This window comes from Astatotilapia calliptera, chromosome 2 (genome assembly GCF_964374335.1).
Source record: "Astatotilapia calliptera chromosome 2, fAstCal68.1, whole genome shotgun sequence".
NCBI classification, from domain to species: domain Eukaryota; kingdom Metazoa; phylum Chordata; class Actinopteri; order Cichliformes; family Cichlidae; genus Astatotilapia; species Astatotilapia calliptera.
The window spans coordinates 13118942-13187042 of record NC_137423.1 but is presented as its reverse complement, the minus strand read 5'-3'; the positions used below and the strand labels follow the sequence as shown (position 1 = coordinate 13187042).

Below are 68101 nucleotides of genomic sequence, written 5' to 3'. Positions count from 1 at the left end.
ATTTGTGGCCAATTGAATGCTCTGTTCATGTAGGCAGTTGCAATTCTCAGTTCATTACCATAATGACAAAACAGCAACTTCCTTGCCTCACTGTAGCCTTGTTGAGGATTCATGTGCTGACAACTTCTTACCAAATCTCTGGGCTCACCTCTGGTGAACTGTTCAAGGTAATATAACCTGTCACTGTCACTGTCAGTTTTGTCATGAATTGTATGGTCAAAGGCTCTTGTAAATGGTATGAACTCAAGTGGATCACCACTAAAAATGGGAATGTCTCTTTGAGGCAAATGTGACAGTCTATGTTGTTTGACTAACATCTCAGTGATATCATTTTGTTTCAACATGACTTCACATAGATTCATTGGAATAACACTGGCATCAGTTTGGTGCAAGTCATCTTCTTGTTTTACACTGTGACTGTTTACCTTTGAATGCCCATCATGTTCACCTTGTACCTTTGGCTCTTGGAAGCTGAAGTGCTTAACAGCCGATTCACACTGTTCCACATCATTTTTACAGCTGTCATATTCACAGTCCTCTAACACTTTTATTTTGGCTGTAGAAGCAGCAATAGCTGTCTCGATCTCAAGCTGTTCTCTTCTTGCTTTTAACTTACATTCTTCAATGTCCAAGGCTTGTCTCTGTTTCAAGGATGCGGCTCGTGCGAGCAGAGCAGCGCGCTCTGCTTCTTCTTTCTGCCGTACAGATGATATCGAAGAAGCTCTGGACGATCTTGATGAGCGGCTACTGACTGAGCTTCTTCCAACGCTGGTACCTGATTTCTTTGCAATTAGTCTAGCAGTCACTGACACGCTGTCATCTGGGCTCACGTCGTCTTGATGCTGATGTCTTGTTACGATGATCCATTTCTCAACTTCAGTCATAAACGCACTGAACTGCTCCTTTTTTGGATTGAACCAGAGCATCTGGTCCACATTCCTTTCATCTTCTGGCAACAGTGACAGTACATCATCATTTGCCCGTAAGAATTCTTCATGCAGCTTTGAAAAGTTACTTAAATGTTCATCAACAATGTCAAGGCTTTCATTCTCTTTCATCAGTCCACTAATTTTATTCATTTTTGAAGTTAATTGTGACAGCTTGGACCTTCTTGCGTTTATGTGCCTGCCGAGCTGTTCTTCCAAACCTCTTTCGGTGTACTTTTGCGCGCTCTTGTGGCCAGTCCCGCTACTGCAGCTCTGTGCCCTGGGCCTGCAACCTTGCGGGTCTTTATCTGCCATCTCTGCCCCTTTTACACAACTTCTTATTCAACAAGTGTTCATGAAACAAAATGGTCTATGACACAAAGCTGAGGCTTTCGTAGTTAGTGTCATCTTCTTAAGACCAAAAACACTGTCACTGACTTATTTGTAAGAAGTTGAGAATCGCAATTGTTCAGTTTTAACACGACTTGTAGCTTAGCAGCATATCATAGTCCAAAACTTTATCCATGAAAGCTTATTTCTTCTTTTCTTAGATTCTTCATGCATACAGCTCTGTGCACTTAACTGACTTGCTGTATCAAACTTTGCACGATCTCATAGCGATGCAGTCGTCTTGTTCGGGAGCATGATGGTTTTACTTAATGTAATGGCTATCTTTGTTTCTTCTTGGAGTTCTCTATTTCTCTTATATCTAAAATAAGAGTCTGGATGGACAAGAGGCTGTTTTACGCGTCGGTTTGTGCAACAACGACGGTAAAACCATCGTGTCGCTCCGCCATTCGCTTACTTTATTTCTCACAAAAGTTTCACAACAAAAGCACCATATCCTTTTCAGGCTTTTCAAAATAAAACATGTAATAACTATAAATGGCGCTAACAGTCTTCTTTGCACAGAAACCTTAAAGGTTTCTAAAAGACTTTAGTGAATGAAGCATTAAAACATTTTCCAGCAAATATTTCTGAATATAAAATAAAAGGTTAATTTAATGCCAGCACAGGCGAGGCAGCAGAGGGCAGCCACTCCACAGTAAGGTTTTTGGGCACATTTCTCATGTGGGGTTGAACCAAATTAAAAGAAATCAAAGCAAGACAGCAGGGTTCCGGTTGACATCCCCGCCAAGACGACAGGAAGCTGCGAGGGGAAAACAACCTGCAGCCTGCTGCTCTCAGGCTCTGGGGACCGGGAGTGACCAGCTGCCACCAGCCTGGGCTGAGGGCCTTAAATTTTTGCTCACACTGTGAACGTATGTCAGGGTGGAGGAAGATAAAGCAGTCACAGGAGGAAAAGACAGGAAGACACTTCTGCTGTCAGCTGATGTCTGTTTTACACTCGGCAGTGTTATACCTTATAACGATGGCCTAATTAAAAAATAAAAGGTCTTATAATGTAGAAATAAAAATGAACTATTTAGGAACAGTGGACATGTAATAAAAGCAGTGAATCAGTCTTTGACTTGAAGGCAAAAGCGAATTGATTTTCTTGGCTTGAGTGTGTCTGTGTACTTATACAGGGTACAGGTGCATCTCCTCTTATCTGGTACACCTACCTGGTGTATACCTACAGGCTGCAGGAAGGATATGATGAGTCAACATCCAGTGTCTAAAGTCAAATAAAAATAATGAAGCTTAATAAACTAACGCACACCTCCGAGGCTTTCATCATTTTCATATTTGAACTATAATCACAAGTTCAGCTATCAGAGCTCAAAACAAAAGACTTATAGACAGAGAGCAGCTTTAATATCAAAACACTTTATTTTACATACAAACAGTATCTTACAGCACATTTTTATTCATGTACACAAATGAGGAATGGAGTTAAGTTTGTAAAGGAAGCGCTAGGAAAGCAGCACCATCTGCTGGTGGGAAAAGGCTACTGCTGCTTTAGGATCGCGCTCGGTGCTGGAGAAGACTCTCTACTTCCATCCTTGGCAGGTTTCGCTCACAGAGTTCAAGCTAAACAAGTCTGAACGCAGAAATGACCTCAGGAGTCGTTGGGGAGGCCAAACAGTTTGACGGTGCCCGCCTCCCGGTTGTTGTCGTACTTGCCCTCCTTGTCATCGCAGGCGTAGGCCAGCAGGGGCCTCTTTGGGTGCCAGGCGACTGTGAAGGTTGGAGAGTCACACTGAACTTCCCAAAGCTTCTCTCCTACAACACGAGGAGAAGACGGAGAATGTGTTTAATGCTTAGTAAAAAAATATATATATTTCAAATTTACAGCTCCAAACTGTCTCACTGACCCGTTTCCACCTCAGCGATGTCTATGAAGTGATCCTCGGAGGCCGAGGCTAGCATCTTGCCATCGTGGCTGAAGCTCAGAGTCCTCACTGGCCAGTCCAGTCTGCACCATCAGAGCGATAAAAGAAAGAAACTCTGAGATCCAGAATAACCTTAGAGTCATAACGGCACATTTCTATTCCACGATAAAGATGTGATCCATGATGTGTTTTTATTTATTTTTTTAAAAGACCATTACTGTAATTATCTCATGAAACCTAAAACTCTGAAAATAAACCGTCTCTGACCTGGAGAAGCAGCGGACACACACCAGCTCCTCCACGTCCCACAGGCTGACCAACGCATCAGCACTTCCTGTGGCAAAGTACTTCCCTGTGGGGTCAAACTTGATGCAGATGCAGTTGGACGGGTGGGCATTGATAGACTGGATGGGCTTCAACTCTGGATAACTGCGAAAAAACCCAGGTGTTTCAGAGGAGTCCACGTGGCTCGTGCACAGGTCAGGAAAAACGTGAGTCAGTGTAAAATACCTTCAGACCTTTAGTTATTGTTGACCTGCAGTGTTTGCGTGTTCATTTCAAAGACAGAATTAGGAGCAGATAGAAAAGTTCCTCTGTTTTCTAATAATGCAAAAACACATTTTAAAGCCAAATCACAATGAAGTGGCGACCATTCCAGCCAGATCTGGGATCAGCTTGTTGACATTTTCTCACCTTGATTTGAAAAAAGAAAAATCAAACTCCCCAACCTTTAGTTGTACACTTTCACTCAGCAGCTAGCCTGTGTTGGTGTGTGAGAAGCGACGGAGAACATGACGCTCAGCTTTTCATGAACATGCATGTCAGGAATGAACGTGAGCAGAAATCTGCTCCGTACCTCAGAATATTGATGCAGCCGTTTCCGTTGGTGAGGAAGAACATGTCGTTGTCGTTGTTCCACGAGATCTCATTCACCTCAAACTTGAACTGCTCTTCTGCCTTGGAGCGGTGCGTCTTGGCATCGATGAAAGTCACCACGTCATCTTTGTTCCCCACGGCAATGGTTTGACCATCCGGGCTCCAGCAGATGTTGATGTTTTCACCTTTAGACAAAGATTCAGTTTTGATGACACAGTGATGAGCGAGGTTTAAAGAAGGGTCATGACTCCTGTACGGGTGGGCATTTTGAATGACCGATACAAAAGTGCCCGCTATCATCCCAGCAGACTTTCCTCAGACGGTGAGACTATTGTATCTTTGAATAACCAGAAGGTTTTTTGTATTCATTTAAATTTTTGGGGGCTGACCAGCTGCACAGAGACGTTGTTTGTTCAAAGAACTGGTTACAACTCGCTGTCTAATGTAACCATGAATGAAGGAATAATTGTATTTTACTATGCTTTACTTATGACTTCATAATCTGGGAAGCTCGACTCACTAAACATCTTTGGCGCTTTACTGAAGTCTATAACTCACAATGGTTTATGTCAGTGCCTTTTCAAGAGTCTCTTCACCATCTAGTCACAGTAAGCAGCGCTGCAGCTAAGAGCGCAGGTAGCTCATTCAGCATTAATGCAAGCTGTGTGTTTAGAGGATAACATCAGACAAACAAGCCTTACAGAAGTCTGTATGACAATTATTTTTAATGAGATTTGAAGGATGTTCAAATTACAGAAGCTTCCCGGGAGAAACCACCTGGAAAAAATGAATCAGCAGGTACGGACTCATGAATTCACCATGAACAGGTGACTCTGTAACGTTCTGATTAACAAATTTGGATGATGTCATCATACTCGGACTGTTTGCTATTTTCATGATTTTGTTTCATGCTGAACGAACATCCGGTTTAAAGAAGTGGAATCTTTCAAAGCCTTTGAGCATAAGCACTCAAAAATACTTAGGATTACTTTTAATCTTAATCTAAAATCTTCAACTGTCAATAGTAAATGCCCAATTACAATCAAATCAGACTCTACAATGTTAACAAACTGACATAAATATACAGATGGGGTCATAAAGGATCCCAGTCAGTTACCTGAATCAGTCAGCTTCTATCAGCTACAATAACTCCCAAAGAGAAAATGCAGGCAAACAGCAGCAACCTGAGGTCAGTACTAGCTGCTGACTCTGTTCGCCACAAAAACCAAGAGCCTACCCTTCGTGTTGACGGTGGCGATGCATTTGGTGGTGCGTACATCCCAGATGCGGATGGTTTTGTCTCCGGACGCCGTGACAAACAGATCCGGGTTGGTGGGATGCCAGCAGAGCTGATCCACGCTGTCACTGTGACCTCTGTAGTTGTTCTCTTTCACCTGCAGACAAACATCACATGTATCAGGCATCCATCGTGTGCCACTTTACAGAGCACATCCACAAGCAGCCCAGCAAGACGATCACCTGTAAAGTTTTCTCTTAGAAATATGACTCAGATTATCTTGCATACCACACTTTGTGGAAAGGAAAAAAAAATTAGCATCCCTCAAGTTATAATTTAAACTTGAGGGCTGTGACTTTAACTTTCTGATTTGATCATGTCTCTTTACATAAATATGAAAGTTTATCAATTTGGGCATTTCAGTGATAAAAATACTAATCAGTAAACATATACGTAATTAAAATGAATAAAAAATTAAGTAGAAAGCTGGGCTGCAGACGGAGCTTATAGGTTTCTGCTTAATGACGTAAATTCCTAAATAACTACAAGGCTGTTCAGTTAGTGGCAGTTATTGAGTGATGGGGATTATCCAGGGGGCCGTGTTTTTTGTGACAGTCGGCTCTCTAACGTCCAACATTCATTCATTCACGGTAGCGAGCTAACCAGGCTAACGCTAGCATACTAGCAACATGCCGCTATGTGACTCACCAAACGGTCCTTTTCCAGCACGAAGACGCTCGCTGTTTTATCAAAGGACCCGGAGGCCAGCCTCCTGCCATCACAGCTCCACGCCACCGAGTGAACTTTAGCCGTATGAGCGGCGAATTCGCGGCTTTTGTTGTTATTTTTAAAGCTCTCCTGCATCTCTTGGAAATACTGCGACGCCATCTTGGATTCCTACGTAACAACAGTGGCCGCCGACTGTAGGTGGGTTTAAGGGAGCCTGCGCGCCATCTGGTGGTTCGGAGGGGACCGACACTTGTTTACTTTGCTCAGACGGTTAACTTTATAAAAGGTCCTGTAACCGTCCTGTAACATAAATACATTCAGAAAACAACAGTAGAAAAGAAGTATGTGTAAATCCATCTTATCTGTATTTTTTAATGCAAGGAATAAAATATTTAAATCGTTCTAAATACCAAATGAAAAGGCCTTATTATTGCAGGATATTGCTCATAAGAATGATTAATCAGTCAAATTAGAAACAGAAAAGTTAAAGTTATCCATTTAAAAGAATATATAAGAAATCTCAAACTGTGACATCATTTATTTGAATTGATATGCATTTTCTAACAACTAAAACCAACACAAGAAAAACATAAAGCCAGACTTCACCTTGAAGAAATTTCAGCTGCATAAACCTTATGAATGAATTTAAACAGGTTTCGTTGAGCTTTGGGGAAATGGGCTATTTAAGAAATTTAGAATGAGCATCATCCATCATTTACAAACTGTCAGATCCTCGTTTCTGTATGACAGTAAAATATGAAACAGTTCAGAGCTCAGTCAGTGATCTTCAGTTTAAATCCCAGAAAACAAAAAGTACTTCAGCTTCATTGTATTGTTTCTATCATTATTAATAATGTGGAATGCATAACATGACACAATCCATGCACAACACACTGCATGTTTAATCAGTCAAATTAGAAACAGTCTGGTTTGCAGCTTATGTGCATTTAATGTGCTACAGCTGATAGAGTTTTATCATACAGTTTAAAGTGGGTTAATCTATACATCAAAGTTTTTTTTGTGACTATTTGTGGAAGAACTGGAAAGAAGTGGCACGATCTGCTTTTAGGTAAATCATTGTGAAATATTTTGCTTTTATTTTCTTCAATTTTTTCCTTCCTTTTGTAAATTCATGCAGAAAAAAATGCTTTACTATCTCTCATTTTCTAAAGAAAATACAGCAGTTCTTTGCACATAGGCCTACGTGAACATCAACAGCGTGATAGGTTTGAGTACAAAAATAAATCCACTGATTGTGCAGGGGGAGATTTTTATGCCCTTTGAACTTTACATCATCTTTTCTGACATATATCAGATGTTGGTCTATGACTTTAAGATTCAGTGGCAGTAACGCTGTCACTCAAAGTAATGCTATATGTTCATATTACCACACATGTGATCTTTGACTCGGCACACATTCATTATATCTTTCAATGATGTAACCAATGCAAGTTTCCAAATTCATTGTTGAAATAAAGACAGAAATCTCTCGTTTTATTTGAATTCCAATTTATTTAAAGTGATGTTTAAAAAAAACCAACACTCCATTTATATCTCAAACACACACAATATCTAGTCACCCCATCTCTGTCAAATATGGTATATCCCTCGGTTAAGAAGCCACTTGGTTACCAACTAAGCAATCGATGCGAGGACCCAAAACCTGCACCATCTGCAGGGGGACTCCCCTGCCATCCGGAGGCCTGTGCAAGGCCTCAATATGCATAATATTCAGGCCTGAGGCAGCTTCTGATGTCGAGTGTGTGGTCCTTTTGCACTAGAGTAAAACACACCGAATGGACGGAACAAAATGCACTTTTTAAATGTGATTCTGTGTTTTAAGAAAAGATGACAAGCAGTGAAAGCGTCACATAAATGTGCCTTGCGTCTTTGCATACTCGTGAAAAAATGTTTTAATGTTGCGGGCACGTGCCAGGAAAGCGATGTAAAGACAGCAAGCCCTACAAAATAAAAGTCAACTGTTCTGGTGAGGAACGAGGGCGGTGTTTCAGGACACGTGCACACAGGTCTCTGGACTCAGTGCTGATTCAGTGGAGGAAGACATCTCGTCTCTGGTGGACTATGACACGATCTCATGAGTTTTCACGCCACAGACTATAACTCAGGATGTTGAGGTTTAGATGCAGGTGTATGGAGAGGTAGAAAAAGTACACAAGCACCCTAATTCCTCCAAAGCACTTCTATTCTTAGCTCATTTTTCCTCATCGTTTTCTCACTGAGGCCCCTAAAGTAGGTTTGATGAAGGTCTGACCCATGGACCCTGAGAACATTTCTGTGACATGTATCTTTAAAAAGCTTGTGTCGTGTTCCTCTAAACCTGAAATATCACATGTCACTTCTGTGTTTCCCCCCTTCTCACCTTGCATGACTTATGACGACACACCTGGACTGAAAGGTGTGAGAAGGCAGGAAGCGTTTGTTTTTTTTAAACCCTGTCTATAAAAATGACAACCCGGTGTTTTCATCAGCCTGAGCTCATACTCAGGTAAACGCCTGGACAGGTGGAGCTGCAGGCAGCTGCAGGAAGCTGAAAGCAGCACAACAAAACTAAACTGTTCATTTACTTCATCTGGAACTTTCTGAAACATCCAATGCTTTCATCATTGACTACAACATGTCTGAAAAGAAGCTTCGATTTTAACATCCCCACATTACCAAAAAACACGCTTTTAAAACTGCAATCATCTGTCTGTTGGTACATTTGGTATTGCTTGGTTTGCCGGAGAACACAGCAGAATCTGTGGTGCACATCTCAAAAGCAACCCATGACAAAGTGTTTCGTTTGTTTGAAAGCAGCAGAAGAAGAGCGTTTCTCCACTATTTGCAACTGCAGGTTATAAACAGAGAAAAACCAGTTATGCTCGCGCCGCCGAGGATGCCAGCTGCAGCACAGGTCTAACTTAACCAGGAGAAAAATTACAGGACGTGGAGGCAAGGCAGGAGAAGCCAGAGAATTGGGCTCTATAACAGTACAGCGCATTCCTGCTGATGACACAAAGTGACGCTGAGCAGAATCTTTGTGCATCAAATAGAACTAAATCAACCTAAAGCTTTGCAGTCTTTATACAAGTCAAAGTGTCTGAAGAAAACTGAGTATCTGTGCAAAAATAGTGCAGCTTCCCTTGTACAGTGCAGCCCATCCTTCCTCCTGGATCCACAGGTTTATTGTCAAAAATCATCAGAGAAGCGAGCGGCCGATAAAAGCCGTTGTAGAAAAGCCAACAGTGCACTAACGCTGTTCTTTTGGCTCCTTTGAGACTTTTTGGTGTTTTTAGAAGTAGCTACAAAAATCCGAGTGTCAGTTTTATTGAATGTGAGCACGTTAGCCTCATGTGGTACGTATGGAGCAGCAGATACAGTCGGTCTTTGTGCAGCTGGAGTTTCTACAATGGCTGATCAACTCCCCTTATCTGAGCCCTGCTTTTTTCATAAAGTCACCAGTGCATTAGCTCTTACTGCTCTGTTACCTGCGCATCTTCATCCGAGCGAGTTGTTAGTCGGTTAGTGTAAATCCAAAAAAAACATAAATACAAAAGTACAACAAAGTCAACGTTTCCATTTTTGATCTGACACAGTAAACAAAAGGCAAACACTCTGCAAATCATCTGATCTCATCACTCTTTTGTCAATAAACGCACAAACCGAAGATACTCAGAGTCCATCCTAGCACTCTGCGTCTGCGCTGCCGTTGATTGAGCTGTCGCAGAGGGCGGCGTCTGCATCATCACCGGGCACTGCATGGTCGACTCCGTTTGACTTGATTTGATCCTCCTTGACACTGTGGAGCAGAGACAGCAAGCAACATGTAAGAGACCGAGAACAGCCGAGACTCAGCGATCACTGTAATCTGTGGAGACCAGGTCAGCATCAACCTTGTGCTGGAACCTGGACTCTAAAACTGCAGCTAACTACATAGCCTCCTTCTTGACTGCATGACTTCAAATATTCTTTTCTGTGTTTGTTTTACACATGCAAAGGTTTTTAGATTAGATACATGAACTTCCAGGGATACTGATGGCGTCTCCACCCGGGTCAGAAAGTATTAGGACGGGATGGAGGGCATGCTTGTGATGAGTGTCGCTCCACCTGTTTATGCAGCCGTTGCTGACTGGAGACTCGGCTGTTTCTTTCTCAGATAGAGAGCTGCAGGACCTCCTCTCCTTGCCCGTGTCCGAGCTCTTCCTTCGGGCTACGACTGGCCCCGAGCCCGACCCCCGTCTCTCTGGGCTAAGCCTGGGCCCTGCTGGGTCAGACGGGGCACTCAGCCCGCCGGGCCCTTCTGGATCTTTGCCGGAGTCGCTGCTGGTTCGCCTTCCATTCAGGCTGTCAGAAGATGAGACGTGGCTCATACGGCCCTCATCTGGTTATCAAAGAGACAGACAAAAACCAAAAAGCAGGTTTTTACATGAGTCTGTCTTAAAAAAATGGTACAGAACTTTTATTTAGAAGAAAGAATGTCAGATGTCTGATAATAGAGGGTAGATGTTAGTTTCATCTGTGGCTTTATATTCTCTGACTGCATGTATTGAATTTCTATTCATCTTTATTTTATTTTTATTTGCTTTTTAACACTGTTTTTATCTTCCTTGAACTTTTTCTCCTACTCAAACTACATCCTACTGCTTACTGCTCGCTCTTCTTTGTGTCATTGTTTTTTTTTTTTAGAAATTAGAAGTTTTGTAGATGAATATTTATCCAGCTCAAATACTCTGCACACTTAAAATCAGAAGGTTGTGGCTCTTTTTGCCAAACGGGTCAATCAATGCGAGGAAAGCAGAGCAGAAGTGTTTGTCCTGTGTGCGCAGTGCGCCCTCTGCTGGACACAAACTGACACAGCAGTTTGGAACGACTTTTGTTCATTAAGCTTTTATTAAGATCTTATATTCATATTATCCTGATTATACTTAAATACTTTTACTTCAGTAAAAAACAACAATAGTAGAACTTTTAGTGACAGTATCCTGACCAACACTATGGCGGCTCTTTGAGGTCCTTGTTGGCACTTTTGATAATGATTTTCAATATTTCTAAAGACTAAATGTTTTATTGTATATAATTAATGAAAATAGCTGCTGACGCAACACTGATGAGCTGCTTGGTGACAGGTTGCTACCTCCTGAGCCGGCCTCGCCCGCCTTGTTGCGTCGGCGTCTCAGGATGACCTCCAGCTCGCTGTCCTTCTTTCCGGGAGGTGACGGTCCCGACTCCTGCGAGCCTCGGCTGGGGCTCCTCTTCACCGTCTCCTGGAGGAGTACACACATTACTGCAGGAAGTATAGTTTTTTAATCTGAAAACAAATTGTTTCCAACCAGCGATGCTACAACTGATCCTACTGCACAATCCTAACTGTCAGGTCCAGAAAACATAAATACTACATTTAGACATTGTTACAGTGTCAGTCAGCTGAACCTGAGACCTCTGTGCTAGTCACAGGTTGCCCTTAACAAAAACTTTGTTTGAGCACCAGAGTGTTCATAAGTGCACCTGGCACGATCAGGTGGTGGGGGAAGATGCTCCAGTCTCGACGCACCCAAACGTGTCGTGAGGGTGTGCTGGAAACACGAGGCTGAGACATTGAGTCAGAGTGGATCACACAACTGCTCAGAGCTACAACCTCCTTGGTGGGCTGTTTAGTGTCCCTCCCACTCGAGTGGGAGGGCTGAATGTATTGAATGACACGAGGTCTGTCTCTGGGGGAGTTTTGAATTATCCTTCATGCAGTTTCTCGTATTTTCACAGTTAACCTGATGTTTTGCGTTGCTTCCGTGTCTGGCCTCCTCTGCTCTGCTCTCTGCTCTCTGAGCAACTTGGTTCAGCGAAACAGAAACCCGGCACTGTTCGCAGAAAACCACGTCCAGATCAATCCTCAAACACCCTGCAGCAGGTCTGATGGAAACAAGCACCATCTTAAGCCTGGCGTATTCGTGGGGTCAGAGCTTACGATGCGCACCGCCCACCAGGGGGCAATGCACTTATTTCTCCTCTTGACATCTCCAGTGTACACAGGAAGATCCATGCAGTTTGTCTGAATATTCTCTTTTCACATTTAACAACATTTAACACGCTGCAGTAAAGCCAACATAAGCCCGTTTTACCAGGATGCCTTTCAGTTCCTCCATGGCGCTCTCCTGCTGTTTCTCCTCACAGGTTGGAGGCTGCTGGAGCAAAAACAGAAACATCATACTTGACCTTCATGACCTTCATGTTCCACCGACAGATCTGTGCAGCCTCACTAGCAGAGAATCATGGAAAAGGGGAAGAAGCTTCTAGTAACTGAGCAGGCACATGGTGTCCGGGCCATGAAGTGCTTAACAATGGACGTTAAAGTGACATGTTTTAGTGACTGGAAGAGGACCTGCAGTGTGTGTGTGTGTGTGTGTGTGTGTGTGTGTGTGTGTGTTAGTCTCTCTGGAAAGCCCAGAGAGCAACTGTGACTTGACTCACTTTTACTGCTATCCTCTGCAGCAGCACAAAGAAGAAGAAACATGGAGAGGAAAGAGAGGACAGTAATCAGGCAGAGTGCTTTCAGACTGCACGAGAAAAAACAGCCCTGAAAGTATTAACAGACACCCGGATTCATTTTCACATGAACAACGAGCTGAGATAAAACAGGAAGGATGAATCAGGAAGTACAGATTGATTTTTTACAGCTCATATTTGTGACATTTAATCTCTTACTCTTGTTGAAGGTAAAACAAATCAATGGAAGCTGACAACAAAAGAACCCGTTTGACAATTAGTTTAAAATGGTGATGAGCAAATGCGTCTTCTTATAGAGTGTATGCTTCACTCACATTCTGGAGCATTAAAATACACTATAGTAAATACTGTGATCTTTTTTCTTTACATATTAAAGTGAGCAGGAAATGATAAAAAAAATGAACGATCAGATTATATGTGGTTCCTGTCAGAGACTTCACCTCACAGCCTTTACCAGCTGATAGATCAAGCTCAGGTGTTTCTACATCCATTTATATATTTGGGAATCAATGGAGGGGTGTCAGTGTTTCTAAAAATACCCACAGAGACAAAAGCCCCAACAACAATGACCCAAGCTTCGTCGTTGGCTTCATATAAGACTAAAGAAGAGACACACAAAGGACACAAAACAACAACAAAGAGAAGAAAACAAGTGACAGAAACGGAGGCAGGTCGACCGCAAAGACACACAAACGCCTGTTATTCCTGACAGGTGACGCATGTCTGTGCCTCGTCATGCTGGAAATGCAGCTCAGCACATTTACTGGTTTAAACTGGAGTTCACATCTGCACTCGTAACTCCAGTCGTGTCCTGGTTTTTCAAATTTAGCTGTGAAAAAAAAGGGTTAGGGTTACGCCTCTCAGCGTGCAGTGCTCCGTCTCACCTTGGTGTCCTGACTCTTGACGGGCCGCAGGACGACGCCATGTTTGATCCGCTCCATCATCTCGTTCACTGCCTTCACTTTCACGTCATCCACACCTTCAGCAGCAGCTGGACAGCCAGAGGGAGACAAACCCAAATTACACCTACTGGATTAACGTAGCGTTATCATTTATTTCTGAGGCTGGCTTTGGCTGAGAACACGCTGCTGACCATAACAATCATGATAAATAATAACAATAACATTCTGTCTATCAATACATGAATATAAAACAGTGTGGTGAAACCCACCAGGAGGCTGCTCAGCCTTCACGGAGGCTTTGGAACCTTTGGAAGATTTCCTCATGATGGCTATCAGAGAGCTGAGAAACAGGCAAAATGATTCAAAATGAAAAACCAAGAAACAAAAGAAAAATCACGAGGTCAGACTTATGTGCAAATAGTCAAATTTACTTCCTATTACAGCTTCAGCGACATGTTTATCTCACATATGAAAGAAAATCCATATCAGCTTTTTATCAGATTGTTGTTACTCTCAGTATCAGATACGGGAAAATAAATACGTGATTTTAAGTCCTTCTCTTAATATTTATTTATTTATTCATGTGTTTGCCCTCACTGGCAGCCAGACTTTCTGATTGGCCGAGACAAACGCTGGTCTCTCACCTGAGGGGGTTACATCTGGAGGGCGGAGGCGGAGGTGGAGGGGGAGGGGGAGGAGGAGGGGGTGGCGGTGGCTGTGGAGGAGGGGCGGGAGGCGGCGCAACCCCAGGTGCAGGAGGAGGGTCTGTGCTGGTTGTCATGGCGATTTTTTTCTGGGCCTCCTGGAGCTCGTGAACTGGAGAGAAGAAAACGTGAGCGGTTAAAAATCCTCTCAGCTGCTGGAATGATGATTTTCTTTCATTGAAGCTCCTTCCTAAACTCAGAGAGCAGGATCTGGTCATGTTTTTAACCGTTGTCATTGGTTGCTGGTTTTAGCCCTGACATCATGTGACCCATTTACGAGTATCAGACAGTGTTGTGAGGCTGGAGTCATCCTGTTTCTTTCTGCATCAGCAGAGGAATAAACACAGGAGCCACGAAGCACCGAGACCTGTAACCCTCTTATTTAATCAGCCGTCGGGTCAGCTGTTTCCTCCTCACATTATACTACAATAGAAAATCACTAAAAACCGTAAAACATTGACTGTACCATGGATATTTTATTTTTACTTAGTTTTGCTTAATGTGAATTATAAATGTAGATTATTTCTCATTAATCAGTCTGCTGCAGTTCGCTTACTTGCTCCTCGTCTGTAGAAGATTCAGGAAAAAGTGCTTGAAAGAGACTCAAAGCTAACATAGAAATTATTGATTACTTTGCTAACTGCATTAGGGACCGAGCAGTTAACCTAACCCTCGGTGGACTCACAGCCGTGTTGACCTGCTGTGAGCTTGAACAGTGATATCATAAAGAGCAGGAATGAGCTGATTAACTCCCAGGATCCTCTCAGCAGGCAGGACTCTCACCCACAGACTGTCCGTCTCTTTCAGCAGCATCCACCTGCTTCTCTACACAGACACAGACAAGCTGCCCGGTCCAAAGGAAAGATGGAGGATGAATATAAAAGCCAGTCAGGGAGCAGGTCAGACAAAAACATGAGTTAAACCAGACTTAAACAGTTAATATTTGTATTATTGTCTCTCATATTCAGCTTCAGTGAGTTTGTGACATTTTACTTGAATACAAGAATTATCTGAACCTCATCTCATGGCACCTGCTTCTGTGTTTAAAAGCTGTGGGGTCTTTCTCTGTATGTCAGAGTGTGGGACCTGATGGGTGCCTCAGATTACCATTCAGCCTGCCTGCTGCTGTATGTTATTCCCTTTTCCTATTTTAACAAATTTTTTCATCTATAATGTGGAAAACTTTCATTCCAGAAGATCACAGTGGGCACAATTCAGTAAATACAGCCTCCCTTCACCTCCAGTGTTCTATACTAGGCTCACAATGATATTAAAGTTTTAATCAACACATAATGTCAGCTGACAAAATGAGGAATCTGTGGGTGTGCAGAGTTATTGAGTCCACCCCTGCTAATCCTCTGCATATTCATCAGCACGTCCATTTTATTAGGAACAAAAATGGAAAACAGAAGGTTGAAGCGGTCTGATTCTGGTGCAGCTTGATCTGAGCACTAAAACTGGGTCAATTGACACATGCCACATTGGCTGGAAAAGTATTGGTGCATAAATAACATGTAGCAGCATGAGGCTTCACTGATCCCAGTTTTAACAGGACTCCAGTTTTCATGCAGCTGAAATATTATTCTGTCCTTTGAAAGAAGAGACGCGCCCACAGGTCTGAGAGGAAGTGTTTGTTCTATCTTTAGCTTCATCACGTCTTCCTACAAAAGCAACAATCTACTTCACTGTGTTACACTCAGTTTGTTTAGGCAGACTCTTGCCAGCCAATCACAGATAGTTTTTTTCTGTTGCTATGCTGTGTGTCTCCTGTCTCCTTTTAATGTTAAACTTCTATTTTAATGCTCACCTGAGGACTTGGTGAAGTGCACCTCCTGTATATATTCTCTATGGGACACTCTTAATGTGTGTGCGTCTCCACCTCCACCCACCTTTTTCCTCCAGCTCCTCGTTCTTCTTCAGTGCCTGCTCCAGTCGTCCCTCCGCCTCCTTCTTGTCCACCTCCAGCAGCTCCAGCTGCCTCTGCAGAGCCTCTAGCTGTGTCTTCACACGGTTCTGCTCCAGCTGTTCCTCCAGGTTCTGCACCTACACACAGGCGTAGCACATGATTCAGAACAAGCTACACAGAAGCACCGTTACCAGACTGAAGGCTTTCCAAGCATGCAGCACTGGATGAAAGGCCATCAGACCCATTAAATCACATGACCACCGCATCTCATCAAGGAATAACTAAAAAGTAAAGGACCAGCTTCACCTATTGTTAGATTATAATATTATTTTATGCCATGTTATACCCCTAATTAAAGATTGTGAATTATTATGTAGTTTTAGTTTGCAGTATTCTCCTGAATTAGAAGAAGCTGATAACTATTGCATTCGTTAAACTGATTTGCATTACATTAGACTGCTGATTTATTGTGGATGAATGATATTGTTTTATGATGTTAGAAGAAATACTGTTTGCAGAGAGTCATCGCCTTATTTGTCTGATTAGAAGAGAACAGAATATACTGGAGTTTTCTGCCCCATCTCAGCAGGAGCAGATAAACAGGGAGCCAAGGTCGTAGCTTAGGCGCTGTGTGAGAGAAAGCATGTGAATGTTTAGGCTTTTATAATAAGGTGGGAGAACCAGAGGCTATAAGAGTTTGAGCAATGCTCCACCATTTTGAGATCTGAGGCTGTCTGCATACGGTGTCCATCTCCCACGCGTGTGTTCATTAAAATCATCGTTTGACTTAACCCGGCCGGACCAGTGTTGTTATTGTGGTTTTTTCTCGTCTCCATCCCCAATATTTTGAACCATAACACTATGATACCTGCAGAATGTCACCAACCACCTGAGTTATTATACTACATGTACTCTTGCTTTGGATTACTGAGGGTTTTACAGTTTTTTCTGTTTGCTTAAGCACATTTTTTGTAACTATTGGCTAATTTTGCAAAACTCTTCACACAAATAAGAAAACCTGTCACCCAATCATCAAAACATTGTAGTTCTCTTGCAAAAGCAAACACAGCTAGATTAACTCTTCACACCTTCGTAAAAATGGTGTTTCCGTATCAAACAGTACACACAAGCCACTACTAAGCACACAATGCGCCAACTGCACACTGATGGTATGAATACAAAACACATCTGGCTTTTGCTTTCTCTGTGCACAAGGTAGGCTATGTCAGTTTGAGCTCATACTTCTGTCATAGATCCATAAGCATAGAGGGATCCAAACTTCAAGTACTGGTGTTTATTCACACACATCAAAACAAACACAAGTGTTTATTTCCAAGTATAGGATTATTTGCAATCACCATAATGACTCTATGGGTTACTTGGTCTGCAGTGAACATGCTTCCTCTGCCCCCAGCATCTGGTCATCTAGCAATTCTGTAAAGTACAATTTCAGTATTTTTACATCAATGGTATTGTTGTGTTTCTCATTGGCATATGGCAGTGCTACAAATCTTTGTGCGAAGTGACTGTACTAACCGATTCTCATTTCAAGATGTCCTTATGGTACTTGCTACAGTGTAGCGGCTCGAGTTAGGCTGGACCCGTTGGCCAGCTTCCCTCAGGGTCATTCCACGGTTGATTACATGGTCCACTATTGTAGCTCTGATGTCATCAGCAATTCTATTTCTTACTCTTCCTACCCTTCCTCTCCCCCCTCCTCATCTTCCTCTCCCCCCTCCTCATCTTCCTCTTGCTCCTCCTCATCTTCCTCTTGCTCCTCCTTGTCCTTGTCGTCCTCTTCATCCTACTTCTTCACCTCCACGTCCTCTTCCTCGGCCTCTTCTACTTCTCACTCTTTCTGCTCCCTCCATTGTACTCCGCACACACAGCTTACCTGTATTATAGCGCTTAGGCTGATTGCAAAGTGAACTAATTATCTAAAGAAGTTTTCACATGTGAAAGTGTGCCAGACAGTTGGCAAATTAGTGTTAATGATAGCCATACATGTGTATACTTTTGCTAGGAGTGTGTTGGAAATTTGGTAATTGAGTGTTGTGCAGTGAATTGTGCCTACAGTTTTGCAAAGTGTGTGTTACAAAATTGCAAACTGAGTGCAAAGCAGTTTTTGTGCTTTTAGTTTTGCAAACTCAGTGAGTGGTTTTGCTATAAGTCTGAATAGTTTTAGAGATTGTGCTACAGGAATCACAGTTAGGGTTTAAGCATTCAGAAAAAACTGTAAAACTCAACCTTTAACAACCTTCTTCTTCTTCCAGCTGCTCCCTTTAGGGGTCGCCACAGCTTCCTCCATCACACCCTATCCCAACATCCTCCTCTGTCACACCAACCCTCTGCATGTCCTCCTTCAGTATTTATTTTTCCTTCAGTCAAGGTCATGATGGGACCGGTGTGAAATATGTTACAAGAAATATGTAGTACTGTAGACTGTGTCATTTCAGACTATGTGCATATTTTCTGTTTATTGGTATATATTGGACTGTCTGATCAACATGCAAACCAAAGAAGAGTATTAGCAAAGAGCAAGCTTCAGTGCTAAACCGATTTAACTCATTTAAAAATCAAAACAAAAATTCCAAAATGTCCAGAAAAGCAGAATCTCCAGGAAGCACCGAGGCAGGACTACAGAAGGAACTGAGAACAGATGGAGCCAATGAGGGTGGAGAAGATCAGAAAAGGAACTAGAGACAAAATGCAAAGCCCGGAAGTGAAACCACAACAAGACACACAAGAAAAATAATATAAAATTTTAATTTAGATATTTAAACTCTTTCAGCACAGCGGAAATATTTCAGCACAGGCACAGCTCTCACTCACCGCTTTGACTGAGAGTATTATTTAACTGCTCTACATGATTTCACAGGTAAACACAACAAAATCACACCTCTGCTATTATCCTTAACCATGCACGATGATCATATTTGCTTGTTTCAGGATATATTCACACAGCTCCAGCAGTAGAAACTCCGCCTTCTTGGCAGTGAAATTAAGGCTGCAGAAGAAGAGGCTTCATATTTTACCTTCTGCTGATGCTGCAGTCGCTCCTCCTCCAGGGTTTTGGTGACAGCAGCAACGTCTTCAAGGGCTTTGAGTAGCTGAACGCTGGGCTCAGCACTCTGCAGCAGCAGCATGCTTTGCCTGTTGGCCTCCTTCTGCTTCACCAGCATCTGCAGAAAACCGAGGACGATAATGAGGATAATGGGAACAAAGGAAGTTTTAGAAAGAGAGAAGGAAATGCCCGTCTGTGAATCTTTACTCTAAACAAACCAGCACAGAATCTGCTTTAATCCCACAGACTGTTCACTTTTCAGATCAGTAAAAACCAGATTCAGGACATTTCACCAATATTAACACACACATCAGTTACAAGCACAGAAACACAGTTCACTGTTTATCACTGAAGCTAGCAGCAGCAAAGCTCAGCTTGGATTATCAGAATGAATGACTTTAGAAAACTGTGGGAGTCACAAAGTGCTCTCGACGAATTGGAGAAACTCTCAAATGCCGATTATGCAAAATATGAAGATTAAGTTCTGCAGCTGTGGTGAGACAGCAGCCGCAGCAGCAAGCATGGCTTTTATGTATTAACGTAGTGAAAGATTAGTCATTGTGTTTGCCAGCTGGAAAACTGGAAGCAGTGTTTGATTCCACCATGAATCATATTTCAAATTTCTGCTCTGCCAAGACAAACAGGAAAAGGCAGATTTTAAGCTTCTTTAGGTGTTTGACTGTACAGCCGCATTTCTGTGACTCACTCTTTACCTCGTGTGCATAAGTTTCAGCTTTGACTCGGAGGCTCTGCTCCAAGTCGAGCTGCTCCTTCATTCCCTCGTACTCCTGAGCTGCCATCATGGAGACTGCAGATACGGGGGGGGGGGCATGTTTAGAAAGGCACTGATGTTACACTAAGGGTTTGGAGTTATTAGCATAGCAGCATAAATGTGATGCTGAATGAGGTTACTTGTGCTTTTACTCCAGCTCTCTGCTTTGCATTAAGTTGCTCTTTGCCTGCAGTTTATTTCGACTCACCTCTGTTAAATCTCTTGATGGTTTTGCTTTGCTGCTCGACTGTTTCACGAAGCTGCTTCATCTCGGTCTGATCTTTCTCTGACTGCTCGCAGTGGAAGAGCAAACACACAGAAAACGTCTTAAAAACAAAAACTTTATTTCTCTTTCTATTTTTATTTATGAAATCTTCATGACTATTGCGACACTGACCCACAGTTTAAGCTTGTATGATAAGAGAAAGGTTTGGACTGAAAAAATGTTTCCAGAAACAAACTAATCACGTGACCCATGATGTCACAAACAGTAATGTTTGTGCTGTGCAGTATTCACCTGTGTAATCAGCTCTTCTATCCTTTGCTGCTGGTCATGAATCTGACAGACAAAATTCTTCTTCTCCTCCAACAAGCTGTTCACCGTCTCCCTCAGCTCTGAGCAAACACAGTGAAGTATATTCATTTATTCAGATTAGCAGCTGAATTATGGAGTGTATTGGAAAACTCATCAAGTGCAGTGATTTAAAAATATATTATTAGCAAGAATGAATGAGTAAAAATGAATCCGTGACAAAAACGTTGTTCCAGAACACGTTCCTGCTGTTTGTGGAAGGTGAACCTCATTTGGTGAGCTGTACCTTTAACCTGCTGATGGTACTGCGTGAAGACGTCGGGGCTGCAGTCTCCCGTGTCTGCTGCGTCTGCGTCGGCCTCCAGCGCGATGCAGTCGGAGATGCTGGGGAGCAGCTCGTCCAAACACGGCCGTGACGTCAGACTCGGGTACTTCAGCTTCCTGTTCTCACAGTTCAGCTGCAGGTCAGAGGTTACAGGGGTCGACAGTAAGAGCAGCTCAGTGAGATTAAAGCCACAGAAATCATAGATCACAAACTACCGGGATCAATCCTGAAGCACACATTTCCTGTTTACTGCATTTAGATTTTAATAGATTTTAATAATAATTTTTGCTCTGGTCTGGATTATTTTCTTTTCATTTACAACATTAGTTGGTCTGACAGGTTACGTTGCTTTTATTTTATGAGTTGAGATGTTTCTAATGCTCTGTGATGATGATTTGTTGTTGTTTTTTTGTCTTTTAGAACTTATTTTTAGTCAATAATAATAATCTGGGCAGGCATCATGTATGTCAGGCGTCACACTGGACAAACGATCAGTTCATTTATTCAGAAACTAAATCGGCAACAGGAGGCGAGAGACAAACAGTTTGTGGAAGAAATGATAGAAAGTGACAGCACTTTAAGGCATTATTAGTACTTTTATCAACATGAAAATCTGTTCCGTACCTTTAAACTGTATAATTGTTCACCATCATCGCTGTACCTGTTCTAAGTATTTTAGACATATTACTACATCATTAATGTAACCACACAGCTGTTGCAGTGGAGGCATTAATGCACACAGATAATGTAGTCAAATCGTCTCTGTGCACAGTCATCCTGACTCACTCCTCCTGATACTGCCAGCTGAGCCCTGATAATTCTAATCTTAGCATTGATTATTGAGCAGCGTATGTGTGTGTGTGTGTGTGTGTGTGCGTGTTTGCGTGCAACCTTTGTGGCCAGGGCCTCTGCATTCTCCCGACACGACTTCTCGATCTCCAGCTGAGTCTGCAGAACACTCACCTCCTCAATCACCATCTGAGACACTGAAGGAGTACACACACACACACACACACACACACACACACACACACACACACACACACACACACACACACACACACACACACACACACACACAGAGTGTCAGTTTTGCTTTCATACTCTAAATGTTGAGTAATAACACAGCATAAGTAATGCAAGTACATAAATATGGTTTTATTGTTACTGTTTTACACAATATTCACAGAATGAATTGACTTTGACAGAGATGACCATTTTTTAATGTCTGAAGCCAATATTAAAACATCATTTCAAAAAAAGCATCAAACCTCGAGATTTGTGAATAAAATCAGTGCTCAGCAAATTTTCACTTTAGCTGCAAGCGACTGTTATTTAGACGCACACAGATGCAGTTGAAGCTACTCGACCTTTGAACATAATAAAAATCAGGTTTCCAGTACATATCGTAACCTTTATTGAACCTTAAGCGAACAATGGCATGTCCACAGTGAGTTGCAGGTTTTGACCAATCAGAAAGACAGATATTTAAACATGTAAAGTGAGTCATTGAAAGGTCCTTTGAGTGAGTATCTGTCTCCTTGATGCAGAGAAGAGAAGAAGCATGCAGAGCATCGTGCCGTGTCGTTTTGCTCAGAGAGTATCTGCTAACACAAACAGCTGAAAGAAGCAGGCTTGAGGTTGTTAGACGCTCACAGCTGTCGAACGTGTCACCGAGCCTTTGCGACTCCTGGGTTATTTTAAAATGACCCAGATCTGGAGACTTGGTGAAAAAAATGGAGAGTGAGAGGAGAGAAGTAGCTTTGCTATCGTGTCAAAATAAAGCTCAACTCGTCTCACTGTGCTGTCGTCTCTGCTGCATTCAGGGTGTAACTGTGGATGGTGTGTATACAAATTCTTGTATTTTGGGATTACTGGGGATTAATCATCAGAGCTCTGATGATTAATCCCCAGAGTTTACAGTATTTTACAGACGCTAGGACACATTTCTCAATACTTAGGTCACTTTTGCAAAACTCTTCACACAATCCTCCTAACTGACCTTCAGCTTGGCAAAGCAGTTCATTTCACATTCAAAATGCACTACAACTACCAAAACACTTCATTCAGGTCTCAAATAAACTCATTCTTCCAGAACACTAGCAAAGGTTGACAGCCGACAAACACACTTTGTCACCCACAAAACAATGACCTAAAAAACACTAACAACATGTAGCATTACACAGTGTTTTCTTGTGTAAACCAAGGACACATCTCTGTTTATAATTTCAATATATGTTACTGGAATGAATCAGACATCATGCAGAATTTGTTAATATTTGTTTATGTATTTTTATTTTTTTGCACTAAGTAATCCCAAAATACAAGAATTTGTATACACACCATCCACTGATACACATACAATAGTAATGCTAATCTACTCGGTCTTCTCCATTTGGCCACAGGTTCTCATCCACATCACATCTTATGTCATCTAGGAAAGAATCTTCTGGCTGCCAGAATTGAAGGAGTTGAAAGACTGAAGGAGTAACACCTGTGTAGATGTTCATCTACAATGAGAATCAGCTGTGGCTGGTTAAACTGCATTTTTAGATTTAAAATATGTTTCAATAAAATATTGCTGTTGGATTTTGCTGTCTTTTCAAGTTTTGCATTGTGTTATTGTTTTGGCCATAAGTTTAACAGTTTTGAAAACAGTATGTAAGCACATGCAAAATGTCCTGTCCGTACAAAGATTTTTGGCAGTTGTTGTGTCTGAGTGAGAAGATAATTCATGAAATTTGAGAGATGTAGTCATTGAATGCATTTTGTGCCAAAACAATGATAACTGGTCCTCAGTTTAGCCCACATAGACTTCTGTTGTGCTCACTGTGTGAGGAGTTTTGCAAACGTTCTCAAAAGTATTGAGAAATGTGTCCTAGCGTCTGTAAAAAACTGTAAATCTAAAGTCAGTATTTCAAATACAGCTGAAATACATGACAAGTTTTGGTATTGCGACACAGTCAGTCCTGGGCTCTCTCAGCAGCTGGCGCTGGATTGTATTAGAGCCAACAGGAAGCTGCTGCTAACATCCTGGCTCCATTAACACAGTCCTTCCTGATCAATATACAAGCTCCAAATCTAATTATACTCTTCACTCCTTCAGCTGAAGGCAGGAGGAAATGTGTTCCTGCCCTCCTCCTCCTCATTTGCCACAGAGACTCTGTAATAACTCTGATGTACTGTCCTCTTTCTTTGTTGTTGTTGCAGTAGCATTTAGCATTGGTCAAAATATTTATGGGCATATTTGTCTGTGGTGTGAAACAGAGAAGTGGCATAAACAGATGAAACCGGCACACTTCTGTCAGACTCCAGAGTAACCCACACCTTTGCAGTGAACAGCTGCTGTAGTGGGCAGCATTCAGTATTTTTTGTATTTGTACTTGCTGGTGAGCCTGCATCCCTCTGCTGAAACTCAAAAGTTCATGTTGGTGCTAAAATATGAAAGAACAGAACTTACTTTTACAGGAATAAAGGATGGAGAGAAGTATACACAGACTGGCATACTGAGCAAGCTGAATACATTCTGGTTCTTCTAATTCTACTCTACTTACAGTTTTTTCTGATGGCTTAAGCACATTTTTTGTAACTATTTGCTAATTTTGCAAAACTCTTCACACAAATAAGAAAACCTGTCACCCAATAATCAAAACATTGTAGTTCTCTTGCAAAAGCAAACACAGCTAGATTAACTCTTCACACCTTCGTAAAAATGGTGTTTCCGTATCAAACAGTACACACAAGCCATCATCTACTAAGCACACAATGCGCCAACTGCACACCGATGGTATGAATACAAAACACATCTGGCTTTTGCTTTCTCTGTGCACAAGGTAGGCTATGTCAGTTTGAGCTCATACTTCTGTCATAGATCCATAAGCATAGAGGGATCCAAACTTCAAGTACTGGTGTTTATTCAAACACATCAAAACAAACACAAGTGTTTATTTCCAAGTATAGGATTATTTGCAATCACCATAATGACTATATGGGTTACTTGGTCTGCAGTGAACATGCTTCCTCTGCCCCCAGCATCTGGTCATCTAGCAATTCTGTAAAGTGACAATTTCAGTATTTTTACATCAATGGTATTGGTGTGTTTCTCATTGGCATATGATTACATGGTCCACTATTGTAGCTCTGATGTCATCAGCAATTCTATTTCTTACTCTTCCTACCCTTCCTCTCCCCCCTCCTCATCTTCCTCTCCCCCCTCCTCGTCTTCCTCTTGCTCCTCCTTGTCCTTGTCGTCCTCTTCATCCTACTTCTTCACCTCCACGTCCTCTTCCTCGGCCTCCTCTACTTCTCACACTTTCTGCTCCCTCCATTGTACTCCGCACACACAGCTTACCTGTATTATAGTGCTTAGGCTGATTGCAAAGTGAACTAATTATCTAAAGAAGTTTTCACATGTGAAAGTGTGCCAGACAGTTGGCAAATTAGTGTTAATGATAGCCATACATGTGTATACTTTTGCTAGGAGTGTGTTGGAAATTTGGTAATTGAGTGTTGTGCAGTGAATTGTGCCTACAGTTTTGCAAAGTGTGTGTTACAAAATTGCAAACTGAGTGCAAAGCAGTTTTTGTGCTTTTAGTTTTGCAAACTCAGTGAGTGGTTTTGCCATAAGTCTGAATAGTTTTAGAGATTGTGCTACAGGAATCACAGTTAGGGTTTAAGCATTCAGAAAAAACTGTAAGTGCTTTACACAGCATGCCTTTTTCCTATGGTTGTGCTTTCTGTGTAACATTCACACTCCGGCGACTGCATCAGAGCAGCTCAGGGTTACTATCTTGCCCAAGAATATTTGGCATGCAGACTGGAGCAGCCAGGGATCAAACTACCAACCTTTTAACTAATAGATGACCTGCTCTGTCTCTGAAGCTACAGCCACTCACTCACAGACCAATCACAGTTGAGGTCTGCAGAGCTGAAATGTGTAGTTAAATGCACGTAAACAGCACAGGGAGCATGCAGGGTCAATTCAACTAGATCAGCGTTCAGGGTTTGCAGAGTACTCAGTTTAAAGAATCTAAAGTTTAAATGAGTCTTATACAGTTACTCCCTGAATCATTTACACAGCCTGGATCACACAAAATGACCTGCTCTTTGTGCTAAATGAAAAACCTAAAACTTGAATTGACATGTTTTTGTATGTAAAGTCATAGAAAATGTTTTTTTTACTGACACAGACAGCGTATCTGTGATGCATCTGTATTATATTTTGTGAACCAGCTTACACCAGCAGCGTCTCAAACAAACACCATAAAGTTTCATTAATACAAAACTCAGGAAACAAACTTGACAGAAACCTAACAGAAGCTAGCTGCACAATAGAAGCTGCTTTGTGGTTGTCACATGCAGTATGACAGAAGAATCCCGTTCACTGTTTCCTAGCAGGAATCTCAATAACCTGTATTTGAGCACTCAGCGTGTGCAGGGTAACACTTTCCATCACCAGCTGAATGCAGACTTCATAACACAGCACATGAGCGGAGCAGTTAATGACAGGCTGCTGCTCCATCATTTGCCAGACCGGTTGTTAGGCTGCTGTAAGTGAAACTTTCGCGTCTGCTGGCATGCAGAAACATACATCGTCAGCTTATCCTGATTGTCATCTTTAAAAGATGTTAGCTCAGCCGGCGTGCCCAGACCAGACAGTGATCAGAAATATCACCTAATAACACTTATACACAATATTTTCTCCTTAATTTGTAACAAAAAGTAAAGTCTAACTTCTAATTTCACCAATCCATGCATGTCCTTCAAAGCCTTTCCTTGGTGTCCCATTTTCACAAATACATAAACAGAAGTGACGTTTAAAGTTTTTGCTGCATGAAAAAAATCTGCATGTGTAAAAAATGTCAGAGTAATATCAGACAATGAGAAGAAAATAGAAATCCCTCGATGATGACAGTGACCACAAGCTGAACCCGTCTCTGTGTCGCTGATGCCTTCAGGTCACCTGAGCTTATTACATTTTAGAGTCAGGTGAGACCTGCAGGAAACATGACTAATGCTTCTCTGCCTGATGATGCATTCTGGGCACATACCAACAGCTCCGCGTAAACAAAAACAGCTGGATTTAAAGGGCCTGCGGGACGTCGCGCTCCAGCTGTGGATCAGTCACTCGGCTTAGACACTGATCTGATCTAAAGACCACCGAAAAATGACTTCCTTTAAAGCAAAGCAACACATTTGTTAGGGAAACTGATCCAGAATAGTAACAGAGCACTGGAGGAGATACTACAACAACTATAGAACTATGTTACAAAACCACAAATAATCATGCTTTTTAATCTGTGTAGATCTGAATCAAACATATTTTTGCTAAAAGAAATGATGACATCGATCCTGTTGGGCTCTGTTTTAAATGATCGTCTTCACCAGGAAATAAAGCTGAACTACATCATCAGGAGGAGGCTGAGGAGCAGGGGAAGGAACCGTTTTCTGAGGAGACCCAAAACAAAGCTCTAACACATCTGCCTCTGTCCTATATACATGGACAGGAGGGCTTGTGCTTTGCACTAACATGAGAAGCATCTCTAAAGTAGAGTAATTTTATTTTTAAGGCACAAAATCACAGCAAAATTGTTGGGGCAAATAAATAAACTGACCCAAACAAAATAGTTTCCTCATGTACCTCATGTTATGACCCAGTGATGTGTTTGTTGGTGTTGTGCCTCCCACCGGAGGATGGTGGCGGTATTTTCCCTTTTTTCTCTCCTAGGAGGTGGACACCTGGGCGTGGCTGCTAGGTATCTGGGTGGAGTCTCTACACACCTTCCGACTGGATAATTGATGGACCACCTCCAGTACTTAACGTCCGGATGACAGTCACCTGGGAGTGCTGTTTGGAACCCCGTTGACTCGGTCACGGGGTTGTGTGTTGTGTCATTGTAGTGCAGGCTGGAGTATTCACGTGTACCTCTAGCCTTGCCATGTAAATAATTGTAAATAAGTTAACCAGTGGCGGTCACTTTTTTGTTCCTTTGCTGTATAACTTTCACTGTCGCAGCCTAGTAGGCGTGAGAAGCCGTTTCTTTTGTTGAACAAGTTTTCTCCTGTTTTTCGTTAGATAGTTAGGTAAGTGACTTGTCTTTTGTTTTGGCTTCTTTTTATTTTGGTGTAGGGAAGACTAGGGATTGTTTTATAGGGAGTTTTGTTTATTGTTTTGGCATTGCTCACTGCTGATGAAAATAAATGGCTGCTTAAATATTTAAAAAAGGTGTCGTTGTTGGGGTTTGTGCGTGGGTGGGAAGTGAGTGGGGCAAACTATTTGTTACGTTTATTTACTTGCCGGGACCAGAACGTAACATATTGGGGGCTCGTCCCTTTGGTGGTTCTTTTTGTGGCTTGTTTTCTTGGTTGGCGGTTTTTTCTTGTGTGGGGGGTGTGTGTGTGTGTGTTAGGATGGAGTTTAAGTTGGAGGACTTCACTCTGAGCCCGTCTGCGGAGAAGTTGGACAGGTGTAAAAAGGCTGACCTCTTGCTTGTTGCTGAATTCTTTGATGTGACTGTGCCGTTGACTGCGAAGAAGAAAGAGCTTAGGGAGCTCCTGTGTGTCCAGTTGACGGACAGGGGGTTGTTTGGTGAGCCGGGTCCTGCAGGGGGGGTTGAGCTGGGGGCTGTTGCTGGTGTTTCTGCCCCACTGAAAAATCTCCCTTTTCCACCTAGCCCTTCTGTGGAGGAGCTGCGGTTAACGCTGCGCATTAAGGAGGTGGAGCTAAAGAAACAGCAGTTGGAGGTGGACGCTATGCACTTGAGGATCAGGGCTCTGGAGGTAGAGAGGGGAGCCTCTGTGTCTGCCAGTCCTCCTGTACCTCGGTTAGCCCCGCAGTCACCATCCCTGCAGGTACCCTCCCCGGAGTCATCATCCCCGCAGTCGCCATCTCCGCAGCCACCGGCCCCGATGCCAGGTGGTGGCTTTGATGTGAGTAAACACATCAAAATGGTGCCGGCGTTTCGGGAAACTGAGGTGGATTCGTATTTCACAGTGTTTGAACGTATCGCAGGTGCGCTGCACTGGCCAAAGGATGTGTGGTCTCTTTTACTCCAATGTAGATTGGTGGGGAAAGCTCAAGAGGTATGCACCGCTCTTTCTCTGGAGGACAGTTTTGACTATGATACGGTGAAGGCTGCTGTCCTGCGCGCTTACGAGCTTGTGCCAGAGGCTTACAGGCAGAGATTTAGGGATGGGAAAAAATCCGCCAACCAGACCTATGTGGAGTTTGCCAGAGAAAAGAAAACTCTGTTTGATAAGTGGTGTCATGCTACAGAAGTAAAAACCTTGGAAGACCTGCGTGAGTTGGTGACGTTAGAAGAGTTTAAAAATCAACTACCAGACACTGTGGTAACCTACTTAAACGAACAGAAGGTTACGACTCTCGCCGCTGCTGCTATACGGGCTGATGAGTTTGTGTTGACACATAAAGTGGTGTTTTCGGCTCCTGCTCACAGTTTTCCGTCTTCCGGTGGCCCGCCCCGATGGTCTCCAAGGGGCACCCGCCGTGCCATCCCCTCATCCGTTGAGAACCGCGTGTGTTTTTTTTGCCATGAGCAGGGACACCTTATTGCGGTTTGCCCTGCTCTGAAGAGAAAAGAAATGACCAGGGAGGGTACATCTCCTTCCCCAATAAACCTTCTACAGACAAACTCTCCTACTTGGGGGGAGGTGATGGCACCCGAAAATGATAAAGTAGATAAGGAGTTTAAGCCGTTTGTGTCAAACGGCTTTGTTTCCTTGATAGGAGAAGATCGGCGGACTCCTGTCAGTATTTTGCGAGACACTGGTGCAAAACAGTCGCTCATTCGTGAGGGGGTCTTACCGTTTTCAGCTCAATCCTGTTGTGGGGCGGATGTGTTAGCCTGGGGAGTTAGGATGTGTGTAATACGGGTTCCTTTACACTTGGTGCAGCTTTCGTCTCAGTTTTTGTCTGGTGAGGTTAAGCTTGGGGTGCGACCCCAGTTACCGGTTGCAGGTATTGACATCATCTTGGGAAACGATCTAGCTGGCGGCACAGTTTTTCCGTCGCCAGAAGTAGTCAATATACCACTTACAGATAACAGTGGTTTCGATCGTGCCACATCAAAGGCTGTTCAAACCGTCAGTGTAAAGACATTTAGGCAGAGGAGAGGTGCGAGTGGATCCCAGCAACAGCAGCAGCAGAATAGGAGGCAGCCCAAGGGGACGAGAAGAACAAATATTCAAACCACAAGGGTCGCTGAAGCCACCATGCAATCAGACCCAAGTAGATTCACTTTTCAGGACAGTCAGCAGCAAAATGCTGAAACCAGGCCACCTGCTAGAAAAAGACAAGGACCTCGACGGCATAGGGACCGCAGAAGAGGCCAGCTGATGGTGGCTAATGCTCCATCTCCCACCCTTAACTTTGACACAGGCTTTGATTTTGATTCCTCCAACGCGCAATTCATTAAGGAGGCGCTTGAGAAGAAGTTACAGGAGGGGCTGAATCTAAAAGATGGGAATTCTGAGGGAAGGGAAAAGGAGGGGTTGCAGCTGAGTTCAGGGGAGGATCATTTTGGTCCAAAGTGCTACTATGACAAGGCAAAGTTTTTCTTTGACAACATCTCATCTGATAATGGGCTCAGACTGACGTGGGCAGAGGAGCGAAAGCGCAATCTGGAGACTTTTGGTGTCCCTGGGCGGTTCCTGAGGGGCCAAGGATTCAGAGGTGGACGCCAGTGTTTTGGGGGCGGGTGCAGTGCTCGTGCAGGAGGATGAAAATGGCATTGACCACCCAGTCTGTTTCTTTTCTAGAACATTTCTAAAACAGCAACCAGCGCCTCATGCGTTGGTCCTTACTCCTACAGGATTTCAACATTGAGATCCGATATATAAGAGCTTAGAGAATGTTATGGCTGATGCCCTCTCTAGGTCGTAAATCAAACATCTTTGTGTGGGGTTGGATGTTTGATTTTTTTTGGGTGGGGGAAACTGTTATGACCCAGTGATGTGTTTGTTGGTGTTGTGCCTCCCACCGGAGGATGGTGGCGGTATTTTCCCTTTTTTCTCTCCTAGGAGGTGGACACCTGGGCGTGGCTGCTAGGTATCTGGGTGGAGTCTCTACACACCTTCCGACTGGATAATTGATGGACCACCTCCAGTACTTAACGTCCGGATGACAGTCACCTGGGAGTGCTGTTTGGAACCCCGTTGACTCGGTCACGGGGTTGTGTGTTGTGTCATTGTAGTGCAGGCTGGAGTATTCACGTGTACCTCTAGCCTTGCCATGTAAATAATTGTAAATAAGTTAACCAGTGGCGGTCACTTTTTTGTTCCTTTGCTGTATAACTTTCACTGTCGCAGCCTAGTAGGCGTGAGAAGCCGTTTCTTTTGTTGAACAAGTTTTCTCCTGTTTTTCGTTAGATAGTTAGGTAAGTGACTTGTCTTTTGTTTTGGCTTCTTTTTATTTTGGTGTAGGGAAGACTAGGGATTGTTTTATAGGGAGTTTTGTTTATTGTTTTGGCATTGCTCACTGCTGATGAAAATAAATGGCTGCTTAAATATTTAAAAAAGGTGTCGTTGTTGGGGTTTGTGCGTGGGTGGGAAGTGAGTGGGGCAAACTATTTGTTACGTTTATTTACTTGCCGGGACCAGAACGTAACACTCATCATGTAAATGTTTAGGTCTGGGTTTTTTGAGTTTGATTTATTATTATAAATTATTCTAAAAATGAAGCAGGCCTGTGATATGGGCACCAACTGACCCGAGGTGCAATTTTCATTCAAGCTACTTCACCTTCGGCTACAAACTACCCCGGTGCAGGCTGCAGGTCACAGCTTGATGGAGCTAACAGAACCACATCATCAGCAAAAAGAAGAGGCGCTTTGTCTGATCCTCCAATTGGCCGTGCCTTGAAATTCTAGGCCTGTAACAATAGATCATATACCCTGGAGTCCCAAAGCAACTCCCTAGGGACACCGTCGGGGGCGGGGAGCTCCTTCATATGGGAAGGAGACATTGCATCCTTGGTTGTCCTGGGAAGCTGAGAGAGGACCAGTGAGCGCTGTGTCTTATATCCCCACGCCCCAAGAAAGCAGCAGAAAATGGATGGATGGTATTTGTTGGTTAACCACTTAACTATTAAGTACATATTTTTCAAAAACTAATAAAGCTAGGTTAACATCATCTTTTAACTGTTTCTAAACCTATCATAAGATGAAAGTAATAAATGAATAAAGAAAAGTGCTGATTAGAGCTCTGACCAAATAAAATCCATCCACACATTTCTGAGCAGCCAAGAGCTGCAAACAGAAAAGCTTCAGCTGCAGAAGATGTTGACCCAGAGTGTCGGCCATGCTTACATAAGGGCCTGGGTATGGGTGAGGAAGCAGCAGTGAGGATGACGTGAGAGAGAAGGGAGACAGGGAAGGCTTCCGGATCTTTTTTTAATCCCTCATTCAATGTTTAATGCTCGTGGATGGGCTTTGGGTGTGTGATTCCCTCCAATCCAGAGACTCATTTAAACCCTCAGAGATCTCTCAGGGATTCTTTTGGTCCCTTTAAACACTGCTTCAGCCCACATGCCACCGCGGATCGTCCTCCACTTGACTTCACTGCAGCTCAGCTGCAGCTCTGCGGGTCAGACGCAGCAAACAGTTCATTCTCAGCTATTTATAGCTTTCAAATGTTATTTTACAGGAGAAACCCTCAGCTGGTGCAGTCTCTGGATCTCCCGATAATCCCACACCTAATAATGTGCAGTGAGAAATGTTAAGCTTCTTCCTCTTCTTTCTTTTATTTTTTTCCTCTATTGAAAAACCATTAATGTGGCTGTTTACGTTGTTTTAAAGTTAAACCATGCATAATTCATTTATTTCTATCTCCACATGTCTGCGAGGATGTCTTTACATATGTGGATATGTGTAGGTTTTATAATCCATATTTAATGTAATATAGCTGTGCCACATGCTCAGCATTTTATCCAGCAGAACGCGACACACCGACCCTGCTTGTTGTGTCTCCTTTATTTTTCTCGTGTGTGCGTACACTGACGATAGTAGCTTAAATAAGTGATGAGTGACGAAACGTTTCTCCCACTGAAAACGCTACGTCCAGATGAGCAGAATCAACCTTTTGGTGACAAATTGTAAGCTACCAATATGAATTATTAGGAGTTTAAAGATGTTATTTATTAACTAAATATAAATTGGAACCCCAAAGAGTTGAAATGGCGTACTCATGCTGACTGAGATCATGACAAATGATGAAAAATGATGCATCATTTGTCAGATAAGGATTGAAGGATTGAAGAGCAGACGATTCATCTTTTTTGAAAGCATCACAGGAACAGTTTGAAATAAAACATGTGGCTGTCCTCTCACAGACACACTTTGTCCTGCAGAAGCTGTTCTGGGTCAGTAATTCCTCCAAGCTCAGGGCCTCATGAGATAAATGACGTGCTGTTAAAACCTGTGACAATTGAAGCTAAAACAGAGGCAGGCTTTTGTTTTTCATCGACGAACTGCAGCTGGTAAAGCCGCTTTAGTGGCGGTCTGTGTTATCGGCAGAAGATTTGGAGGATTAGCCAACGGTTTGGACATTCATCTGTGCGTAACAGCAAAATCCCAGCGCAGTGTTAAAACAGGGTTAAAATGCTGGAGAGGACAGAGAGCTGTGGCGTTTAAGCTCCAACACTAAGCTAAGCTGTAGATAACTGAATGTCTAATTGTGTAATTATGTTTTAACTTTAGAAGTTCATTGTGAACATGATCAACAGCTTCAATGCTTTAGGGCACAATCTGTGATTAAATCTGATGCCATTGTTATTTTCTGTACTGTTTTTGAGTGTCGGATCCTTTGTGCTCATCGTATTTATGCCCGGGTCCTGATTTCATGTAGTTTGAAAGTTTCTACCAGAGTCACATGGTCACAGGTCCTCTGTGGACTCTGAGCATGTAATTTCAGTACTTCCTGCAGTACTCGAATGCATGGAAAGTGCAGCCACAGGCTTTTATCTAAGTACAGTAGACTGGATAACTAGGCTGCACATGATAATAACACTGCAGGCAATCAGCCTGTGAAGCTGAGTGCTGCACAGTTGGCCTCCAGCTACATGCAGCATTACAGTAGGTGATGCAAAGCACTGGTGGAAGAAGAACATAGAAATATATTTTTGTCTCTTTTCTAAAGTTTATTTGCTGATGTGTTCATTGCATTTCACATATTCTTTTGTCTTCTGTTCTGTGGAGTTTTTCATTGTTCTTTGGTTTTAACTGAGCTCAAACAAATTTTGGCTGCTGCCAAAATCCCTCCCAGGAAGGCAGGTTTGTCACTCTGCTCCTGTGCTCTTTTACTTGCTCTGCTGCACTGGTTTAATAGAGAATAAATTGCAGACTGTGAGACATCAGTTCCGCCTGCTTCCTACTGGCTGAAAGGTTCAGGAAAAGAGCTGAGGGCGCCGGGCAGCTTCCATTTTAACAGAGAAAATATAAGATTCAAGAAAAGCAAAATAAAGGGAAAGAAACCTTCTGACAGATCACCTCCTCCTAAATGATGCTCCTCAGTGCTCGCTGCTGCAGGAAACATGTTAGGACCTTTGCAATCTGTTTAGTTATTCCTACTTTAGGGTTTGTCAGCTTGCAAACATATTTATAGAAGTAATCTTGGACTAAACTCACAATTTCTGCCATGGAATATGACACAACGCTGCACCAGACGAGACAGGGCAGCTATGCCTGGACTATCTTTGGTCCAGTCACAGGAAAACAACAGAAATGTATTTAGATTTTTAGATTTTTGGAACAATTAATTCTCAACACATTAAAATCCACTCCAAATTAGAATGTGGATATCTCACAGACCAACTAGAGGGACAGTTCTACACAAAGTAAGCCTCGTTATAATCACCTGCACACACATTTATGTGTATTAGTAGCATTCTCATCAAACCCATGATCTTCCACGCTGTTGTTCTTCTCTGTGCTTTTTGCAACTTTTATAAGCAACAAACATTAAATACTCAGAGACTGATTTTGTGAAAAGGAACAAATATTTAACTGATAAATTTTTATGCTAAACAATGACAATGGGAATCAATAAATGGAGATAAAATTAAAACCTTAAAAATACCTTATAAAAACTGCACTCACAGAAGAAATGTAACAGCAGTAGAAGCAAACACAGTGATGCCGAGGTGGACTTTTTAACCACAATCATTTTTGAGACCAACTATAATATATAGTTGGTCTCAAACTATAACAGAAATAACAGAAATATGCTTAAATTAAACTTATATAAACAAAAATACAAAAATGTGAAATGTTGAGTGAGTATCATAATCATGTACGTATTCTGTTACTTTACTCACAGGATTGTAATAAAGTCAGTTAGTTATGTTTGCTCTCAGTGTGAATAGGATCCTCCGTCACTGAGGCCAGTTTATTATCTCACAGAGACTCCGGTTCGGGTCATGTTTTAACTGTTTTATGCTCACTTAATCTCAGACTGGCCTTTGAGTTCCAAAAGAGCTCAAAATCAAGTACCTGCCAGGCAGCCAAGTCTCCCTCATTAAAGCCATTACAGCACGGTCATCAATTATTGAGGAACAGGTAGAAAGGGCCTTTCAAGGACCACAGTGGATAAAGAGTCAGGCAAGATGAGCCCACCCCCCTCCCACACACACCCTCGTCCGTCCCCAGTTTTCTGCTGCTGAATTATTCATGTCAGGAGGTTTTAATAATTCATGAGAATAACATGACAAGAGCGACTGCTGTCTTCTCTGGGGGAAGGCGGTGAATGAATAAATGAGTGAATGAACGATAGACTGGGTGTGTGAAGTGATGAGACCCATGGTGAAAAGGAGGATCAGCATTCTGCTGACACTGCTGAGGATCTTAGGTCCAGTTTTGCTGCTGATGACAAGTTTGTGACACTTTCCTGGCAGTTTGAGGTTTGAGTCGGATTAAAAGACTAGAATATGTTTTTCTCACAGGTTCCCATGAAATGTTCTGAGAAAAATCCCCAAATGAACAGAAGCCTTTCTGATAAAAATTTTAAACACCCAGATTTTAATTTGCACCTGTTAAACATAAGGACTGCAAACAGGAAGGCCTCTTTGTTGTGTGTGTAATGATACGCTTTTGCCGATCGTTGTATTGTATACTGACTCTACTTTAAACTGCAAAATATGAAAGACAATCATTTCCTTCCATTAGGAGCATGCCGTGCACTTTAAACTGCCACATCATTACCATTTAATATGAATATTATTGAGTTCTAGGAGAGGACTGCGATATCTGACAGTCACTGAAGACCTCAACAAAACACCAGCTGGATAACTCAGCTCATGTTTCTTTAAACGCCAGTTAAACTAACAAATATTTGTTAATTTATTCATTTATTTCATCCCCATTAGCCATAGGCCCCGCCCCAACAACAGCTGCTCGTGCTTGGCTCAGTTAGACAAAATTACAACCGACTGAAAGTCTGCAGACACAATGGCAGCTCTGTGCTCTTAATTATATAACACAAACGGTGCATCAGGGTTAAAGCTGATGCTTAAGTATAATGATCTCTGCAATGATTGCAATCTTAGTTTAGCTTGTAGCGTGTCAGTTTAATCATTCTCACAGAACACTAAGGAAAGAAAAGGCTGTTAACTGGTCATAAACCCAATAACTGGTAACGCTAATTATAACTTTATGATGCCAGGCAGTAAAAATCACCAGTATGATTAACATAATGCTGCTGGGATCATGCTTGTGCGCCAAATTTAATGCCAATGCATTAAATGCTTAAAAATGCAAAAGGTCAGTCTCACTGCAGGATCACGAATGTAGATGACCACGTTGTGCAAATTAAAAGGTCAAATAAAATGTTTGACCTGATGGCAGGCAGGGAAATGTCAGCTGAATTAGGATTTATCCTCTGGGGGCCAAGATGGAGTTTATCAAAATTCTCAGTAATCTATCCAACAGCTGTTAACTTATGTTCATAGAAGGTTAAAAAATACAGTGTCATGCCCTGTGGTGACACCAGATGTAGAGTATGAGCCCTGACAGCATCATTAGAGTTCATCCTCAGGGGACACTAACTTTGGTAAGATCATTTGAATGCCTCCACTTAAATTAAATCAACAAAGGAGCTCAGTAAAACAAAAATATCTTTAAATCAGACATTGACACGACACCGTTAGATTTAGGAAGAACTGCTGTAGTTAGGGGAGGTAGGCGATGACTCTGAATCGGCCTGTTTTACTGAAACGTCACCTGAGGACAAGCCACAGATGGAGAACGCCTGGTTCTCCTGTTACCTTTGGACAATAACAGCTCGCCCACATACACATAGCTGACTGAACCGACTGACATCACTGACCCGCTTCTCTAAGACACAAAAGGATAATTAAAATGTAATCTTTTTGGAAGACAAATGTTGGCTTGTGTGTTCGTTAATATGGCTAAATCTACAAGAATATCGAATATAAGCCTTTTGAATATGAAAAAGTTGGTAGTCTGAATTTTAGCATCCTAAACAGACATTTAGCACCACTAATTTATCCATCCCACACATAATCAGGTAGCTATGCAAACACTTGACTCCTACATGCTTCTATAATAGATAAACATCAGTAAACCTTCTCTTACCTCTGTGAATAATCATGGAAGGCATGGGAGCCGTAGGTAAGTGCTGCAGTTTCCTCAGTTTTAGAATCAGGAGTTAAACTCCTCAGAACAAAAGTGCTCCCCTACAACTGGCTGACTAAACTGAGAGTCACCATGGAAACGGGTGACACCCTCTTAAACACACCTGTTCAGAGGACAAGGTGTTGGTGATGTCATACCAGCAGAGGCACAGATGAATAACGCGAAGAGGGACGGAGGAAGTGAAGGCTCGCTGGGATGAGGTGTCAGGCTGCTCTGTGGTATTTGATATCTGGACATAAGTATTTGTCTGTGTGCACTGAAGCATTAATGGCACCATTTATTTTATTTTTTTTACTTTTAAATGATAATTATAGTTTTCTGCAACCTCTAGGAGGATGAGGACTTTACTAAATGGAAAACTGACAGGTGAAGAAAAATGAGTAGTAAGTTAGAAACTATTAATGAATATGGGCTGATCCAGAAACTCTAAACCAGTTTATCCCAAGGTCAAAGTGAGCAGACAGGAAATGCCAGGAGTAGCTGGATCTTCAGGGTACAGATCAAACATCCATTGTACAAAGCTTGTTTTTAGGACCAGGAAATTTGGTATAGATATCTTCTGTTTTATAAAGTTATAAGGCTTGAAAACCATTGATAAAAATTCGAAGCCACACCCATGTACTTTTAGGACCTGTAACTGGGAAAATACTCATAGTAAAGTCAAGGTAAAAAAAATTGGATATACAAGTTCTTGCACAAAAAAACAATCAACTGATTCTGATGGGATATGTGTAAAGGTTTTTCAGAGTTGACTGCTTTTAAAAGTAAGAAGATGACTTGGTATTATTCATCCTCTATAGAACACTAATGTCTGCAGAATAAATGTCTGTCACTCCATTATTGGTTGTTATAGCTGCTGAAGGTTATTGTTTAGCAAAGATTCTTTAATTTCATTTCCTGCTTCAAAACACATTTTTTTGTGTGTTTGAGAGTTTGAGAAGGTGTAAACAAGCTGGACTCACCTCTCTTGATGTGTTTGAGTTGTCTCTCTGCCTCGTCTCTCTCCTCCGTCAGTCTGTTGCACTGCTGGAGCAGACAGCAGGGTCAACCCATCAGATCGTGTTCCACAACAGGCTGAACGTACAGGTCACTGATATCAGCAGAGTGAAGTTACACCCACACACACACAACAGTTTACACACTCAGCTGTGACAAAGCAGCGATTTTATCCTGAAACACTTTCAGCAGGCCAACAACGAGCAGTACCTGGAAGCTGGTGCATCAGACAAACAATCATTCAGAACCTACATCAAATCAAGAGTCACCAGTTAACCTAACACGCACACCTTTGGGGAAGCTGGAGAAACTGGAGAGAACCAACACAGGCACAGGGAGAACACAAAGAACCCTGACAGAAACACTCACACGTTAGGCGGGTACGAACCATGACCTTGCTGCCACTGTAGAATATTTCTGCAGGATTAGCTGCATGTATCTGGTGATTCTCAAGCTGTGATTGCTAAGATTCACTGGCATTACTTTACTTGGTGACACCAACGTTTAAAATCCAACAATAATATTAATCCTTTCTGAATGTGGCTAATATGAAGTAATGCTTAGAACACTGCAGCGACAGTGTTAGCAGCTAACACAAGCATCACAAGCACTTCCTTCCTACCACGTCCTCCAGATAAACGTTCATTTTGCCCGATTTCCCTCTGTGCTGAAGGCTGCGCTGCCCTCTTCCATTGTCTTAAAATGCTGCCTGGCTTTCTGTAATAACACTGACAGCCCATCACCTCTGATAACAGACTGACTCACTCTGCTCCTGCTGACTTGACTTCCACCATAGAAAAAGCCAGAAAGGCCATAACTGCTTATTTTCGCATCCACTGTCTCTTCTTGTGCTGTGTTTCAGACAAGCAGCTGAGGAGACGCCGCGTTTGAATGTTGGAAAAATGAAAGCAGCTGCAAACGTCACAGATTAACAGAAACTCAACATGCACACTCAAAGACAAATCAACTTTTCCACCACACCCAAACATGTATTTCTAGTCTGACTGAGAAAAACACGCACAGCTGGTTAGAATCTCCCCGTATTACTAACATTGACAGAGTTGCCTGACATATGAAAGGATTCATGTTGCTAAATCAAACAGGTAAAGCCAGGTGTGTGGTGGCATCGTGTGAATAAAAGAGCAGCCCCAAGAAGCTTTGGGATGATGACGGTTTCTTTCTAGTCAGCCGTCTCTCAGATATGTGTCTGTGCTTGCTCACTGAGCAGAAAAGTAACTGTTGGATTATCATCCCATCATTCATATCTCCTCCCTGTTACAGGACAGAAGTAAAGTGCCCTCCTGAGTGACCACAGCCACCAACAGAGTATCTGCTGTGCTGCTGTGCTCTGCACACAATTAATTTAAAATGGTAATTGAAACTCGTAAAGCTTTCAGTGATCTCCTGCAAAGCAAAAAACAAAAGTACACAGGCAAAGAAACGTCTCCCTGTGGGTTTAAACAACCTCCAGAGTACAAATGCACTGCATGAAACATCACTCTCTGCATACTGGAGAACACTGATTAGCTTCAAGCTCATTTTCTGGAGCAATGTAGTGAAACAAACATAATGGTTAACATATGACTGATGCAAACTGGCAACAGCCAAACCTTGAAGATTCATCAGAATCAGACCCTCTGCAGGGAGTGCATCGTTAAAAAGATTTACCTTTTACACGCTCCATCGGACCGCTGCAGTGATGTCACACGTGACAAGGCGCATCATAAGGAAATGCCAAATACAAGGTTAAAATGATGAACTTTTAGGCCAAATGGTATGTCCACATGCAGCATGTCATTAGCACAGTCATTGGAGGTAACTACTTCAGATGGACTGACATAAGATGAGCCAAAAGGCAGAAGCTGGGGACGAGTTTTATAGTCAGTCAAGGTGAAGTGAATTTTCCTGGTGGCCCAAATACAGGCTCCTTCAAGGACTGATGATTCAAACATTTGGACTTACAGACGTTCGATTTTTATAGTTCTCAGAAATAGAAGATGATGTCTCCTTTGTGGCTTTTAGTGTCCATCCTCGCTTGCCCATCAGCAATTTAAAGATGCATTCAGGCAGTTACTGTCTGCTTGTAAAGCCTGGACAAATCCCACGGTGACCATACTGTACTCATCAGGGGTTTGTGTTCAGGTGGTCATCAGTCACTGGTAAATACAGGAGAAGCATCTGACTGATGCAGCAGCTGGGTGTGATGCAAACACAGACTGGCTGTTTCCACAGAGTGTGCACAGGGCTCAAAGGCATCTTAAGCCTCTATTCTTTCTACTTCTGATCCACAGGAGATGAAGCTGTGCTTGCATCAGGGTGTGGCTGCTTTGGGATTGGAAAGGTGGATTAGACTTTTTCAGTCACCTCCACCTCATGATGCAGGTTAAATGAAACAAAGATGGTGACGGATGAAAGGCCAAACCTGAAGCTTCGTAACACTCTACAAACCGCTGGGTGACTTAATGTTGGTGGCTTCCCCCCTTACTCTTTATTTACTCTGTGATTGTTCCAACAAATGTTAGTTATTTGACTTAATCTGCCATTACAGAGCAACTGGCAGCTGATGAACCAACTTTTGACTTTGATGAGTTTCACAGAGCACCATTAGTTTCACTCTGTGTGGCCATAATGACCTAGTATTATAGTCGCAGGCAGACTAGATCATGAATGACCACCAAGACAGATAGCTCTTTGGTCATTTAGATCACTAAACAAGGCGGTCAGGGACACATTTGACCACATTTTCCACTGAAGATCCTAAAGCTACTTGGTGTTTCTGACAGTGATGGAGGACATTTTGTGGATGACGTACCAACACTTGACAAAACAGAGAAGTAACAACACTGCAAAATCCCACATATGGATATAAATTCTGGGATGGATGGGATCTTTTTTTTCCTTACAATTGGTGCTCGCTTGTCTTGTGATTTGTAATGTAAGACCTATTTGCACACATTTCACCTGCACACACTGATGTCAGAGGTGTAACTTCAGCTACTTGGAGAACTGGGCTAATTTCTGGAATTCTTAAACCCGTTAAATGTTATTCCATTAAAATCTAGGACCGACAGACACCAGCACTTCCTGGTTTGAGCTCTAAGAACCTAAACTGTTCTTGGGGTGTAGCCCTAAACTGATGCTTCACCATCCTCAGCTCCCCTTACATTAGATTTCACAGATGTGACCTAAAAAGTTCTACAAACAGATGAACACAGTCTGATTGGATCTATTTTGTGTCAGTGACACAGATGTGTTCATGGTGTTCTGATGCTAACAGGAAAACGGTGCTTGATCTCATATCAGTGGTCAAAGTTCGAGGCCACTAAAGGGCGGAATTGCGACAAAACGGACATTCCTCAGATAAAAAAGCACGAAAAGGACATTCAGCATCCAGCTCACTCGCTCGCTCGTGCTCTCTCTCTCTTTCCTCCAGCAGCAGGAAGCACTTGTCCCACTTTTGCCCGGCTCTACCTGCAGCCTCACACACTGTCAGCTTAGATTTCCCTCAGGAGCACAGTGAGGGCAGCCGGTTCATCGGCACACAGGAAGGCACTGAGGTTGCCTGGTTGAGCGGTTCGATCTCCTGCACTTCCCACCGACCACGACAAAAAACCTATTCCCCACCTATCAGAGTAGCAGTCCCAAGCTATTTGATTCTCATTTCCTTTTAATTTTAATGGAAACAAACTGTTATTATGAATATTTTTTCATTTTCTTTGCACCGAGACAATTACAGTATTAAAACATGGTCCACATATGATAATACCTGGAAGGTTAAGCTTTTTTCTTTTGGCTGAATCCTTGTAAACGGTAGGTAGATTTAGCTAAAATGTAGATGCTTTTCTTTCTTTGCAGTGATCATGCTGTGTTTCTTGGATCCACACCTCGCTCATGCATTTAAAAATCCAGCTTGAGGCTTCACAGCTGGGCCTTGATAAGCCAATACAGTAATTACCAGAGTACGGCTAAAGTGTGGATCTTTAACTGTATGATCATGGTTGAGGTGGGTGTCTGGGAGAGTGCCTGAGTCAAATGAAGACCAGGAAATTTAGCTGAAACCTATAAAAACTGCAATACGACCCTAAGACTCTGCTCTTGTTCTTGGATTATAACTTAATTCTTTACAAAGTTCAAGAAGAAACTAAAGCAAACTAGTTTAATATTAGCAGGTTAAATTAGAATGTGAGTAAGACTCTGACTCTTTTCCATTCTTCTTCACCCACAAAACAGCTACAAATACATTTTTCTGCAGAAGATGGTGCTAAAACAGAATTTTCTGATGAAACCCTGACTCTGATCGAGCATAAAGCTTAGTGATCCATTACTGCCTTTGAACATTAGAGCAAGGCACTGATACACTTTGGTTTGAGGGTCCGATTCCCAGTAAGTAAGTGGGCATAAAGCCATCAAAAGGGGGCAAGAAGCAGGTGAATAAGCACTAAAGGTTGATGGTTTTGTTCCCACCTCAACTTTAAGCATATTTTTCGCTCTTGGAGGTCAAAGGGTGGGGCAACTAAATTCCAAGAGCAAGGCATTACCACTGAAATGGGGTCTGGGGTTCACTTCCCCTGTGCCCACCCCTACCATGCAGGTGTTTGGGGTCATAGCCAAGCCCTGGTGGTGTGAGAACATGATTTAAGGCGTTTTTCATTCTGTCTATTGTAAGGGAGCACGCAGTAAGACACACGGTCCAGAATAAACCGGCAGCCTCATTCACTCCGCACATTTTTACACAAAAAGACACACAGCGTGTTTTAAACTCAGAAACTTCCCCATGAAGGAAGATGTAGCTGTGCTACTCGTATCATTTCTCCTCACTGACTGGTTCAGTTCGCTTAAATGGCGTGAAGAGCACGATTTAGGGAGGGGTCCGGCTCTTTGATGTCTGAGCTCCACTAGCATAAGCCGGGCGGCGAAATGTCCCACAAGGGCAACAGAGCCGCTCGGGCTCACGCATGCATGCTCGCCTCTCACACGCTGATTTGGAGTGTCGGAAGTCAGCACAGGAGACGTTTGTGTCATTTTACCTCTGTTTGCATGTGTGCGTCCTTCTCCTCCTCCTCCTCCTCGCATCCCTCCATCTGCGCGGATGGTGAGCAGGGAAGCATTTTGATTGACAAATTATCTTCCAGGCTGCTGATGTATTCTTATCACCAGCTATATTTTTTTTAAAAAACAGGAAAGCCGAACAGAGCTGAAATTCTAGGAGCACATGTCTGAACGTGAGCTCATTTTCTTCCCTTTGCAGCACATGGGATGGAGAGAGGCTCAGTACGATGCTGCTGCCGGCGGGCAGGACCCTCCTCCTCTTCCTCCTCCCTTCACTGACAGCGTCATCCTGCTCCCCTGATCGCCTCCTTCTATGGAGGACCACAATAGCCACACATCGAAATAAAGAATTCTGTGCTTAAATAATAATTTATAAAATGATTTCTGCACTTGTAAATTCATTTTCGAATTGATTTTTAAATCACTTAATCTAAACACTATTTTTAAATACATTTTTCAAAATGAATTATTAATCGATCAATAAACACTTCAATTTGATAATGAATTTCACAAAGAAAAGACCTAAATGTCAATAAAAACCTTGTTTCAAAAACCATTTTCAAATTCCAAATTAACCTGATTTTCAAAACGTTTTTTAAAACACAATTTAAAATAGGGATTCCACTCTTCATTTTAAACAGTCACTGACAGCACATGTGGTACTTTAACCTTTGTACTGTTTTCATCAGTTAATTTTGCAGTTAACATGTTGGATGATCTGTCTGCTTCAGATCCTGGGTATGTGAGCACAGCTCCTGTAATCACAAAGAGAACAGAACCATCACAAACTGAAATATAAAGTTTATTTCTCAAATCTGAAATAGAGCTGATCCTTCTCTGTCCTCACACACCCAGAATCTGAAGTTCTTCTCTTACATTTTTTCAGTTCAAGAGTTTAATCCATAGTTAATTATTAATGAGGAGTTACTGAAGTACAAGCTTTTTTTTTTAAAAAAAATGGTATTACTGTGGTGGACCACTAGAGGGCTCCACTCACACCCAGTGTATAGGAAGTGTGTTCCTGTGTTTTGTGGCGCGATATGCGCAGTTGATGTTGGAGACGAATAAAGAAGGAGTGAGAACTGAGAGCTCTGTGTCGTTGATGCTTACCTCCACATTGGTGACCCCTGACTCGAGCATGCAACGGGCCGTAGATAACGCAGACTCTGCTATGGATGCATCAGCGGCCGCCGGACCTCCGCCTCCTGTTGCAGCTACGTTCGCTGTGGCGCTGAAACTGCCGGACTTTTGGCTCCATGACCCCCCGTCATGGTTTGTACACGTGGAGGCTCAGTTCGCCCTTCGCGGCATCTTGGCTGACGACACGAAGTATCACCATGTGGTGGCTTGACCCGCTGGCCACCCGTCACGCGATGGCGCTCCTCCGGGACCCACCCGCCCAAGGGTAATACGCCACCCTCAAAGAGCTGCTTCTTCGGCGCAATGCCCTCTCCGACACCGAACGAGCCGAAAAGCTCCTCAACCTGTCAGGCTTGGGTGGCGGTACCGCGCTCGGGCTCATGGAGAACATGCTATCGTTGCTCGGGCCGGATGACGGTGGTTTCCTCTTCGTGCACCTCTTCCTCCGCCAACTACCGGCCGCCGTGAGAGCTGTCCTCGCGAACTCTCCGCTTCTGCCTGTGAAGGATTATCGCTCCCTGGCTGAAGAAGCGGATCGCATTCTCCTGGCTAGCCGCACTTTCGACGTTCACGCCCTGGCTACGGACACGCCTGCGGCACCTTCCACGCCTCCACCTGCCTCCGCCCCCTTGCTGACGGCAGGGATTGCTACACGCCGGCACCGCGGAAAGAGCATCTGTTTCTACCATCAGCGTTTTGGTGACAGAGCGCGTCGCTGCCTGCCGCCTTGCGCTTTCACGGCCCAGGGAAACGGACCCGCCAGCGCGCCGTAGCAGCCGCGACCGCTGGCAATACAGAAAGGCTGCTCTTCATAGAGGACTCGCGCTCCGGTAGACGTTTTTTCGTGGACTCCGGCTCCCAGAAGAGCCTCCTTCCCCCTACCGCTGCCGACGGACTAGCAGCGAACTGTGGGCCGCAGCTCATTGCAGCTAATGGCTCTCCCATCAAAACGTTTGGGGAAAGGTTGGTGACTGTTTGTTTTCATGGCTGGGATTTCCAGTGGAACTTTGTTGTTGCCGCTAGCTCTGTACCTATTTTGGGTGCTGATTTCCTGTGTGCTCATGGACTACTTGTCGATGTTGCTAACAGACGTTTAATCTATGCTCTCTCGTTTTCTTCGCTACCCTGTTTTACTCGGGCCGCCGAGCCACTGATTCGGGCTAATGTAGTGACCTCCGGGGATGCTTTTCAGCGTTTGCTTTTAGAGTTTCCATCGCTGTCTGTCCCTACTTTCTCTAGCACGGTAACGAAGCATGGGGTTGAGCATTATATTCCCACGGTCGGGCCCCCGGTGTTTGCGCGCGCGCTCCGCCTCGACCCCACGAAACTGTCCGTCGCTCGGGAAGAGTTTGCAGCCATAGAGCGCCTTGGCATTGTACAGCGTTCGAACAGTGCATGGGCCTCTCCACTTCACATGGTGCCCAAATCGGACGCTCGGTGGCGGCCATGCGGAGATTTCCACCGTTTAAATAATGCCACGGAGAATGACCGTTACCCCATCCCCCACATTCAGGATTTTTCTGCCAATCTCGCCGGAACGTCGATTTTTTCTAAAATTGACTTGGTGCGGGGGTATCACCAGGTTCCCGTGCACGCCGAAGACGTTCCTAAAACCGCTGTCATTACCCCCTTCAGCTTGTTCGAGTTTTTGCGCATGCCGTTTGGCCTGAAAGGTGCCGCCCAGACCTTTCAGCGGCTGATGGACTCCGTTTTGCGTGGGCTGCCGTTCGTTTTTGTTTATCTGGACGATATATTGGTGGCCAGCTGCTCAGCGAGCCAGCACGAGTCCCATCTGCGCCAGGTTTTCCAGCGTTTGGCAGCGCATGGCCTGATCATCAACCCTTCCAAGTGCCAGTTTGGGTTGCCTGTTCTGGATTTCCTCGGGCACCGCATTTCCGCTGAAGGTGTGGTTCCGTTGCCCAACAGAGTCCAGGCCGTTTCGGCTTTCCCGCGTCCCACGTCGGTTAAAGCGTTGCAGGAGTTCTTGGGGATGATAAATTTTTACAACCGCTTTCTCCCCAGAGCTGCCCACCTGCTACAGCCACTCTATGCTGCTTTAAAAGGTAAAACAGCCAAAGATCCGGTTGACTGGCTGCCGGAACGCGTCCGTGCGTTTTCCGCAGCGAAGTCTGCGCTGGCTGACGCCGCCCTGCTGGCCCACGGCGCCCTGCTGGCCCACCCGTTTCCGTCGGCGGAGATCGCGTTAATCACCGACGCCTCTGACGTGGCAGTGGGTGGGGTGTTGGAACAGCGGGTTTCAGGTCTCTGGCAACCGCTCGCCTTTTTCAGTTGTACGCTCCGGGATGCTGAACGCAAGTACAGTGTTTTTGACAGGGAGTTGCTGGCCCTGCACCTCGCGACACGACATTTTCGTTTTTTCCTTGAGGGTCGCAACTTTACTGCGTACGTTGACCACAAACCTTTGACGTTTGCGATGTCCAAGGTCTCTGACCCATGGAGCGCACGCCAACAGCGCCAGTTGGCGGCCATTTCTGAGTTTACCACAGACATTCAGCATGTGGCTGGTAAGTCCAATCACGCCGCTGACTGTCTCTCACGTGTGTTGGTTTCTCCGGTGTATGTCGGCAATGACTACGCTGCCATGGCCGCCGAGCAACGTGCTGACCCGGACGTCCTTGCCCTTCAGTCAACAAAAACGGCCGCCCCCGCCCGGTGGTTCCCCTTTCGTGGCATCTTCGTGTTTTTGACTCGGTGCATGCCCTCTCTCATCCCGGCGTCCGGGCCTCGGTCAAGCTGGTCAGCGCCAGGTTTGTTTGGCCGGGCCTTCGCAAGACGGTGAAAGAATGGGCAGCGGTTTGTATCCCATGCCAACGCTCGAAAATCCACCGGCACACACAACCGAACCTTTCTGTGTCCCGGGTAGGCGTTTCGATCACGTTCATGTGGACCTGGTTGGTGCCTTGCCGCAGTCACAGGGTTTCACGCACCTTTTGACTGTAGTGGACCGCACAACCAGGTGGCCAGAGGCGGTACCCCTGGCGTCCACGACAGCGGCGACGGTGGCCAGGGCATTTTTGTCAACGTGGGTTTCACGTTTCGGCCCCCCTGCTGACATTACCTCGGACAGGGGCCCCCAGTTTGTTTCCGAGCTTTGGTCTGCTATGGCTGACGGCCTGGGAGTCAAGGTCCACGGCACCACAGCATACCACCCGCAAGCTAATGGGATGTGCGAACGGTTTCACTGGTCACTTAAGGCCGCGCTCCGTGCTTCCTTAACAAGTGGCGACTGTGTCGACCGTCTTCCGTGGGTTTTGCTGGGATTGCGTAGCGCGGTTAAAGAAGACCTCGGGGTTTCCCCGGCTGAACTGGTCCTCGGCCAGCCTCTCCGGGTCCCCGGGGAATTCTTACCCGAGAGCCCTCCCCCATGTTTCGATAGCTCTTTGTTGCCTTTTCGCCCCCCAAGAGACTCATTTCCTGTTCCTGGTCCTGTGCACCACTGCCTGCCTGACACTTTTGGACTCTGCTCGTTTCGTTTTCGTCAGGCACGATGCCCATAGGACTCCGCTGCGGCCACCATATGACGGGCCATACAGGGTTCTTAAACCAGGCAACAAACATTTCATTTTGGACTTTGGTGGTCGGCAGGAAATTGTCTCTGTTGACAGACTTAAGCCTGCACATGTTATGCAAGAGGATCAGGTGGTCCCGGCCCAGGCCCCTCGCCGCGGCCGCCCACCTGCCACCGGGCTGATGGATTCTGTTTTTTCCCCCAGGAGCGACCCAAAATCAACGGAGTCCGAATCGTCTGCAGCTTTTTCTGACCGCCAGTGCCAGCCTCGCTGGGTTGCCCTCGGTCAGTTCCCCACCCCCCCAGTTCAGCCGTTCCGGCCGTTTGCTTAAGCCCCGGGTCCTGGACTAGTTCTGCTGGGTGTTCGGGGGGCATGTGTGGTGGACCACTAGAGGGCTCCACTCACACCCAGTGTATAGGAAGTGTGTTCCTGCGTTTTGTAGCGCGATATGCGCAGTTGATGTTGGAGATGAATAAAGAAGGAGTGAGAACTGAGAGCTCTGTGTCGTTGATGCTTACCTCCACATTACTGTCTTTACAGATGTTGCAAGAGACTGAAAACATGCTGTTGTTTGAAGATATTTAATAATCAGTTCTGCACAGGAGCTGAAGCAGAGTGCAGCCTGTTGCTTTTACAGAATAATACTTGTACTAAAAGTACAGTAAAGGTAATTAGTGACTGAGCAGCCTGGGGCGTTTCTCTTGATTTCTTTAGTCAGGGTAAATTTATTCACCTGCACGGGTTAGCTAAACAAACTTTACAAATCAAGTTTCCCCGACAGCCAAGTGCTCATCTTAGCTAGCTAGGTCTCAGGACCTAGCTAAGGACGGTAGTTACAGATTAGCTTACAAACACGTTTAATTTACCGAAAAAGTGCTTCGGAGCCTCGGGTAGTGATGATGTGACGTTCTGGAGAGTGAGGAGAGAATGGAGCCAGCTAAGAAGAGGAGGATGTCCTCTCCTGTGTGGGAACATTTTGATCTTATTCCTCCCAACAAGGTATGTAAATTTCTACAGAAGATGTATTTTCATAATACTGATGGTGCAATACAATTTGCGTTAAGCTGTCTTTACTTTTGTACAAGGTGAAGTGTTTGCTATGTGCCAGGGAGCTGGGATATAACAACAACACCTCATCCATGTTTAGGCACTACAGAGCTTTGCATGAGAATAAGGGGAACACTGATTGTGGAGCAAGACCAGGTGAGCCATCGAATAGAATAGAATAGAATAGAATAGAATTCAACTTTATTGTCATTGCACATGCACAGGTACAGGGCAACGAAATGCAGTTTGCATCCATCCAGAAGTGCTTTAGTGATATAGATATATTACAATATATATTAGCAATAATATAGATATGTGAGTATATTACAGAAATGGGTCTATTATGGTATGTTATAATGTACACGGTATGAAGTATGTTGTGAATATTCTATAACTATAAGTATGTACAGGCTGTAGTGAGTACAAGCTATGTACAGGATATGAACAGGATATAAATATGAAAAACTATACAGAATATGAAATAAATAACTTTACAGAATCTGGGATATACAGCTATACAGAAATGGGAACTATGCAAGTTGTAAACAGTTGTAGGATTAAAGATTATCGAATGTACAGAATGATTATTTACACAGAGCTATACAGTAGTGCAGTTAAGATAAGTGAGGGTGTAGATAGTTTCTACAGAGGCTATATAAAGTGCTAGTGGTTGTGAGTGGTGGTTCAGTCCATGTTATTATTGTGTTTGAGGGTACAGTTGTCCATTGTGGGTGTGTGTATGTTCAGTCCATGAGTTTAACGTGGGTCAGATGTCAGGAGGCAGAGTTCAGGAGTCTGACAGCTGTGGGGAAGAAGCTGTTCCGGTACCTGGTGGTCTTAGTCCGGAGGCTCCTGTGGCGCCTCCCAGAGGGCAGGAGGGTGAAGAGTCCATGTGATGGGTGACTGGGGTCTTTGATGATTTTCCCAGCCCTTTTCAGACACCGCTTCCTGTAGATGTCTTTTATGGCAGGAAGTGGTGCTCCGGCGATGCGCTGGGCAGTTTTCACGACCCTCTGCAACGCCTTCCGGTCCGAGGCAGAGCAGTTCCCGTACCAGACTGTTATACAGTTGGTCAGGATGCTCTCGATGGTGCAGCGATAGAAGTTCACCAGGATGTCTGAGGACAGGTGGTTCTTCCTCAGAGTCCTCAAGAAGAAGAGGCGCTGGTGAGCCTTCTTGACCAGCTTGGAGCAGTTGGTCGTCCAGGTGAGATCCTCGGAGATGTGGACTCCCAGGAACTTGAAGCTGCTCACACGCTCCACAGCCGTCCCCTTAATGTGGATGGGTGGATGTGGGTCAGCATTCCTCCTGTAGTCCACGATGAGCTCCTTGGTCTTCTCGGTGTTAAGCAGCAGGTTGTTTCTGTCGCACCACTCAGCCAGACGATCCACCTCCTCCCTGTAGGCGACCTCATCGTTGTCACTGATGAGGCCAATCACCGTGGTGTCATCTGCAAACTTAATGATGGTGTTGGAACCATCAGCAGGTCTGCAGTCGTGGGTGAAGAGGGAGTAGAGGAAAGGGCTCATCACACAGCCTTGTGGTACACCGGTGTTCATTGTGATGGTAGATGAGCAGCGGTTATCCAGCCGGACATGTTGGGGGCGGTTGGTCAGGAAGTCCAGTAACCATTTGCAGATGAGGGAACTGATACCCAGGTCTGTCAGTTTCCTGATGAGTTGTGAGGGGTGGATTGTATTGAATGCTGAACTGAAGTCTATAAACAGCATTCTGGCGTAGGTGTTGTTGTTGTCCAGGTGTGAGAGGACAGAGTGCATTGCGATGGAGACTGCATCCTCTGTGCTCCTGTTCCGGCGGTATGCGAATTGGTGGGGGTCCAGGGTGGGGGGGAGACAGGATTTGAAGTGTGCTAGGACCAGTCGCTCTAAGCACTTAGTGATGATGGGGGTGAGTGCTACTGGGCGGTAATCATTGAGGCAAGATGGGTTGGAGTTTTTGGGTATCGGGACGATGGAGGTGGATTTGAAGCAGGCCGGTACCACAGCGTGGGCCAAGGACAGATTGAATATGTCTGTGAGCACTCCTGCAAGCTCCCCAGAACACGCTCTGAGAACACGCCCGGGGATGCCATCAGGGCCTGCAGCCTTGTGGACATTGATCCTGCTCAGCACCGCTCCTACATCGGTGGGGGAGAGAGTCATAGGTTGGTGGTCTGGCGTCATGTCTGCTTTGGTTGTGGTTGTGGGGTTCCCTCGCTCAAAACGAGCATAAAAGTTGTTGAGCTCGTTGAGGAAGGAGACATCAGAGGATGCGGGGGAGGGTTTGGTGGTCCTGTAGTCTGTGATGGTCTGGAGTCCTTGCCACATGCGTCGGGGGTTGGAGTTGGAGAAGTGTTCTTCTACCTTCTTTTTGTAATGGTGTTTGGCTTTTTTGATGCCCTTCTTTAGATTAGCCCTGGCTGTACTGTAGGCGTGTGCATCTCCTGACCTAAAGGCAGTGTTGCGGGCCTTCAGGAGGAGACGAACATCCCATGTTGAATGCCATGATAATATAGCATGATATAACAATATTATACAACTGTAATAAGTTACGTGTGTGATATTTATATTTGTGCTTTGTTTTTATTGTCTTTCCTCAGGAGAACAATCTCAAATAGATGAAGACCTGGTTAGCATGGTGATTGAGGACTCCCAGCCATTTAGCATTGTGGAGGACAAAGGATTTAAAAGATTTGTTAAATCATTAAATCCTAGCTATTTTCTCCCCACTAAAAAGGTCCTAAAAGCAGTGAAAATTTAGTTTTTACAGAATAAAATGTGAACAGGCAGGACTGAGGCTCAAAGCCTCAGTGTGTAGCTGTCCATACCTCAACATTACAAAAGCACAAACACTGTCCATACCCCAACCACACCTCACCTCACAGTAAATGATCATTTCCATTTTAAGCATTTCCAAATAATCATTTTCCATACTGCCAGTATAAATATACAGAGTATACTGCCATCACTACAATATAGATGTTTTACACACTCCTTTTGTTGTTGACATTTATAGGCTGTGTGCAAAATGCTACACTCTTCAAATTCATGCCAACTAATATTTTTACGTCCAGTAGATGTCCTATATATATATATATATATTGTTCCAGGCGGCAGCGTTACGTTGCCATGGTTACAGGTGACGTGTTCTCTGTGACTGAGTGTTTCTGGGTGGAGAGAGCGCAGCGGCCCTTCGCGATAGACGCTAGGACAATGCTTCGTGGGCTGCCTCTGTCGACCGACATACTGAGCCCCCGACAGCGAGCAGTGATGCCTACAACACCAGCTAAGGTACCGAAATACAACAGGCTAACCCCGCTTGAGCCTTACCTCTCACAAGTCAGGCATAGTGGCTGGAGTGATGAAGAGGCTGCTACGCACCTAGCACTAGCATTGGAAAGAGATGCACTGCAGGTACTGCTTGACCTAGCCCCGGCAGAGCAGCATGAGCTCCAGGCCCTCACCATGGCACTCGAGAGGCGATTTGGGCAGCGGCACTCCACTGATCAGAGCAGGGAGCAGCTGACCAACCGGAGCCGTCGGGCAGGGGAAAGCCTGGGCACCTTTGCGGCTGATGTGTTGCTATATGCTCGTCGTGGCTACCCAGAGTTCCCAGCAGCAGCCCATGAGGAGCTTAGCCTGCATGGTTTTCTGCGAGGACTCTTTCCAGAGCGACTGCGCCAACACGTCTGGCTGGCCATGCTATGAACTCTCCGTGAGGCGCTCCTTGAGGCTGAAAGGGCCAAGCTGGTGCTTGCCTCACGACCTAACCAGCAGGTAACTCCACCAAACTACCCCCAAATCAGAGCCGCAGACTGCGACAGGGAGGGGGAGTTCACCAAGATATGCCAGCTGCAGCCCTTGGTGCCCTGGAGGCGTCCCCGTCAACCGACCGACCACTTCTGTGATGAGCTTGGCCACGTGGCGCACGACTGCCTGGCACCCACCCCAAAGACCAGACTATGTGGCCTCAAGGAAACGAGAGAAGGAGCGGTATAGCCAGGGAACCACCGCTCCACCACCGCTCCAGCTTACAGCCCCGCTCCAAGAACGATGCACGGTGGTGGGCCTAGTCGGGCACCTCAAGGGTCTCTACCTGAGCTGCTGTGTTGAGGACCAGCCCTGCCGGGCCCTGGTGGACACGGGGTCTACCATTTCCCTAATACGACCTGGAACGTCCGGGCTGCTTGTGATGGGTTGGTCGCCCACCGACACCCAGCTGGTGACGTGGGAGAGAACTGACATGCGGGGGAAGAGACCGTTGCGGATCCGAGTGAAGGATCTGAAGCTGGTGCACGACTTCTGGCTTGCTGACATCCAAGACCAGTGCATTGGCCTTGATCTGCTGACCCGCTGGGGGGCCTGCATTGACACCGCGAAGCTGGCTATCACTCTTGGTACAGAGACTCTGGCCTTCCAGTGCGGTCAAAGGCAGGGAACGGAGGGGACCAGAGACAGATAAGCCAGGCTTCAGGCAGCTGCCGCTCAACAGACTTTGGACTCCGGTGACTCTGGACCATCTCTACTCACCCCAACTCTACTCGCCTCAGCCCCAGCCTCTAGGCTCAACAAACCTCTGCTGCGAGATCAATCAACTTCAGACCAGACAACAAACGACGGAGGCTCCGGAAAAGTGCAATCAAACGATGAGTTTTATTATCACAGGAGAACAACCAACCGTCAGCATACGGATTGTTTTGCTCTGACAAGAATACATTGGGTTCTGGTTTTATAGGATAAAATATCACACCTACGTCAATACAGTTAAAAAATACATGGTGACAGACCGGCAAAAGTTCAACTCGTGCGGACAAGGGTACATCACGTACACTTCTAATAACCATAAACCGACATATAACTTCCCTTTTCTACATTACTTGCCTTTTAGGGTAATAACTTCAGGTCTCAACATCTCTGAGAGCTAATAATGGACCCTCGTCATTAATCACTAAGTAGAGTACTTTGCAGCCAGTCTCAAACTGAAGCAGAAGATGCTTAGGCCTTCGCTCAGACCTGCTACTAGATTAATATGTGTATCGTAAGCATGCATGCAATTAACCTGCTATGTTCTCATCTCCCCTCAGCATGTATCATCTGGACACTCTCACCAGTGAAGCTTAAAACCTTCTAGAATGGAACATCAACTCTAACCAAGCACATTCATGCATTGTGTATAGAATGAACTCAACCTGTAAAAATAGAAAGGTCAATGTGATGACAGAAATATTCAATGCAATTTTATAAACCCTGCAGGAAATATTACTGATAAATGATACTGTAAAACATGTTATTAATACATTCTTCATAAGGCAGATTATATGGTAGCAATAAAAGAATCTCTGAATCCCAACACCTCCCTCGACTGAGACAACCCAAGCTGTTGATGACCTGTGGCAGCGCAGCAGCGTAGGCCTCACCATTGCCCAGCGCCAGCGGTTGAAGTGCTTCCTGGACGAGAATGTGGACATCATTGCCGCTTGTGACGAAGACTGCAGGCAGACGCAGCTGGTTCAGTACACCATTCACACCGGCTCTGCTCATCCCATCCATCCCATCCACATCGACTGCTCCTCTCAAAACGACAGGAGTAGCGGGTCCAGGAGGCACTGGGCGTCGCTGCTGCTCAGGCTGCAGCCAGCGGAGGGGGATGGCTCCCATTGACCACGTAGCAGCTGAATTGGGAACAGGAGGCTGACGCGACATTGGTTCAGGTGGGGGCCTGGCTGGAAGCGGCGCTACGCCCAGACTGGACGTGGGTGTTGGGCCTTGTGAATGGCTACTACTCCCAGTACAACAATCTGGAGACCCATAACGGCCTCCTATACAGGAGATGGTGGGTGTTAGAGTTTGTATTTTTGATTGTCATTTATGCTTAGAAATATTTACTTTGCAGTGTAATTATATTGTCTTCAACGTTCCAGCGGATAGGTGCAAGCTACAAACCTATCAGTGGGCCTCCGGCCAGGGCAAGGATCTCCTGCAGCTGTTGGTGCCTCGGTCGCTGCGGTCGCAGGTGCTCGAGCTTGTCCATAGCTTGGTGGGGGCCGGCCACTATGGGAATGCCAAAACTCTCTGCTGTCTCAGGGGACGGTTCTACTGGCCTGGTTGTCGACAGGATGTGGAACTTCATGTGCACTGCTGTGACACCTGCACGGCACGGAAGGGCCCCACTTAACGCTCCACTGCCCCCCTGCAGCAGTATCTGGTGGGGGGCCCGATGGAGAGAGTGGGAGTGGAGGTCCTAGGGCCTTTCCCCGTTACCAAGTCAGGCAACCGGCACGTGTTGGTGGCCATGGACTGCTGCAGGAGGCTGAGGGAGTGGCTGCGGGTGGTTCATGACTACACCCGCCAGGCCCAGGCCAGCGCCGGAGTACAACAGAGAAGAGCCGGTGACACCAGGTGCCGAGGGGGAGCTTTCGTGCCTGGCGACAAGGTTTGGGTGTACTGCCTGGTTCGCAAGAGAGGAGTGTCCCCCAAGCCGTGCAGCCACTGGCAAGGGCTGGCGGAGGTCGTGGAGCGGCTAACAGAAGTGGTGTACCGGATCCGCATGCCAGGCCTGGGGCGCATGCTGGTGTTGCACCAGGACAGACTCTCACTGTACTGACCGCCCGCTCCAGCAGGCGCCAGGGCAGGGGATGCTGGTGGCACCCGTTCTAATTCCGAGTAACTCTTCCCCTGCTGGTCGAGATCGGCCTGTGCGACGAAAGAGGGCACCTGGACATTTGCGGGACTTTGTGTTGGGTAATGGGGTTGTCGGGGACGATAATAAACAGCTGTGCTCCCTTACTAGCTCGCGGGAAGCAAGACCAAATGATACCTCTGTCTCCTCCTTGTCTGAGCTCACTACTATATATACATATAAAGTCTATATCTGCAGTGCCTACTGATACAGAAAAATAAAACTAGTAAACCAAACAAAATCGGCCGCCGTCACAATATGTCAAATTACACCAGGTTAAAACAAATTAAAATACAATGATGTATCGGGTCCTCGGCCCGCAGCCAGAAGTCCACTTGGCAAAGAGGGGTTAGCAGCTCAGAACTCTGCAAATGAAAGGAGGAGATGACTTACACTGGACAGTAAAACGCAGCAGGAGTATCCCTCCCACCTGACTTCAATGGTATTGTTTATTTACCTGTCCACAAGTTCGCATCACACCCTAATAAATATTGGTCAGGTGCAGTGGAGTCCACTACACGTTTCTCTGCCGGAGTAACGCAATATTTCCCACCTACAAGGGTGCAAATAACTTTAAATCTCTGCTAATTTTATTGTTTTATTTATATTTTGATATTGCTAGGGATGATGCAATGATCGGGGACCATTCTTAATTTCGTTGTTCTCATGACAATGACAATAAAGTTTCTGATTCTGATTCTGATTCTGATTCTAAACAGCCAGAACTCAAGTGGTACATTTTCTATGACCTACCGTTCTAACAGAAGGCTAGGGGGCCCGCATCAAGCTTTTATTAAAAAAAGTTAAGTGCCAACTTGCACGGCTTGGACCAAGCATTCACAGCTTCGGGTTTGCTCCAAAGAATACCTATTTGCCTATACCTGAGCTTATAAAAGGCACAAAAACCAGCTCCACCTACCAGGCACGGTTCCCAAACTCAGGTCTCACCTGTCACAGTGTTTGAGCAATGGCTTGTCCCAAATTCGACAAGTGGCACAAAAACAAACCAATGGAGGCCCCAGTTGAGTGCAATCAGATGAAGAGTTCATTAAGAACACACGTGTGGGAAGAAGTACACACCATCACATCTGCGAACTTCTTCTGCCAAAAATACACAGAGAATGGTTTATATATCATCAGGGTTTGATGCCCCCTCTTGCGTTTGTAACAGCCACTATGGTGTGGTGTCCCTTTAAGACACCCAAGTCGAGGGTTGATGGTGTCATCAGTTTGTGCCACTGCTCTCTCTCTCTGGGATTATGAGGACACGTGCCTGCACGCTTGTGCTTAACGAGGGACGGATTTATGTTTTCCTCTCCAGACCTTTTGTTTTGTTTTGTTTGCAACACTTGGGTTGTATGAGCGCTGGGTGTTATGTTGTTGAGCCGCAGCCGTTCAGCCGTTATATGGTTGTTGAAGAAGGCGTATTAAAGAACCACCGTGGATTACCGATACCAGCGTGGGTGTGTGTTCTTCCGACTAGCCTGCTAGGTGTTTTGCCGCCTCCTCTCAACCACGCAACACAACCCAACGTTACACGTTCTATAACATATTTTTGTATTTCTAAGAACATCATTTGCATCTTGTACAGACAATGAGACAATTTTTAGAGCTAAGGTCAGACACAGAAGTTCCTCTTTCTAACATCTTTTCCCAAATATGGCGATGATTTCAGGCCCTGGAGATACCCGTGGACTTGTCCTCTTGTTGACCCATCTTCTGTCACCTGTTACTAAGTAAACTCAAATGCCACAGGTTGCAACAAGAAGCTGAATACATTCAGGCCTTCACTCAAGCCTGTTTTTAGATTATATGTACTATATGTGTTTTGTAAGCGTGTATGCAGTTTTAACCTTCTGTTGCTCCAAGTCACCTACACAATAGATTGCCTGGACATTCGCGCCAAACAAAGCTTGAGACCTTTAATTGACTGAGCTTTAACTCTTTACTGAGCACAAAATGGTCTTAGCTGTACCTGTAATAAAAAGGTTAATGTAAAGTCAGCAGGTTTTAATAAACATCTTAATGCAGTATCAATACTATAGATTATATCATTAACCCTTTAAAGCTGGTCGGAGCGGGCACGCTCCGTTTTGCGTAACTATTTTTAAATCCAGATAGCACTGCAACCACTTAAGCTAGCACAATTATTTTTTTTTGCGTATGAAACTGGAGGAGTTGTACTTACATCTTATGTCATCAGCTTGCCCTAGGCCACAGTTTCCTTCCACATATGGCTTTGCAAAAATTGCATAAAAAGCACTTGCAGCAACAAAAACATAATATTCCAGAAACATGCTTTGCCGATCCGATCAGATGTTCGTAACACTTCCTACGTCCATCAGCGCGAACTATCGCATTTCCGCCATGACCTACCCGAAACAGGAAGTGATGTAATGTACGAAATGTAGTTTTTTACCATCAGGGCCTTATGAGCTTGTACTGGTGTTTTTAAAAGTTATGTTTGACTTTATGACTTTCTGTGTCGTTTCTGGGATGCTTAGGACTCAAATTGCATTGCTGGAAATAGTTTATTTTGATGCATATTCTGTTTTTTTTTTTGCAAATTTGCATTATAATATTTATTTTCGTTTTTTCTGCAGTATATAAAAATTGGTGTATTTAAAAAATAAAGATATGAAGACACTCAAAATAAATTTCCTGTGGTGGGAAACTATTTTATGCAACTTTTTTGTATTTACAGTTTTGAGGGATACGCCGCTTAAATTTCTCTAATTAGAAATATATGTTAAAAAAAAAAAAGATTTTCAATTTTTTGGCCATTTATTGCACTTTTTTGCAATTTATGTAATTACTATACACTTAATGCATACATATTATTAAAATTTGGGCTATATTGGTTGTATTGATGTATATCAACTTGAAATGCTCCCAAAAATGGCACTACAGTATGTAAAAATATAATATAAGCTCTGGCGGACTTGGTTCTATGGTAGGTCTTAAAGGGTTAATGATGCAGAATATATTGTAGCCATAAAATATTTTCTTTAATTCCACAGGCTGCAACTTACAGCCTTTAAACTAGCGATTAAAATGCTGACAGTAAATACGTCAGTCCAGATGTTACCACATTATTGTATGACACTATTGTATGAGTTAAAACAACTGAGACAGGATGATTAAAATGATAGCTGTCAGTTATCTCATTCATTCTCTCTCATTATATTATCTCCAGCCTTAGCAGAGGGCAGTGACACTGTTGATTTAACCCCAAAACATTGATTCTGTACATCTGGATGTACCTTTTTTGGATGAGCGATGAAATGTTTCTCCCACAAAAAAGGGTACATCCAGATAAACAGAATCAGCTTTTTAAGATTTCCTTACCTAGATGATTGAGCGTGCATCAAGACATTGATTGATTGGGGTTCATAAGCGAGTGCAAACATTTCTGGCCTCTTATCACTTAGATTTCTGAATCTAAAGAGTGAATGCATTTAAAGCAGGAAATGCACACCTAGTAATCAAAAGTTTGGTAAAGTAGCATGAGTACTGTAAAGTTTTGTAGGGTCATGTTAAAAATCACACAAGCATCATACCACATCTGGCATATAAAATCCCATTTTGTACAGAACATTGTTAAAATTATAAACTATATATTCCAGTCATCCACTTATCAGTAATTTTTGAGTAAATGGATATCACTGATAAATCAGTGGTGATTCACCTGCAAGTGTTTTTAACAAACTTTGTTTTTTGTAGAATTCATCAGCAGCTGTGAAGAGATGTATTTGAATATCTTCTGGTTCCACTTTTCCTAACCTGCAAGCTGAGGATTGCTGATTCCATTTTCACTTAATTCTGCTCAATTAAGTGTTTTGATCATTGATCAAATATGGCATCTTTGTGCTGTGCTGCAAGTTAAAACCCATTGTCCTCATGAGCACAGCATCTAACACTCTCCTTAAAAAAGTTGATTGATTTCAACTGGACACAATGGTTTTCAGTGGGAGATACATTCATCACTCATCTGTGACACTGTAGAAAGCACTTGGATGAGTACCTGATAAAACAATTTTCCATGGAAACATCCAGAGGAACTAAACTTTGTGGTAATGTTAAAGTCAAAACACAGAGTTAACGTTACCTTTTTTGAAAAGCACCACCTAGTGGGAGGAAAGGGGATGGTTTGAGCATCTCTGGATGGATCCTGATATGGAAGTAAAGAAAGTGGAAGCCAAAAAAGGGAGGCATGACACATGAAAAGTTTGAGTTCATAAACACGTCTTTTTTTTCTTGGAAGTTAGTCCTGCTTTCTCTGAGCTTTTCCCCCCTTATGCCTCTCTGCAGCAGTCACCAGTGATCACATGAAACATGATCGTGTGCTGTCGCTCCTGGCACACCTACATCAATCCGTTCATCACCTTTCTGGACCAGTGCAGGTGGAAGAGCAACCTGTGTTACCGGGCCAATGATGGTACAAGTCCAGTCACTGTTGTTTATTTTCCCTGCAGTCTCTTAACTGTTGTATCATGTTTTGCGGCCTTAATGTTGTATGCCTTTTTAAATTCTTGTTCAGTAATAGGTGAGCTCATGTGTAATCCCTTAAGTAACACTTGCAAAGTTCATATAAAGAAAGATTTGGATTTATTATTATTTTTTTAATTCTTCAGGGATCTATGATCACAACTCCTCTTGGTTTTGTTGATCTTTTTCAGTTGCAACCTCCTCAGCTGGTGGTCCACCTGTTTGTGCTCGATGTGCCTCACAATGCTGTGGAAGTGGGATACCTGAAGTACTTCTCTGAATCACTTCTTACAGTTTTTCTCAGTCGCTTTGGTGCATTCCTCAGAACACCATTAACATTTGCACAGCAGTTAGTGCATTTCCCAAAACAATTAGTGCAAACTGCAAAACCTAGTGGATAGCCTGCAAAAGCACATCACATGCACAGAATTGATTATCCATACCTCAAAAGCAAGTATCCATGTCAATGAAACTGTCAGTGCCATCAAAATGAAAAGTCTTGACACCATCTTTATGAACAAGATAGTCAAATGGCATTGTCATGTTTCCACTATGACAGTTTATAATTTCAGTGTTTCCCATTGCAAAAACAATTGGTGACACCTGAAAATGCTGGCGACAGCACTATGGCCTACCTGTACAGCCATCTGAAATGTGCAGTAAAGTCACTGTAGATGTTATGGGAGTCTTGGGAGTAACTGAGACACTGAATACGTACGTTTCACATTTCCATTGTGTAGAAGTGTTTGTAATCCTACAGAATTGTGCAAAAGAAAAATATGCTACAGTCACTTGTGCACTGTAGAATACATGTAAACATAAAATCACCCATTTGGTAGAGCTGTGCACTAATGTGAACAATAAACAGCACATGTAACAGTACAGTAAATCATTCTGGCACATCCAGACGTTCCTGTCTGTCTGGCCACATATTTTCATCTACATCACAACAGATGTTATCCCTCGCAATGCAGCGAGGAAAGTATCTCCTGGAGTGGCGAATCCATCCTCTGCAGGACCCTGCTGTGATGTCGTCACATGCTGCATCCATGGCTGCTAGCAGGGCCATTTGCTCATGTGGATGCCGGTCATAAACTTTCCACCTCCAGACAGAGAAAAACTCCTCTATTGGATTAAGGAATGGGGAATATGGAGGGAGATATTCAACCAGAATTCTGTCATGTGCTGCAAACCACTCTCTGACCTGATGGGAGTGGTGAAAACGGACATTATCCCAGACAACAACATACTTGGCCTCCACCTCTCTCATTCTCAGGGACTAGGTCCCTGTAAAGAGTGTCTAAAAATGTCAGGAGATGTTGGGTATTGTATGGACCAAGAAGGGGGATATGGGTGAAGACGCCGTTGTCTGAGATGGCTGCACACATGGTAATATTCCCTCCGCGCTGACCAGGGACTTCAGTGGTTGCCCTCTGTCCAATGCGATTTCTTCCACGCCTTCTGCCTTTGGCCAGATTGAAACCTGCCTCATCAACATATATGAATGTGTGCAGTGTTTCCCTGGCTTCCAGCTCCAGTACACGCTTTAGAGAGAGACAGAAATGCAATGTCACAATATGCCTGTGTACAGCAACAAACAGTAATGCATGCATTTAGTAAAACACATTGTAGAGTATGTGCTGTGGAATTGCAAGTGTACTGCATGAAACTACGAAGTACTGTAAAACAGTTTGCAGTGCAGAACATAGAAGACCAGCTTTACCTGCACATACTGGTGACGGATCTCCTTCACCCTGTCACTGTTTCGTTCAAATGGCACTTTATACAATTGCTTCATGTGGATTTCATTTTTCTTGAGTACTCTGTCAATTGTTGAAATTGAAACAGATTCAATATTGCCAAATACCGTGTAATTCTCTATGACAGCGCTTTGTATTTCTCTCAGCTTTATTGCATTGTTTGCAATGACCATTGCATAAATGGCTTCTTCTTGCTGTGGGGTAAAAAGGGGCCCTCTTCCGCCTCCGCGAGGTTGTCTTACAATCCTATGTGGTGCAGAGTGAACTTTTTGTGAAATTGCAAATACAGTACAGTAACATGTGATGTGTCTGAGATGGCACAGTACAGTACAGTGTATTACTGTTTGCATACCTGTTTTCCCTACGGAATGTTTGAATGATTGAACTGACAGTAGTTCTTCCAATATTGGGTTGCACCCTTCGACCAGCCTCCTCCATGGTGAGGCCGTGATTGACAACATGGTCCACAATTGTAGCCCTTATTTCATTAGGAATCCGCCTATATCTGCCTCTTCTCCCTCTTCCCCTTCCTCCCCGCATCCTCACCCCTCTTCCACGGTGCTGACCTTCCATTTTGTGTCACAGAAGTATAGAAATGGTACACACTAGCTCCTGCGCAGTTTATATATGCTTGCCAATTGGGGATTCACAGGATTCATCCATAATTGACAGTGAACAAGTTGTTTGTCATTGGTTACAACTAAACTTTCACACGCCTCCTCATGAGTGACAGCTGTAATTCACCTGAGATCAATTGTTCAATTTCGGAGACATTTCCAGGAAAAATGATACAGAAAGGTATAGGATTTGCTTGACAGATGGCCAATATTTGGCATGTGATAACTAGTTCAACAATTTTGTGTGTGATGACTCAAGCAATGGATGTATGACTATTAGTTTTATTGGGAACGACTATTCAGCATCCATAGGTATGATTACTTTTGACTGACATGACATAAGCAAATGGAAATGTCAGAAAGCAGCAGGGAAATGTATGGAAGCAACTGATTCAAGTCCAAAATCATTTGCAGTTTGTTCAGAGAGAGGAGAAATTGCTACTATGATGTGCACAAATGACTGAGTGTTGTGGAGGTTGAACTAATAGTTATGAGAATTTCAATTCTGATCTGAGAAACGCACCAAAGCGACTGAGAAAAACTGTAAGAACCGGGATTGGTGAGTCCTGATGTTGCGGCTTCATGAGTTTGTCAGTTAATCAAGCTGATTATTAACTCATTCACTGCCATTGACGTCTATAGCCGTCAATGGCAGTGAATGAGTCAATGGGTTTAACTCATTCACTGCCAATGGCTGGCAGTGAATGAGTTAACAGGTGTCACAGGCAGAAACCAGGTTGACAGAATGTTTTCTGCTGCAGGTTGCCTGGGGACTCACGTGGGCTTCCTAACCTTTGAAAGCACCATCCACTTTTACAATCTCCAGGAGGGGCTAACCCAGGCGCAGATGCTCATGGTGTCACACATTGATGGTAAATCTGTTAAATTAATCAAGTCTTTTTAAAAATTAAACATAATGTTACAAAAAAGTCGACAATCTTAAATTATTTAGTTTCATTTAAAGACAAGTCATTTGATTAGGTACAGATGTGCATAAATAAAGCATTTCTATGGAATCATAGGAATTATAATCAAATGGAGAAAGTCTCTTTTCAAAAAAATTTTTTTAGTTTTAATCTTTTAATTGTAGGCACATTGCATCAAGCAAAAATGAAATTATATGCCACAGTCTTTGACTTGAAGAAATCTATTTTCTGCACTTTTCCAGCATATAAAATAAAATGACCCACTCACTGCAACTTCATGCTCCTTATGTGAGGAGCCATGAGCGATTGTGTGTTTGTTGTCACTCTCCTGGAGATCTGTTGAATGCTCTTTATTACCACATGGTGAATCGCCGGTTAACCTCAGAGAAGCTGAAGAACGGATCCAACTTCTCCGTGTACCAGGATGCCCCCATCCATATACAACACTACAGCAACAGGGTGAATGAACACATACTATTGCTAGCCTGTAACTCTGGCACAGGAATCCAGTTTAGCTGTCACAATAACATGAACATAGACCAGAACAATTTGTAATCAATGTGAAACCACCGCAGGACCAATCATTAGCTGAGACTCAGAGACTCAATCTGGCTTTCGTAGAGCTCACTCTACTGAAACTGCATTTCTTATGAGTCTCCAGTAACATCCAGGAGAAAGCTTTGTTTTGCTGATGTTGGACCTTACTTTGATACTGTGATACTGTTGACCATCATATTCTGCTAGATAGGCTGAGACACTGGGTGGGTATATCAGGGTCTGCTTTGGACTGGTTCGCATCTAACTTGCGTGAACAATTCTTTTCTATGGCTACTTCTAAGTATAGGTCCTCTTCTACCTTTTTTTTTTTTGCCCATGGTGTGCCTCAAGGTTCTGTTTTGGGGCCTTTATTGTTTCTATTCTATATACTCCCTCTTCAGCTCTTATTGAGCACTTTTAACGACATTTCTTATCACTGATATTAAGATGATATTCAGTTATATATCTCCTTTTTAAGCCCTAAGATGTTTCCAAGGTTTTGCATAGCTGGATTTTTAGAGGATGTTTGGATGTTTAGAGGTTGGATTGCTGATAACTTTCAACTTAATGAGGTAAAAACTGAAGTCCTTGTTTGCGCTCCTAAAGATTTTGTACCTAGGGGCTGTATCCCAAATCAGGGTCTGCAGCCTTAAAGGCCGCATTTTAAGGCCGATTACGTCACAGCGACGCGACGAAGGCTGTCCCAATTCGAAGGCTGCTTGAAATGCGGCCCTCAAATGCGTACTTCATTTCCCTGAATTTTAAGGCTGTGGCGGTGTAGACTTCGTGGCCCAACATATCCCAGAATTCATAGCGCGGCGTTGGGTGTGGATAATTTTGCCGAAAAAAAAAAAAAAAAAAAAAAAAAAGGCGCGGATGAGGGGCTCCCGAAGAGTAAACTTTAAGTACTGAATATTATGTCACTTATTTATGTGCAAATGTTTAATAACGAAGAACATTAAAACATTACTGCTGGCCACATGTCGGCAAAGTTATGTGACATTAGTGACGTTTGTACTAATTTGGTTTTAAAGCCTTTACTTTAAAATATACGCCGTTCAATAGCTGACCTTAATCTTACAGAGAATGATCAAAGCTCATGTAGAAACAAAAACAAATGAACAAAAGATTTTCAATATTAAAGTTATTCTATTAATCATTTTTAGTTATACCAGCAGTGAACTTTAACTCTGTGTCAAATACTGAGATTCAAGTTGTGTTTATTAAAATTTCCTTTACCTTAAATCTTCACTCAAAGACAAACATATTTTACAGTGTATATATAGATGTGTTATATATAAGAGACAAATATTGTTCTTTTAATATGTTGGCATTACTAAATTTGGCTCAATGCTTACATATGTGTAAAAACAAAATGTACAAGCTGTGATAACTGTGTCTGATAGAATGAAGAGTAAACTGATATATTAAATAGTCCTTTATTGGGTGAGAAAATCAGACCATGTCATAACTGCTTTAAGTCACACAGAATAGATATCAGAGCCTTAAACAGGCTGACTTCTGCTAAATGGGTCAAACTGGGCAGAAACACATAACATCCTTATAGAATATGATGTAACACTATAGATCAACTTACCTCAGAATATATAAAGCATATAAACAATTACAGCAATATGATGCAACAAACACAGCAGTACTACTATTCCAAAATACTCAAAGCTTCATAGAACTGAAACAAACATTTTTTTTAGGTCCATTCTGCTGCTGATACATACTTTAGGTTTCTGAATATTAAACTTGTTGCTGCCTTTCATAGTGTTCAACTTGAAGGCCCTGAGTACTTTCTCCCACACTGAAAACACTGGAATGGTAAAAATATTTGAACATTACCTAATAAGACTGATTCAGGACAGACAATTAGTTATTTTAAACTTTTCTAGCAGTCCTTCACAAACAGGGAACAGTCTGTCTATTCTCTCCATCTGTCAGCTGCTGCTGGCTCTTCCTCCTCCTCTTCCTCACACACTGCTGAGTTTGTCCTGGTGGATCATCAGGGGTGCAAAGCCTCACAGGTGATGTGCAGCAGTGGGTCCCTCAGTCTGTCCTCACTCTGGACACCTGCAGTTGTCACACATGGAAATCAAGTGTGTGATAAGCTGCAGGATTCAAACACAAGTGTAACTTATAAATACATGTTCATACATTTATTACAGAGAGAAAGAAAAAGAGAGAGAGTGCAGGACAAACAGACAGGTGGCAGTCTCAGGTGTATACACTGCTACAAAACAGCACAAGAGAAGCAGGATTTAGTGTTTTTGTTATTACGAGTGCTAAACAAGAAGAGTTCCCAGATGGTAGAGTGGACACATGTGTGACTCCTGTGATTAAAGCATCTTTCTTTCAGCTTAACGAGTGAACCGTCAGCTCATTCAAACACACGTTAAAGTCAGTTTGGCTCGACCCCACCGAACAGAGGCAACAATATAACATAGCTAACATTAGCAGTGCAGTGAATCCTGCTTGTGCCGTGATATTCAGGACTGCAAACCGAGCAGCATCACTGACTTTCAGCTTGTTGTGTTTGTGGATATATGACTGACTTTAATTATCCATAAAATCATCATATTCTCTGTAAGATTAAGGTATTTCAGAAACTGCTGATACTGGGATTTTCCCCACATAACCATCACTAGTTTACAGAGACTAGAAAAAGAGACAATATCCAGTGGCAGTTTTCTGTGTAAAATAAGAACAATTTGATTGCTTCAAGCTGATGGGAAGAAAACATAGCTTGTTACAATCAATGCAGAAGAGCATCTCAGAATGCATAACACATCAAGCTTTGAAGCAGATCGGCTACAGCTGCAGAAGACCACACCGGGCACACTTCTGTCACCAAAGAAGAGTAAGATTCTGCAGGTCTATCAATATTAGATAATAGAAGATTGAAAAACTGTTATCTATATAGCTAGATACTTGCTTCTAATAAAAGATATTTGAAATGAAAAACTGTTATCTAATCTGATTAGTCTCAATTTTAGCTCTGATGTTAGATTGATGGGGTCAGAATTTGACATAAACAACATGAAAGCATGGATCCATCCTGTCTTCTTGGCACAAAGTAATCTTGATCTTATATGTATGGAGACAGCCCCACCTGCTTGTAAGATTGTGTGGTATTCAAAAAGTACATCATCAGCAATGCATGATGCAGAGTAACTGCAATATGTGACACTTTAAGCTCATTGTTGACAGAAGTCTCTGTGTTTGTGGGAAATAGATCAGTGTGTGGCTGCAGAATCCCATCAAAGCTGACTGGAAATGATTCGAGCCCGAGTTAAAGGTCAAAGGTCAAATTTTTATTCCACGTCACTAGTGCATGGAATCACATTTGACTTATATACTATTTATCTTTTTCAACTGCCAGCATTTGCTATGTAAGCATTATGTGTATAGATAGTTTACTTAGGCTGTGGGACTCACATTCATGTATCCGCTTATCCTTTTCAGGGTCGCGGGGGGTGCTGGAGCCTATCCCAGCTGTCATAGGGCGAGAGATAGAGATATCTATAGATATTTTGAAATGCATTTCAAAATATACAAAAAAATATATGCGCTAAAATAAGTTTTAAAATGTATTTATATAGGACTGGGTACAAGATTTGGCTGTTTTTAAGCCTCCGCGTTGTGAGTACGCCGTCATTCAAACAAAGGTAAGTCAGCTTGAGTACTGTGAGTAAAATGCGTTTGAGTCCCCCCGAACATTCAGATTAGTGCAAGCATAAATTCATTCATGAGGGGAAATTACAGTGAGAACATCTGGAGGCTCTGTTAGAGGGATAACATAGTGAGTTCAGTGCATTGATGTGACATTATCCTGAAGGATTTAGTTATTCTCTGTGGTTAAAGAAATTGCAGTAATAAATTCATATTATAAATAATCCTAATTATACATCTT

General features: G+C 43.7%; 3 protein-coding genes across 12 annotated transcripts; 1 reads left to right on the top strand and 2 right to left on the bottom strand.

The window, feature by feature from the left end:
• Positions 1–2680: 2680 nt before the first annotated feature.
• On the bottom strand, positions 2681–6238 carry thoc3 (THO complex 3). Its single transcript, XM_026184922.2, has 6 exons — positions 6024–6238; positions 5316–5472; positions 4059–4263; positions 3470–3631; positions 3185–3285; positions 2681–3092 (listed from the first exon to the last, which is right to left on the bottom strand). The coding sequence occupies exons 1-6, from the start codon at positions 6201–6203 to the stop codon at positions 2929–2931; spliced, it is 969 nt and encodes a 322-aa protein (XP_026040707.1). The 5' UTR covers positions 6204–6238; the 3' UTR covers positions 2681–2928.
• Positions 6239–7536: 1298 nt separating this feature from the next.
• shtn3 (shootin 3) lies at positions 7537–43745 on the bottom strand. Of its 10 annotated transcripts, none has more exons than XM_026184910.2 (17): positions 43438–43745; positions 38377–38437; positions 21642–21736; positions 20712–20883; positions 20411–20508; positions 20102–20183; positions 19835–19929; positions 19093–19239; positions 16041–16194; positions 14092–14263; positions 13717–13787; positions 13430–13536; positions 12510–12524; positions 12161–12220; positions 11179–11308; positions 10152–10425; positions 7537–9843 (listed from the first exon to the last, which is right to left on the bottom strand). In XM_026184910.2, the coding sequence occupies exons 1-17, from the start codon at positions 43516–43518 to the stop codon at positions 9729–9731; spliced, it is 1929 nt and encodes a 642-aa protein (XP_026040695.1). In that variant the 5' UTR covers positions 43519–43745; the 3' UTR covers positions 7537–9728. The 10 variants fall into 10 exon arrangements, with proteins under 10 accessions (XP_026040695.1, XP_026040660.1, XP_026040678.1 ...); XM_026184875.2 differs by having other exon boundaries at positions 12161–12223; positions 38377–38440; positions 43438–43744; XM_026184893.2 differs by having other exon boundaries at positions 11179–11305; positions 12161–12223; positions 38377–38440; positions 43438–43744.
• Positions 29558–31279, top strand: LOC145430423 (uncharacterized). The gene has a single exon (XM_080305532.1). It carries the CDS (start codon positions 29628–29630, stop codon positions 30489–30491), a length of 864 nt encoding a protein of 287 aa, XP_080161658.1. The 5' UTR covers positions 29558–29627; the 3' UTR covers positions 30492–31279.
• Positions 43746–68101: the final 24356 nt, after the last annotated feature.

Excerpts from the sequence above, each read along its gene's own strand:
- thoc3 (XM_026184922.2), bottom strand. The coding sequence starts at position 6,203 with ATGGCGTCGCAGTATTTCCAAGAGATGCAGGAGAGCTTTAAAAATAAC. Across the intron at positions 4,264-5,315 it reads CGCCACCGTCAACACGAAGG|GTGAAAACATCAACATCTGC; the intron begins GTAGGCTCTTGG and ends CTTTGTCTAAAG. Across the intron at positions 3,632-4,058 it reads GGCTGCATCAATATTCTGAG|TTATCCAGAGTTGAAGCCCA; the intron begins GTACGGAGCAGA and ends GTTTTTTCGCAG.
- LOC145430423 (XM_080305532.1), top strand. The coding sequence starts at position 29,628 with ATGTGTGTAATACGGGTTCCTTTACACTTGGTGCAGCTTTCGTCTCAG.
- shtn3 (XM_026184875.2), bottom strand. The coding sequence starts at position 43,518 with ATGCTTCCCTGCTCACCATCCGCGCAGATGGAGGGATGCGAGGAGGAG. Across the intron at positions 20,884-21,641 it reads CAGAGGCCCTGGCCACAAAG|CTGAACTGTGAGAACAGGAA; the intron begins GTTGCACGCAAA and ends TCTGACCTGCAG. Across the intron at positions 20,184-20,410 it reads TAGAAGAGCTGATTACACAG|TCAGAGAAAGATCAGACCGA; the intron begins GTGAATACTGCA and ends CACTGCGAGCAG.